This window comes from Mustela lutreola, chromosome X, assembly GCF_030435805.1.
Source record: "Mustela lutreola isolate mMusLut2 chromosome X, mMusLut2.pri, whole genome shotgun sequence".
NCBI lineage: Eukaryota > Metazoa > Chordata > Mammalia > Carnivora > Mustelidae > Mustela > Mustela lutreola.
In genome coordinates this window covers 124,643,348-124,715,436 of record NC_081308.1, presented here as the reverse complement: position 1 = coordinate 124,715,436, position 72,089 = coordinate 124,643,348, and the positions used below count along the sequence as shown (strand labels likewise).

The 72,089-nt window shown below is 39.1% G+C and overlaps 2 pseudogenes; one reads left to right on the top strand and one right to left on the bottom strand.

The window, feature by feature from the left end:
* Window positions 1-958: 958 nt before the first annotated feature.
* LOC131821090 (melanoma-associated antigen 10-like) lies at window positions 959-2,009 on the top strand (annotated as a pseudogene).
* A 32,215-nt stretch (window positions 2,010-34,224) lies between these two features.
* Window positions 34,225-65,300, bottom strand: LOC131821089 (ATP synthase F(0) complex subunit C2, mitochondrial-like; annotated as a pseudogene).
* Window positions 65,301-72,089: the final 6,789 nt, after the last annotated feature.

Sequence of the window (72,089 nt, the reverse complement as noted above, 5' to 3'; positions counted from 1 at the left end):
AGAAGAGCCCAGCCCCTGCTGTCATACCTGGAAGACTCTGATTAGAGGTGGCCAGCGGTCCTGAGCTATCCCTTTCCCCAAGGGGCTGCAGCTGGTAGTTCCTCTCAGAGAGGGAAGCCTTCAATCTGAGGGTGCAAAGTCGGGTCAGCTGAGGTAGAGGATGGAGCAGGCCCTATCGGGAGGAAATATTAATAACATAATGGGCCCTCTCACCACAGATAAAGGAGGCCCCTGCTATAAGCCCTGGGAGACCCTGGGCAATTATACCCGATGTGGTGCCCCTCACTTCTTCCTCAGGAGAAAGTCAGAGGAGTTCAGCAGAGTGGTGGGGCCCAGACCCTGGCAGAAGAAAGATTAGGACTCTGAGCACCAAGAGAACCATCTACCCCTGAACAGTGGGGAACTCAGAGTCTGGCTCCGGCCCTCCTGTCAGCTCTGGGGACCCAGGACTGAGCCTGTAGTCACACCCTGAGCTGCCCCTTCAATTCTCCTTCTAGGAGCTCTAGAAACTGGAAAGTGAAAGCCTTGGTCTGAGTCCCATGTTGTCAGGTCAGCTCATCATTGAAGGCCTACACAGTGCCAGGAGTCAAGGTGAGGGGCATGCCCTGAATGTCTACCAAGGGCCCCAGAAGATGGGACCCACAGTGCCTGACCGTCCATGGCCTACTCTCAGCCCTAGAAGCCTTAGGCTTCTAGCTTGACCTCAGGCTGTGCCAGCTGCTCCCTGAGGAGCTATCTCAATCCCTCCTTCAGTTCTTCGGAAATGAGCCAGCCAGGAGAACAGGAACCCTGTGAGGCCCATGAGCACCACTAAAAAGGAGACCTGGGAGCTGCCTTTACCTGAGTTGTCATGGATGAATTTCTCAGCTGAGGCCACTGATGCTTTCCCTCTCTCTCGCCAACGTCTGGGGATCCCCACTGCCCACCCTCCTGCAAGCTACCCCCAGTATAAGTCATCATGCCTCTGGGCCGGAAGAGGGAGGGCTGCAAACCTGAGGAGGACCTTCAGGCCCCAAGACAGCCCTGGAATCTGTGTGCAGGGTCTCATGTCTCAGGAGGTAGAAGCCACAACCTCCTCCTCTCTCTCCTTTGATCCCGGGCCCCCCAGATGTGGTGCCTGCTGCTGGAAAACCAAGTATTCCCAATGGTTCTCAGAGAGCCAGCTTCCTTCCCACTGCCATCACAGCCACTCCATTGATGGAGTGGCTCTCAATCTGATGAGAGTTCTAGAAGCCAAGAAAAGGGGCTCCACCAGCACCTAAATCTTTGCTCAGGGATGCACTTTACAAAAAGGTGGCCAAACAAGGGTGGTTCCTGAGTGTCAAGTAGATAACAAAGGAGCCTACCACAGAGGCAGAAATGCTGAAGAGTGTCACCAAAGAGCACAAGGGCCACTTCCCTGTGATCTTCAAGAAAGCCTATGAGTACACGGAGGTTGTCTTTGGCATCGAGGTGAAGGAAGTAGACCCCATGCGATGCAATGCTTAGCGGTGAGCAGGGCCCACCCAAGACCGGCCTCCTGGTGGTGCTCCTGGCGGTGATCCTCCTGGAGGGTGACCGTGCCCCCGAGGAGGTGGTGTGGGAAGCGCTGGGGGTCATGGGGGTATATGCCGGTGAGGAGCACATCATCTACGGGGAGCCCCGGGAGCTCCTGACCAACGTCTGGGTGCAGGAAGGGTACCTGGAGTACCGGCAGGTGCCCGGCAGTGACCCTGCCCGCTACGAGTTCCTGTGGGGTCCCAGGGCCCACATGGAAACCAGCAAGATGGAAGTCTGACAGTTTTCGGCCAAGGTCATTGGCACTGATCCCACTTCCTTCCCATGCTAGTATGAGGAAGTTCTGCAAGATGAGAAAGAGAACCCAGGCCAGAGTTGCTGTCACTGACGGCACTACTGCCATGGCCAGCGAAAGTTCCAGTGTTCCATCCTGCAGCTTCTCCTGCCCTAAGCGAAGTCTGGAGAAGATTCTTCTCTCTTCGTTTGAAGACAATAGCCAAATGTCCAAGTAGCATAGAGCTGGGCCCTACTGAGCAGGGAGCCCAACATGGGACTTGATCCAAGGACCCTGAGATCATGACCTGAGCTGAAGGTAGATGCTTAACCTACTGAGCCACCCAAGCACCCTCTCTTTTTTTAAAAAAATAAATTTTCATTTTTATGTAATCTCTACAACCAGTGTGGGACTTAAACTCACAGCCCTGAGATTAAGAGTCACATTTCTACTGACTAAGCAGGCCAGGTGCCCCTCATACAATCTCTTGTAATAGAAAGTTTAATTAGCTTCAGAATCTAACTGTATGAATGACAGTGGTCACACATTCATAGTTGTTCATCAGGTTTAGGAATATGTAGTTGAACGCCATGAATGAACCAGATGTTCCACAAGGATTTCTAGAAAAATAGGGTGATATTCCTTGAAGTGACGCCAAGAAGCCACTAGGAAGGCATCTTTTCCCTGGTCTGTTTTTTTTTTTTTTTTTTAAAGATTTTATTTATTTATTTGACACAGAGAGAGAAAGCAAGAGCAGGAACACAATCAGGGGAGTGGGAGAGAGAGAAGCAGGCTCCCCACTGAGCTGGGAGCCTGATGTGGGGCTCGATCCCAGGACCCTGAGATCATGACCTGTGCCAAAGGCAGACGCTTAATGACTGAGCCACCCAGGTGCCCTTTCCCTGGTCTATTCAAGCTAGACCTGCTCCATTAAAATGCCATTAGGCCCAGGTTACTGTAAGTGGATGTTAGCTCTCTCTAAGCAAGGACTGGTTTTTTGGAGGAAGGGGTGGAATGAACGGAAATAGTGTTTTGGATGGAGGAGCAGCTGGCGGGGACGGAAGGAGCTGGTCTTTGACTTGAGTGAATTCAGGGAGACTTGATAACCAACCAAATGCCCAGAGGAGAGGATGGAAGGCCGTGGGGCGAAGTCACAGTAGGAGCAACGGTCATTTTCAGGAGCTGGGGGGACCAAGAGCTAAGCTGCCAGGTGTCAGAGCTGCTGACTGAAGCCACAAGCCAGACACAGCAGAGCTAAGCCCGATCGCTTCCGGTGCTACTTTAAGCAAGAGCAAGAACAGGGGAAAGCACATTCCTTCTAGGTCGTTTTCTCCCAGTCACAGTGTCCCAGCCAAGAGTCAGGTGGGCGAGCGCGGGCATGGGGGTCACCTCACTGTCAAAAGAGCCAAAACAAATGCTCAGGGCAGTCGTATGCACCCTGAAGTCAGAGGAAGGCAAGGGGGAGTGGCTAAGGCAGGTGGGAAAAGTGTCTTCAAGGATTCCTCCACCCTCCCCCCTTACGGAGGGCTAAGTAGAGGCCCAGAAGATCTCTGCCCAAGGCCTCAGATAAAGACACTTGAGAATGAAAGCAGGGGGCCAGGAATGTACCTATGAGAAGGGCCGAGTCTGATGTGGATGTGGAGAGGGTCGCTTCTCCCCATGAGGCCTGCCAGGTTATGCCTTTGAAATGGCCTGGGTCAGGCCTGAAAAATCCTACGTTAGGGTTTCTACCCAGGAGGCAGCCTCCTCAGCATTTTATCGGGGTGTGATATATGCTTGTATGACTCACGTCACACACATTCCTGCAGTCCTACAAGAAGGGGCTCGCCCAATTTATCTCGGAGATGACGAGCCGAAGGTTCATAGCACTTGATGATTTCCCCAGGTCCATGAGACAGAGCTGGGACTAGACCCGTAGTCTGAATTCATCTGGTGGCCGTGCGGTTCCCACTCCCAGCCCGAGGCATCTTGCATCTCTTAGTTCATTCATTTCTCTTCTCAGTTCTCTAGAATGTCTCTCGGGCCAGAAAAAGAAGGTCTCTGTCCCAAGATACTGAAGGCAGACCTAAGAAGGAAGGTGACAATGCAAATCAAGCAGGACGTCAACGTAGACTCCTCTTCTCCAAATCCCAGGGTCCCCCTCGAGAGCTGACTCTATTTCTGTCTGGTTCCAGCACGTTCCCACATGGCGGTACTGTCCCTTGGTTTTCCCCACTGTGCCCTCCTGTCCAACTCTGGAACCTGATCAGGTCACTAGCTCCCTGCTAAATCATCCTCTGAAGGCTATGCTTGTCTCCCAGTGGAACAGCCTAGAATCGCCTGTTCTTCCCCTGACATAACGCATTGCTGTTCCTTGCAGAACCCCCCATGCCCCCTGTCCCTCACCCTGGCACCTCTGTGATAGCAACAGCCCCTTGGAACTAGATGTTCACTTTGGACATGGTGTTTCGATGCCTAGTCATTCCCCACTGGCCTCCTAAACACACACTCAAAGTGTTTTCCAAGTGGGCTGGTGAATAGAGTCTGACTTGACACATAACCTCCTGGTTTGGAGGCTCTAACCCTGAAATTAGAGTTTCCTTTAAAACCACTCTGATAGTTGCAGTAGAATTTTAAATGGATGTCTTTTTGAAACTGGACAGGGAACAGATACCCAGATAAGTCCGCTTACCTAGATTAAAAACATCTACTGAAGGTGAATCCCTAAAACCAGGAACCCTCCTAGAAGTAAAAATTGGTTCCCTGGTAGACATGCTAACTCTCTCAAAAGAAAAAAAAAATAATATATCCTCCTATTGCCTGTGTGTCTGTGGACCTTCCACACAGGAAAATCCTGGTTTTCAGTCTGGCTAAGGGCACCTGTGGAGAAGAGAGACTCACAAGTTAAGATTCTGACCATGCATCAAAAGGAAGGGGGAGTCACTTATGGTTTGTCTCCCTCCCAATCCCATCTTGTTGACTCTTAATCTCACAAAACAAACTGAGGGTTGCCGGGGGGAGGGGGTTGGGGAGAAGGGGGTGGGATTATGGACATTGGGGAGGGTATGTGATTTGGTGAGTGCTGTGAAGTGTGTAAACCTGGTGATTCACAGACCTGGGGATAAAAATATATGTATATAAAAAATATATGTTTATAAAAAATAAAAAATAAAAAAAAAAATAAAATAAAAATAAATAAATAAATAAATAAATAAAATGAAAAAAAAAAAAAAAAAAAAAAAAAAAAAAAAAAAAAAAAAAGGAAGGGGGAAATTCTCAGCCTACCGACATTACAGCAGGTATTGTGAAGGGCAGGGCTCAAAAGAGCTTGTGAGTGAAGAAGGATAAATGCTCCCTTCTGACCTTTACAGGAGCCTCTGGAAACCACAAGATCCTGTGTTGGAAAGGAAGCTGTTCTCACAACAAATTTTAATGGTGGGTTTTTAATGAGTACCTACCAATGTGTTGGCCTACGGGAGAGACTAAAGTGTTATCCACATCTTCTCTTTCTCTCCTTCCTGGACACAGGGTGAAACTACATCGCCAGTCCATATGTCGTTAGGCAGAAGCCAGAGGGCTCCTTCCATGCTCTCTCTCCCACTCAGCAGCAAACATGGTGACCCTGTGTTTCAGGGATGAAGCCAAAAGAGGGAAGGAGCCTGGATCCCTGCGTCACCTGAAAGCAATGGCCCCACCATCCGCCATCAGAATTTATGTGAACAAAAGAAATTTTATTACTAGCATCAGCTAGCAGTTACATTAACTAGTAACATAGAGCTAGTATTTCTGTGGTGAGGAGTATTTAAATATTTTAATTAAAAAAGTAGTAGTCTTTTGTTTCTTTTTTTTTTTTTTCAGCTTGATGGAGGCATAATTGACATGTAAAATTGTAAGATATTTCAAGTGTACATATATCATGGTGATTTGATATACCTACACCCTGTCAAAGGATTCTCTCCATCTAGTTAATTAACACGTCCATCGCCTCACATACTAATTTTGTTTTGTTCTCTTGGTGAGACCATTTAAGTGTACCGTCTCAGCAAATTTCAATTATATAATAGTGTTTCTTATCAACCACAGTCACCATGTTTTCCATTAGATCCTTAGACTTTATTCATCTCTTATCTGAAAGTTTATACCCTTTTACCTGCCTTCCCTATTTCCACCCCCAGCCCAACCACCAGCAACCACTTTTCTACTCTTGTTTCTGTCAGCTTGACTTCTTTTGGCTTTTTGTTTGTTTGTTTGTTTGTTTTATAAAGATTCCACATATGGTCTCCTGGTGGCTCAGTTGGTTAAAGCCTCTGCCTTCAGCTCAGGTCATGATCCCAGGGTCCTGGGATGGAGCTCCGCATCGGGCTCCTTATTCAGTGGAGAGCCTGCTTCTCCCTCTGCCCTGCTTGTGATATCTCTCTCTCCATCTCTCTCAGGTAAATAAATAAAATCTTTTAAAAAATAAAGATTCCACATATGAGTGATACCACACAGTATTTATCTTTCTCTGTCTGGCTTCCTTCACTCAGCCTAACACCTCCAAGGTCCATCCATGTTGTCACAAACGGCAGAATTTCATTCTGTCTCATGGCTGAGGAAAACTCCATTACACACACGTGCCACAACTTTTTATGTATTCACTCTCTGGACTATTGTGAATAATACTGCAAAGAACATGACAGTGTCGCTAGCTTTTCCAGCTGTTTTCATTCCCTTTGCATATATACCCAGAAATGGGATCGCTGGGTCCTCTGGTAGTTCTATTTTCACTCTTCGAGAAAACTCCTTAGGGAGTCCATAGTGGCTGCGCCAATTCCAGCAGTGAACTAGGATTCCTTTTCCTCCACGTCCTCATCAGGGCTTATTATCTCTTTTCTTTTTGATCAGAGCAAAACAGCAGGTGTGAGGTGATATCTCATTCTGGTTTGGATTTGCATTTCCCTGATGTCGAGCACTTTCTAATGTACCTGTTGGCTATTTGGATGTCTTCTTTGGAAAAAGTGTCTATTCAGTTCCTCTGCCCATTCTAAAATCAGATTGTGTTTTGTTAGTGAGTTGTGTAAGCTTTTCATATATTTTGGATACTAAGCCCTTATGAAATATATGATTTGAGAATATTTTTGCTCATTCTGTAAATTGTCTTCATTTTGTTGATAGTTTCCTTTGCAGTGCAGAAGCTTTCTAATGTAATGTAGTCACACTTGTTTATTTTTGTTATTGTCTTTACTTCTGGTTTTGAATAGAAAAAAAAAAATCCCAAAATCCACCCAACCACAAATGGGAAGCTCACTGTTGAGACCACAACTTTCCTATGAGCTATTAATTTATTTGCTAATGGCAGATTTAAACAGTCATAGAGCCCTATGCCTGTCATAGCTCTTGTGAAAATACATACAAAATGAAAAACTATGATTACTTACAAATGTCTACAGCACAAGATCATTACAGACCGTTAGCCCTTCTCGCTTCTGCGCATGGTGAGAGTGGAGAGAAAACAGGTTTTGGAGTCAGACACAGCTGGATTTGTAACCTGTCTTTCCAAATTACTGACCTTGGCTGGGGAAAATTATTTATACTTCCCAATGTAGCAGAGTAGACTGGTTAAGAAAAAAATTTCCAGATGTTTCTACTCAATAGCTAGATAACCCGGGGCATAGTGTACGACTCTCTGTATCTCGGATGCCTTTAAAAAAGAATGGGGATATAAATAGTGCTAATCTCCTGGGACTGCTGACAGGATTAATGCATCTATGTAAAGGTTTAGAATAATACTTCACAAATGATAAGCACCATATAAGAATTTGCTGTAATTGATGAAAAAATGTTCATCATCATTGGCCATCAGTGAAATCCAAATCAAAACCACAATGAGAGACCACCATACACCAGCTAGAATGGCCAAAATCAACAACATGGTAAACAACAAGTGTTGGAGAGGATGTGGAGAAACGGGAACCCTCTTACACTGTTGGTGGGAATGCAAGTTGGTGCAGCCACTTTGGAGAACAGTGTGAAGATTCCTTAAGAAATTAAAAATAGAGCTACCCTACGACCCAGCAATTGCACTACTGGGTATTTACACCAAGGATACAGATGTCGTGAAAAGAAGGGCCATCTGTACCCCAATGTTGATAGCAGCAATGGCCATAGTCGCCAAACTTTGGAAAAGACCAAGATACCATTGAACAGATGAATGGATAAAGAAGATAAAGTCCATATATATAATGGAATATTACGCCTCCATCAGAAAGGATGAATACCTACCATTTGCATCGGCATGGATGGGACTGGTGGGGATTCTGCTGAGTGAAGTAATTCAATCAGAGGAAGACAATGATTATATAGTTTCACTCATATGAGGAACATAAGGAATAGTGTGCAGGACCACAGGGGAAGGGAGGGAAAACTGAATGGGAAGAAATCAGAGAGCGAGACAAACCATGAGAGACTCTGGACTCTGGGAAACAAACTGAGGGTTATAGAAGGGAGGGGGTGGGAGATGGAGTAACTGGGTGATGGGCATTACGGAGGGCATGCATTGTGATGAGTACTGGGTGTCATATGCAACTAATGAATCATTGAACACTACATCAAAAACTAATGATGTATTGCATGTTGACTATTTGAACATAAAAAAGAACTTGTTATTATTATAAAATAGAGAAAATAATAATACCAATTACATCATTGGGTTATGGGAAGCCTTAAATGATATGATGTACATAAAGTATATCAAGCAATCACCGAAAACCTCATAGAATAAATATTTGGTTTTCTTCACTTTCCTGAACTTAGCCCAACACACTGTCTCACAAATACAAAAATGAGTCTATCAACACACAGTACAGATCATTCTCAATCCACAATATTTCGAAAGACATCAACCTCATTAATCAACATCTTTTCTGAGCTGGCTATTTTATTTCTTACATGTCTTCATTTGAGGCTCCTTGAAAGCAGAGCAGTCATGAGAATTACAAGTTCAATTTCTTTACTAGTTATAAGGCTATTCAGGCTATCTACTTTATATTGAATAGATTGTGGTAATTTGCATTTTTGGAGGAATTGGTTTATTTCATCTAAGTGGTGAAATTTATGTGTGTAGAATTGTTCATACTCAACAGAATATTCGTTAAAGTTAATATGAAAGAATATTTATGAGAAACACCAAGAAATTGTTTAAAAAATAATAGCAAGGGAATTAACCTTTACAGGAATTAAAATGCACCATAAAGCAATTTTAATCAAGATTGTGACATTGCAGGAATTAACAGATAACTTAGTGAAACCGAGTTGCAAGCTCAGGAGGAATTTTGAATATACATAGGAAATATATTATGAAAGTGCTTTAGTTTAAACCTCAACTCTTCTACTTCTTAAGGCTATAACCGTGAAAAAAAATGTTAAGTTTTATCCCCTTGAATCATTTGCCACATTATCACCATGTAATGCCTCTCTTTATCCGTGATGGTGTTTCTCGTCCTAATTTCTACTTTGATATCAACAGAACTACTCCAAGTTTCATTTCGTTAGTATATGCACTATATAACTTTCTTCATCTTTTTTTACTTGTAGGTAATCTACATCTTTATACATAAAGTGGGGTTCGCAAAGACAGCATCTAGTTCTATCTTACTTTTTTATTCAATTGAACAATCTCTGAATTCCTAGTGATGTGTTTAGACTACTCACATTTAAAATTGCTACCGATTTGGGTGGGTTAAAATCTGTATCTCACTGTTTTCTACTGTTTTCTCCACCTGTCTACCTTCACCTGGATTATTAGTTGAGCATTTTAATTCGATTTTACCTTTTCTATTTGCTCACCGTGTATACCTTTTAAAGAAACTTGTTCGCTGTTGCCCTAAGGTTTATAGTTATACACTTTAAAGATATAGTTATTTATTTGAGAGAGGGAGACAGAGATTGAGAGCACAAGCGGAGGGGCAGAGGGAGAGGGAGAAAGAATCTGAAGTGGATACAGAGCAGAGTGTGGAGCCTGACCTGGGGCTCAATCTCACCACCCTGAGATCAGGACCTGAACCAAAACCAAGACTCCGAGGCTCAACCGACTGAGCTGTCCAGGTGCCCCTACAGTATATGTTTTAATAAATATTGGTCTGCCTTCAAATAAAAGTGTACTACCTTCATCCCATGTTCCCTGGAAATTGAGGATTTCTGGAATGATTCTGCTTTTTCATCCTTTATTTTTCCTCCTAGAGTGAGAACATAATGCCTGGAGATAGAATGGGCATCTTATGGTCACAAGTAACAAAAGCTCTAAATGAAACTGTTATGAATGGGAAGATATCTAAGAATAATTTTTGATGACCTCTTTGAGCATTTATACCAATATTCTTTTGCCTACCCCTGTCTTTTGATTGTTTGAGTGAAAAAAAAAATCCTACTTATTAAGCAAGTATTTTTCAGGTTCTCTCTCACTTATAGCAGAATGCAAACAACTGTCATACACAGGTACTATTTTTATTACCCCTTTAAAAATGAGGAACTGATCACAAAAAGCTTGTGAAGAATTCTCAAGTGTACATAGAATGTTTACCAAATGAGACCATATTCTGAATCACAAAATAAACCTTAATGTGTTTAAAAGTAGAAAACATATGAATTATGTTCTTGGCCCACAAAGGAATTAAACTAGAAATTAGTAACAAAAACATACCTAGAAAATCTTCAAATACATTAAAATTAAATACCATACACTGAAATCTTAAAGTAAAAGAAATTATTGAAATGAATTAAAATTATAATATGAAAAATCAAAATTTATGGAATGCATCAAGCAAACTTTTTTTAAAAAAGATTTTATTTATTTATTTGACAGAGAGAGAGAGAGATCACAAATAGGCAGAGAGGCAGGCAGAGAGAGAGGGAGAATCAGGCTCCCCGCTAAGCAGAGAGCCCGATGCGGGGCTCGATCTCAGGACCCTGAGATCATGACCTGAGCCGAAGGCAGAGGCTTAACCCACTGAGCCACCCAGGCACTCCTCATCTAAGCAAAACTTATAAAGAATTTTATAATAGTAAATGTGGGGCACCAGGGTGGTTCAATTAGTTAAACATCTGCCTTTGGCTCAGTTCATGAGCCTGCTTCTCCTTATCCCTCTGCCTCTCCCTCTACTTTGTGTTCTCCCGCTCTTGCTCTCTCTTAAATAAATAAGTAAATAAGTAAATAAATAAATAAATAACATCTTTATATAATACTAAATGTTTAGGTTTAATGGCATCTATTATATTTAATTAGATATCATATTAAAAGAAGTAATTTTATTTTATTAAGATTTTTTTTTTTTTACTTATTCATCTGACAGAGAGAGAGAGAGAGAGAGACAGAGAGAGCCCAGGGAGGGGGAGAGGCAGAGGGAGAGGGAGAAGCAGACTCTCCGCTGAGCAGGGAACCCAATGCAGGGCTCGATCCCAGGACCTAGAGACCATGACCTGAGCTGAAGGCGGTTGCCCAACCATCTGAGCCATTTAGGCACCCCTAAAGGAAGAAAATTTTAAAGCCATAAACTAATTTTTAACTTTAAGAAATTATGGGGAAAGAGCAAATTAAATACAAAACAAGTGGAGGGAGGAAATAACACAGATTTGAGCAGGAAAACTAAATTGATAAAAGAAAACAATAGAGGGGCGCCTGGGTGGCTCAGTCATTAGGTATCTGCCTTTGTCTCAGGTCATGATCCCAGGGTCCTGGGACCCAGCCCTGCATGGGGCTCCCTGCTCAGCGGAGAGTCTGCTTCTCCCTCTCCCTCTGCCTCACTTCTTTTCCCTCTCTTGCTGTCTCTGTCAAATAAATAAATGAAATCTTTAAAAAAAGATAATAATAAAAAAATCAAATCAAAAGTTGGTTCTTCAAGAAGATCAACAAAACTGGTAAACTTCTAGCCATTCTGACCAAGGTGGGGAAAAAACACACACACAAATTGCCACTATCAACAATGGAAGAGAAGGTATCACTGCTGCCCAGAGAGAAATTAAATAAATAAGGGAATGTTATAAATAACTGTCTGAAAATGTGATAATTTATGTAAAATGTATGATGAATACCTTTACAGCTACTAATTACCAAAACTCACTCTAAATTAAATAGGTTAATCTAAACAATCCTACATCTTTACTAAAGAAATAGAGTTTGTAGTTGAAAAACTTGCCAAAACAGAAATTTCCAAACCTAGATGGCTTCACTGGCAAATTCCACCAAACATTTAAAGAAATACCAATTGTACGTGGCATCAACCAGAAAGTAGAAAACACCTCTTTTCCCATTATGATTCCAGCATTATCCCAACAGTAAAAACAGATAATGACATTACTGACCAATATTTGTATAGACCAATAACTCTCATGAACATACATGCAAAACCCTCAACAGAATATTCACAAGCTACTTATATAAATCCAATCTACCTATACATAATAAAGATAAAACATCAGAAACAAGTTGTGTTTCATTCCAAAAATGAAAGACTGGTTTGACATTTGAAAATCTAGCAATATATTTTAACATGGGGACAGACTCTATAGAGGTAAAAAATCATATGATCACATCAATAGGTTCAGAAAAAACATTCAACAAACTTCAAAAGCAAATTCTAATAAAATGTCTGAAGAAAAATGGAGTTGAAGAGAACGTGCACAGCCGAATAAAGGTCATATGTAAAAATCCTCCAGCTCACAACATTCTTAATGGTGAGAGTATGAATGCTCTTCCCCTAAGTTCAAGAACAAGGTAAAGATGTCTTCCCTTGAACATCAGGCTTTAAATTTTAAGCTATTTTATTTTTTTTTATTTTTTTTTAAAGATGTTTTATTTATTTGACAGAGAGAAATCACAAGTAGGCAGAGAGGCAGGCAGAGAGAGAGAGAGGAGGAAGCAGGCTCCCCGCTGAGCAGAGAGCCCGATGCGGGACTCGATCCCAGGACCCTGAGATCATGACCTGAGCCGAAGGCAGCGGCTCAACCACTGAGCCACCCAGGCGCCCTAAGCTATTTTATAAGTCAAAAAATATCTGGAGTAGAATTCAGACTCTCTTTGGGCACCTAGGTGGCTCAGTCAAACGTCTGCCTTCAGTTCAGGTAATGATCTTGGGATCCTGGAATCTAGCCCCGCATTGCATCAGGTTCCCTGATCAATGCGGAGTCTGCTTCTCCCTCTCCCTCAGCACCCCTTCCCCCAGCCTGTGCTCTCTCTCTTTCTCTCTGTCAAGTGAATAAATACAATCTTAAAAAAAAAAAGCAATTCAAACTGTTTCTATAGCAGAAAACATTATTGCCTATACAGAACACAAGGTCAAATATAAAATAAAGCATGTTCTTTTAACAGCAATGAACAACCAGAGTTTGAAACTAAAAATACAATACCACTGACACCAGCACAAAGATAAAAATCATTAGATAGGAATTTTACAAAATATGTGCCAGATCATTGTGCTGCATGCTACAAGACAGAGTGATGAAATGAAAGTAAGACTTAGGTAAGCGGGGAGATTAGAATGACGTACAAATAAAGGCACAGAAACTGGAATATCCAAGACAATTCTGAAAAAGCACAATGTTCAAATACTCCAACTATTCAATCACAAGACATTATAAAGCTACAGTGAGAACCATAGTGTTGGCCCTGGGAGCGACAGTTTTATTGCTTGTCTAATGTAACAACAGACTCAAAAAGAGAGACACACAAACACAGATCAGTGATTTTTAATAGCGGTGGAAAAGCAATTCAGATGGTGGTGGAACAATAGAGCTTTGCCAAATCCTGCACAACTTATACTAAACATAACGAAAAATTTGTGTGACAGGTGTGCCAAAGAGCTTTTAGACAAAACACAAAACAGCATAGCCCTTCAAATAATAAACTGATAAATTGGACTTAATGATAATTTAAAACTTTTGCTCTGCAAAAGACAGTGCTAATGGAATGAAAAGACAAACTGCAGACTAGGAAACATTTTTCAATTTATTTATGTGATTATATATTCTCTATACAATACAATTGAGTTAAAACTCAGTAACAACACAAATAATAAATGGGCCAGAGTTCTGAACAGACATTTCAGCAAAGAATATATAGAGATTGCAAATGAGCATTGGAAAAGCTAGTCAACATCATTATTCATTCGAGAAATGAAAGTTAAAATCACAGTAAGATATCACTACACATTTATTAAAAGACAAAACAAGGAAAAAGGTACTGGTGAGGATGTGGAGTATTTATAACTTAACACACAGTTGGAGGGAGTGCAAAATTTGGCCCTTTCTTACGAGGTGAAATTTGCCATACAACCCAGCAATCGCATTACTAGGCATTTACCCAAGTGAGTCGATAACTTAGGTTCACACAAAAACCTGTATATGAATGTTTATAGTTTTATTCTTACTCGCCAAAATCTGAAAACAAACCAGTTGTCTCTCCCTAAGTTAATATAACCCAAACTAGGGTACCTGGGTGGCTCAGTGGGCTAAGCCGCTGCCTTCAGCTCAGGTCATGATCTCGGGTCCTGAGATCGAGTCCCGCATCGGGCACTCTGCTCAGCAGGGAGCCTGCTTCCTCCTCTCTCTCTCTCTCTCTGCCTGCCTCTATGCCTGCTTGTGATCTCTCTCTCTCTGTCAAATAAATAAATAAAATCTTTAAAAATATATATATATATAACCCAAACTACAGTACATTCCCAACAAACAATACTCAGAACTCAAAGAGAAGGAGCCATTGATTAATCTATACAATAACATGGATGGTCTTCAAATGTATCTCTCTAACTGAAAGAAGCCTGCCAGAAAAGCTTCATATTGTGTTTCTCCATTTATATGACATTCTGGGAAAGGCAAATGTATGGCAACGGAGGACAGGACTGATGGCTTTCAGGCATTGGCGAAAGGAAGTAGGTCACAATGGGTCAGCGCAAGCTAACTTTCATGGTGTTGGACTCCTGTGTGGCTCTGTGGAAGTTGATACATGACTCTGCATTTGTCAAAACCCTTAGAAGTATACACTACAAAGATTTAATATTAGTAAAAAAAAATTTTAAAGATCAAACAGGATGTCACAGAAGAGATGAAATGCAGACTTGACAAATGAATCTAATGGTAAAACGTAGGTCATAAGCATACTGAAGAGGTGTGGAAGAAGGAAGCTGACGTAAGCAACTTTTGAAAATGTTGTTTTGGGTGCTGAATGGGTCAGTTGGTTAGCGTCTGCCTTTGGCTCAGGTCATGATCCCAGAGTCCTGGGACTGAGCCCCGCACTGGGCTTCCTGCTCAGAAGGAAGTCTGCTTCTCCCTCTCCCTCAGCCCCTCCTTCAGCTTGTGCTTGCACAAAATAAATAAATAAAATCTTTAAAAAAAATAAAATGATGCATTTTTTATTATGTTTAGTTAGCCAGCATATAAGTTTTTGAAAATGATGTTCTGTTTAGATATTATAAGGTTAAAGACAAGAAGACTTGTACCCCAGTCTTGCATTCTAATTGTTAAGTTTGATTTTCATAAGACTAAGGGTTAGCAATTCTGAAATCACTATACATGTATTCTAGGTTGTGAAAAATAAGTAAAATACATTGTAGTAACGAGAGCCAAGTTTTTCATTGTCAAAGAAAGAAGTTACAATTAAGCAAAAGGGAATGTTCTAATGAACCTTATGGTAGTGGATTATAGTTGGAAATATCTTAAGAACTCATGTTTATTTTAGTATGTTTATACTCATATAAGTAAACAAGTATAAAGATAATTATACTTATATAAGTATATATTCTGTATACTTAGCTCACATACATTTAATTCATAGCTCTGTCTAGAGGGCCTAGAACCAGTAACAATCCAGTAAGAGCACACACATAACTCCCGGATTTCCATCTTTAAATACTATTTGCTAATAAAAGGAGCCAGGGTGCCTTGGGTGTTGGTTATTTCTAGGCCTCAGTGGTGCACCGAGAACATCTTGTGATGCCAGAAGGCACACAAGTGCAAAAGCGCAGAGAGGAGTGGATAGAAGGAATGCCAAAAGGACATAGGCACCAACCCAAAAGAGATCCAAGTGGTCACAGATAGAGCAATATGAAAAGTAAAAGAAATAATGGTAGTTTCGGATTAAAACCCGAAGAATACAATTAATACCTGTGAGCCCAAACCAATGTAAATAAATGAAGGGAATCCTAAACGAATGGTAGTGGGAATGTGAGAAATAGATATCCGCCATTAGAACATCAGTGATGGGGCACCTGGGTGGCTCAGTTGGTTAAGCGACTGACTCTTGCTTTCGGCTCAAGTCATAATCTCAGGGTTGTGGGATCGAGCCCCACGTTGGGCTCCCTGCTCAGCACAGAGTCAGCTTGTCCCTCTCCCTCTACTCCTCCCCCTATTTGTGCTCTATCTCTCAAATAAATAAATAAATAAATAAATAAATAAAATCTTAAAAAATAAAAGAACATCAGGGATAACTGTGGCAGGCAAGAGACACTGTGAAAAGTAATAATTGTTGGCAAAATTTTAAGAGAAACAGGATACTTGCATAGACTCAAAGTCTCTCCCCCAAAGTTACTGACTTCGGTGGTTTTAACATATATTCCCCAAACTTTCATCATGCCTTGGGAAGTGTAGCTTAATTTTTCTTTTCCTTTTAAAAAAAAAAATATATATTTTATTTATTTATTTCAGAGAAAGGGGTGGGGTGGAGAGGGAGAAGCAGACTCCATGCTGAGTGTGGAGCCCAGTGTATGGCTGATCTCAGGACCCTGAGATCACAACCTGAGCTGAAATCAAGAGTCCAATGTTTAACTGACTGAGCCTCCCCGGTGCCCTGTAGCTTAATTTTTCACACACTTAAGCAGGAACTGGACTTAGTGATAAGCTTCTTAGGTGTAGTACATGGAAAGGAAAAAAAAAATAACTTTTAGAGTGCAGAAATGTTGGCAGACACCAACTTCACCTAAGCAACTGAAGTTTACATCTGCATAATGGGAGTTATTCATATCGTGAATGTCCTTCCACGCTGCAAGGTTAGGGGCCCAGAATTTATGTGGTATTCATTCCCAAGTCAAATCAAGGAGAAAATATAATAGGAAAAAACAAATCAGGGGCATTCAACAAACCCCTGACCAGAATTTCAAGGTGACAGAAAGTAAGGAAAGACTGGGGAAGTTTCCGACTGGGGACTAGATAGGAGACTGGGGTCATGGCAACTGAATGAAATGTGGGACCCTGGACTGGATTCTGAAATCAAAAATAGAGATTAGTAGAAAATCTGGTAAAATCTGAATAAAGTCAACAGTTTAGTAAATAGTATTGTATCAACATGAATTTCTTAGTTTTGATAGTTTTATAATGCTTATTATGTAAGACATTAACACCAGGGGAAGATCACTAAGTGGTATCCAGGAACTCTGCACAAAAAGCTTTGGAATTCTTTTAAGTATAAAATTGTTTGACATTGGGGTGCCTGGGTGGCTTAGTGGGTTAAAGCCTCTGCCTTTGGCTTGGGTCATGATCTTAATGCCTCTGCCTTCAGCTTGGGTCATGATCTCAGGGTCCTGGTTTCGAGCCCCACATTGGGCTCTCTGCTCAGCAGGGAGACTGCTTCCCTTCCTCTCTCTCTGCCTGCCTCTCTGCCTGCTTGTGATCTCTCTCTCTCCGTGACTCTCTTTCTCTGTGACACAGTCAACTCTGTGACTTAAGAAAATGAAATTTATGATTTGCATACATTTAATTCATAGCTCTGGTTTAAGAAAATGAAATTTATGAAGTTATAAACAAATACTTGCTCACAATGTTAATAGATACTATGAGCATGCTTTAAAACACACACACAAAGGTTTTGATTTTCTTTACAACATTCTACAGATGTAAGATTTAGACACATTTCAGTTGCTCAACCGAACTGTACTTAAGGCCATTATTTTGTTTTATTCTAAGTCTGTTTACAATATTTTAATGGTCCTTTAGCATAACTACTGATACAAGTAATCAAATGGAAATGCATAACTATAGCTTTCACTCTGTAAATATCTTAACATAGTTTGGTATATCAGATTTATCTCTTAAAATGAATCTTTATCCCTTTTGATTAAAGATATGACAAATCTCATTTATATTAAATATATGCATAAATTCAGCTATTTGGAAGGTAGTAGAAGTCACTGGGCACTGTCTTTGGAACATATATATTAAATACTCTTATAAAAGTTCTGATGATATTGAATTAAAGAAGGTGTGTCAGAACTCTGAGAGTGTCAGCCTTACAACTTGAGAGTGGTATTCCAAGGCCAAGTATATAGAATTATGTTTATTCATAATATACAATTATATAACATATAATTATATATATGCACACATAGATATAATTATATTTATGTATCTCTATATAAATTTATAATTGAAGTATAGAAATGCTAGTGTTGAGAAAACAAATTCTAAGATAATGGTTACTAGTAACAGTGAATTAATTTCAGATTTTCTCCTTAAATGGCTACTTGTGCTTTGCTTTGGTCTTTGTTAATATTTATTAATGTAAATACTTAATTTGGTTGAGTCAATGATATTTGAAGATGCAAAAATTTTATATACTATCATTTTTTGTAATGATCCTATCTGTATACATGCTTTTACTACCAAGGAAATATAGCAGGGGAAAGTGGTTTCATGATAAATGGCTTGTCTTTGGGACTAAGATATAAGTATTAATTCTAGATGCTGATGGAACATTTGACTTTAAGTGGCAGTTTGTCAAACAATGTAAGATGCATAAGTTCTAAGGCATTAGAAAAACATAAAACAAAGAATTTCATCAATTCAACAAGAGTCTGTTTTTAGGAAGCAAAAACATGAAAGCATGGAAAATTGCTTGAAATATATAAAATAAGATAGAAGAGTTAAAATAAAACATTCCAGAAATTGTAACAAATGTTAATACATTAAATTCCCCTATTAAAATTCAGAGAAATTGAAATAGAAGAAAACAAAGCAAAACATACAAAAATAACACAACCATAATCTGTTCACAAGGGTTACTCTTAAAGTGTAATGATACAAAGAACTTAATAATAGAAGATGGGAACAGATTTATTAATGAAGTGCTAAAAGAATCAAAGCAGAGGGGTTATCAGACATATCAGGCAAAATAGGATTCAAGGTTAAAAAAACACTGGAAAGGATAAGCAATGGTATCTTTTTTTTTTTTTTAAGTTATCTTTATACCCAATACGGGGTTTGAAATCATGACCCCAAGATCAAAAGTCAGATACTCTACTGACTGAGCCAGCCAGGCACCCTAGTATTGATATCTTTTTTGATAAAGAGTATATTGAGATGCAGTCATAGTCATCAACTACGTACCTCACTACACAATTTTTAAAAATTAATTTATATTTTTGTTGTGGTAAAATCCCGTAACATGTACCTTCTTAGATTTTTTTAATTTGATTTTTTTCTTATGCTAATTTTTTAAACTTTTTAATCTTTCCCTTTTACCATTTTTTTCTTATTTTTTTCCAATTTATTTATTTTCAGAAAAACAGTATTTGTTATTTTTTCACCACACCCAGTGCTCCATGCAATCCATGCCCTCTATAATACCCACCACCTGGTACCCCAACCTCCCACACCCCCGCCACTTCAAAACAGACACATAGACCAGTGGAATAGAGTAGAGAGCCCAGATATGGACCCTCAACTCTATGGTCAATTAATCTTCGACAAAACAGGAAAAAAATATACAGTGGAAAAAAGTCTCTTCAATAAATGGTGCTGGGAAAACTGGGCAGCTATATGTAGAAGAATGAAACTCGACCATTCTCTTACACCGTACACAAAGATAAACTCAAAATGGATAAAAGACCTCAACGTGAGACAGGAATCCATCAGAATCCTAGAGGAGAACATAGGCAGTAATCTCTTCGATATCAGCCACAGCAACTTCTTTAAAGATATGTCTCCAAAGACAAAGGAAACAAAAGCGAAAATAAACTTTTGGGACTTCATCAAAATCAAAAGCTTCTGCACAGCAAAGGAAACAGTCAAAAAAATAAAGAGGCAACCCACGGAATGGCAGAAGATATTTGCAAACGACAGTACAGACAAAAGGTTGATATCCAGGATCTATAATGAACTCCTCAAACTCAACACACACGAAACAGGCAAACATATCAAAAAATGGGAAGAAGATATGAACAGACACTTCTCCCATCAAGACATACAAATGGCTATCAGACACATGAAAAAAATGTTCATCATCATTAGCCCTCAGGGAGATTCAAATTAAAACCACATTGATATCACCTTACACCAGTTAGAATGGCCAAAATTAACAAAACAGGAAACAACATGTGTTGGAGATGATGTGGAGAAAGGGGAACCCTCTTACACTGTTGGTGGGAATGCAAGTTGGTGCAGCCTCTTTGGAGAACAGTGTGGAGATTCCTGAAGAAATTAAAAATAGAACAAAAAATAAAAAAATTTAAAAAAAAATAGAACTTCCCTATGACCCTACAATTGCACTCCTGGGTATTTACCCCAAAGATACAGATGTCGTGAAAAGAAGGGCCATCTGTACCCCAATATTTATAGCAGCAATGGCCACAGTTGCCAAATTATGGAAAGAACCAAGATGCCCTTCAACAGACGAATGGATAGGGAAGATGTGGTCCTTATACACTATGGAGTATTATACCTCCATCAGAAAGGACGAATACCCAACTTTTGTAGCAACGTGGACGGGACTGGAAGAGATTATGCTGAGTGAAATAAGTCAAAAAGGGAGAGTCAATTATCATATGGTTTCACTTATTTGTGGAGCATAACAAATAGCATGGAGGACAAGGGGTGTTAGAGAGGAGAAGGGAGTTGGGGGAAATTGGAAGGGGAGGTGAATCATGAGAGACTATGGACTCTGAAAAACAACCTTCTTAGATTTTTAAGTGTAAAATACAGTATTGTTATCTATAGGTACAATGTTGTACATCAGATATCTAGAACTTACTCATTTTGCATACATGAAATTGTATACATGCTGATTAGCAATTTCCCATCCCTCACCTCTCCTAGTCCCTGGCAACCAGAATTCTATTCTTCGCATCTGTGAGTTTGACTATTTTCAATATTTCATATAAGTGAACTCACGTGGAATTTGTCCTTCTGCAACTGGCTCCTTTCACTTAGCATAATGTCGTCAAGGTTCATACAGGCTATCTCATATTGGAGGGCTTCCTGCCTGTTACAAGGCTGGATAATATTCCGCTGTTTGTATATACCACATTTTCATTATCCATTCACCCCCTGATGGATGTTTAGGTTGTATCCACGTCTTGGCTATTGTGAATAGCACTGCAATGAAAATGGGAGTGCTAATACCTCTTCGAGATCCTAATTTCAATCCCTTTGGATAAGTACGGATAGTTCCGTTTTTAATTTTCTGAGGAACCTCCATATTGTGTTCCATAATTGCTGCACCACTTTACATTCCCATCAACAATGCACGAGGATTCCCCTTTCTCCACATCCTCTCCAGCACTTATCTCAAATGTTTTGGATTATAGCCATTCCAACAGACGTGAGATGATGCCTCATCGTAGTGTCACACTATTTTTTTTTTTTTAGTAGGCTGTAGGCCCTATGTGGGGCTTGAACTCAAACTCCCAGATCAAGAGTCACATGCTCCACCCACTGAGCCAACCAGGCATCCCAGTTACCACTTTGCTTTATTTGAGCCATTCCAATTGGTTTATAGTGATATTTCATTGTGCTCTTAACTTGCATTTCCCTAATGGTAAGTGATACTGATATCTTTGCAAAGGTGCTTATTTGTCATTTGTATATCTTCTTTGTTAACAGGTCTTTTCAAACCTTTTGCCCATATTTTAATTAGGTTGGTTGTTTTTCCCGCTGTAGCGCTTGTACTCAGCTTTATATATTCTGAGTACAAGTCCTTTGTCAAATATGCAATTTACAAATTTTCTCCCAGTCTCTATCTTCTCTTTTCATTCTCTTAACAGTGCCTTTCACAGAACAACTTTGTAAATGTTGATTAAGTGCGTACCTAAGTTTTCATTTTCTTTGGAGTGATTGTAAATGGCATTGTATCTTTAATTCTGGTTTCCAAATGTTCATTGCTAACATACAGAAACAATTGATTTCTGTGTGTTAGTTAGCCTTGTATACTATGACACTACTAAACATACTTATTAGTTCTAAGAGACTTGTAGATTCCTTGAGATTTTTTTTACATAAACAATTATGTCCTCTGAAAATAGAAACGATATTATTCCTTTCTTTCCAATCTGTATACTTTTTATTCTTCTTTACTTTTTCTTTTCTTTTTGCCTAGTGCACTGGCTAGAAGTTCTAGTACTATGTTGTGTATCACATTTTGAAATTCCAAGTTATATTTTATCTGTCACTTCACAGGTCAAATTTTTCAACATTATACTCTTGATATTTAGTTACTTCCTTAATCAAATAAAGTAGAATTCAGCACATAAATTTAATATAACAGAATGAGTCATATTTTTCTCATAAACAACATAATTTATATTATGTCCATCAAATAACTGTGCTTTTATTCAAATGGCAGGATTAGTAGTAATAAGGACACAAGATGGAATTACTAAAATGGAGTCTCTTATGTGATTTACATGACTAGTTTCACTTATGAGGGCAAAGGATATGTTGAAAGTCATTTTCCCATGGTTACAGATGTTTAACTTTCCATAGCAATTGTCCTTAGTGTTCTGGTATTCAGTGGTCATTTTTGTGGCAACGATTCACATCATAAAAGCTCTTTGAAATACACTGATATTATTTTTCTCTATTAAAGGTAGAGAACTTAGGCAAAGACAGAGTTGATGAATGTTTTCACAGCAGCAGTACCAGAGCAGGTGAAGAATCATGCCTTTGCTTCATGAATAGTTAAGCCAAATAACAGCCACATTTAATGAGAAAAATACCTTCTTGGGCTTCAGGAACTACCATGATCTTATGATAATTATTCCTTCTATACTCTCCCCGAAAATTTCTTGCATCACTCTTAGCATTACTTGACTCTGCTCTATGTTTTCTAGCTGTTTGTCTCATTGATTTTATTGCAAACTCAAAAAAAAAAAAGAGAGAGAGAAACTGTTTCTGATTTGTCTTTGTTGCACACCAAGAACCCTCAACTCAGTGGCTAGTATATTATACTCAGAAAAAAATGACTGAACCAATGATTTATTGTTAGTCTCAACACCAAAGAACTAGAACCGTGTTAGCTCAGTACATGCTATCACCTATCTACTGCTTCTGGTTTGTAAATAACCAACAGGTATAACTTAATTACTAAACAAACAGGTCACATTTTCTTCCCCAAGTAGATTCTGCAGTGAGAAAATTGGCTGAGTGTAAAGCTCAGAGATGGGGTGGAGTCTGGGAATCCTATCACTTATTTCAGACCTAGGATCCATTGGTACAATAAAGTCACATTTCCCCCCAAAATGGCTTAACTAAGGGTGTTTATAATGTCTGGATTTATTAGTTAATTGGAAAACCTCCTCTACGTTCTTATTTTAAGGTAGTGTTTGCATTTATCAGATTGTTCAGCTAAAAGGGAAAACGATTAATCATCAATCGTTCCTAGGGTTAAAGCAGGCAGGCCGGCAGGCCAGAAGAAGGGAAGGAGAAAGGGAAGGAAGTAAGAAAACATCAACAACAACAAAGAAACAGAGAAAATAAAACCTAATAAAAACATGCTCTCTACCATGCATTTGAAATTAGGCCACCAATTGATTGTTAGTGGGATGTATTTCGCGATGTGTTCCTATAGTTCATATGAGTTGGTTGTTTGCACCATTAATACCGTAATGGCCCGTTAGTGATGTGGTTGGGTATACACTCCTTCACAAAGAAATTGTTTAGACATTCGGGTTTAACCTGTGGCCACGAAAGATCTCCTTGCCACTTACAAAGTGGTATGAACCATGCATTTTTGGTCTCATAATGACAATATATAATACACCAAGCTAAAATACCAGCGACAGTATCCACCATGATTTCTGAATATCAGAAATTTATTACTTTATCATTCCTTTTTGTTGGTTTGTGATCTGAAAACCTGTGTCTCAATCAATTTGGAGAGGGATTATACCATATTTATTATATTTAAGAAGCTACACCAGAAAGTAAGCTTTCAAAGGAGACAAAAGAACACTGTCACTGCCTTTAAGAGTGTATACTATTGTGGTTAATGGAACTTTAGAATCAGATACTTGCCTAAATCTATTAATTATTGTCATTTTTAACACTCTGAGATACAACTGATACATAATAAAATGCACATCACTAAACCATATAATTTGGTAAGATTCAAAATATGTATACACTTATGAAACCATCACCATCATAAAGCTAATGGACATAACCATTATCCTCAAAAGTTCCCTCAAACTCTTTGTAACCCTCCTTCATGCATAACCTAGCTTAACCCCACATATCCAAACACTGAACTTCTCTATGACCCTATAGATTAATTTATGTGTCTAGAAGTTTACACTGATGGACTCACACAGTATGACTCTTCAGTATCACTTTTTTTCACTCTGTATACTTAATTTGAGATTCATTATCATTGCATGTGTCAAATGGTTCATCTTTGTGGCTGGTTATTCACATGGATAGAAATTTGGGTTGTTTTGCATTTGGGGCTGTTATAAATAAAGCTGCTATCATTATTACTAACTGTAATAAGTCAGACGGAGAAAAACACATACTATATGATTTCATTTATATGTGGAATCTAAAAAAATGCAAAATATATCAAAACAAATAAAAGGCTCACAGGTACAGAGAGGAGACTGGTGGCGGCCTGAGGTCAGGGATAAGGTATGGGTGAAATAGATCAAAATAGGTCAAAAGGTGCAAACGTCCAGTTATAAAACAAGTAAATCCTGGGGATGTCATATACGACACGGTGACTACAGTTAATGATACTGTACTGTGTATTTAAAAGTTGCTAAGAGAGTAAATCTTAAAACTTCTCATTACAAGGAAAAAACTATAACTATGTATGGTGATGAATGGTAATTAGACTTATCGCGGTGATGATTTCGGTGTATTCAAATATCCAATCATTATGTTGCACACATGAAATTAATGTGTTATATGTCAATTATACCTCAATAAAAAATGAAAACAAAGCTTGTGTGTGTGTCTGTGTGTGTGCGTGTGTGCACGCACTTTCATTTAAGTTGAGTAAAGACCTGGGAACAGAATGGCTGTGTGAAATCGTAAGTGCACGTTCAGCTTTTTAATAAACTGATAGCTTTTTTCCCCAGTGTGACTGTACCATTTTGCCTTCCTTTAGGAACGTGTAAGAGTTACTCTATATGCTACAACCAGTTGGGTACAACAATCTTCTAAATTTCTGCCATTTTAATGGGTGTGTAGCAGTACCTCAGAGTTCGATTTGCATTTCCATGATAACTAATGATATTAAACATCTTTTCCTGTGTTTGTTTTTGGAGATGCTTTGTCTGAAAATGTTTCCTTCTGTGTATGGCTTCTCATTTCCTTCTCTAGTAGTCTTTTGAAGAACAGGAATTAATTTTAATGAAGCCCAATTCATTAAATTTTTCTGTCCTGGATGTTGATTCTGGTATGCTTTTGTTTCAGAAATAATCTTTCCTTTAATTAAGGTCACACAAGCTTTCTCCTGAAAGTTTTAAAGTTTTAGATTTTACATTTACATCTGTGATGCATTTTGAGTTAATTTTTATATGGGGCTGTGGTTCACTTTTAATGCATCTGGACAGACAATTGTTATGGCACAATTTGCTGAAAGGAATAATTTTATTCATTATATTGCCTTGAAACACTTGTAGAAAATCCATTAACCATGTGCATAAGTTTTCTTCTGGGTTTTCTATTCTGTTCTACTGATCTATGTGTCTATTTTTATATAATCAATACCACAGTGTATCTTTATTTTTTTTTAAGACCTGTCTATTTATTTTGAGGGGGAGCAGAGGGAGAGAAAGAAAATCTCAAGCAGACTCCCTGCTGAGTGTGGGGCCGGATTTAGAGCTTGATCTCAAGACCCTGAGATCATGACCTGAGCCGAAACCAAGCTGGATGCTTAACTGACTGAGCCCCTCAAGCACCCCTGCCGTATTGTATCTTTACAATGAATCTTAAAACCAGGTGGAGTGAATATTCTGACTTCATTTTACTTTCACAAAGTTGTTCTGGATATTCTAGGTCCTTCAATTTCCATATGAACTTTAGAACAAGCTTGTCAATTTCTGGCCTAAAAAATACACAGCAACCCCCTTCCCCCACCCCCACCCCCACCAACAAGCCTATCTTTTTTTTTAGTTTGTTTTTTATTTATTTTCAGCATAACAGTATTCATTATTTTTGCACCACACCCAGTGCTCCATGCAGTCCGTGCCCTCTCTAATACCCACCACCTGGTACCCCAACCTCCCACCCGCCCCCCCCCCGCCACTTCAAACCCCTCAGATTGTTTTTCAGAGTCCATAGTCTGTCATGGTTCACCTCCCCTTCCAATTTCCCCCAACTCCCTTCTCCTCTCTAACTCCCCATGTCCTTTGAGTTAGCTTTATTTTTTTTCCCCCTCCGCATTTTGGGTTGTAATTTTGGACTGGATGCCAAATAATGTGGTTTTTACTGTGAAGATTACTGTACATCCATAAATTACAATTTCCTACCAGATTCCCAGATAATGTTTTTACATTAGATTCATTTTTCCAAATTGCTACTTTATAAAGAAAATTTGATACAAGCACGATGAAGCGTTCTTCAATTTTGTTTTGTTTTTCCCAAGTCATCCTTGAACAATCTGGATGTGTCCCACAAACCATCAAATGCAGTAAGTTAAGTGATTTATCTAAAGTCATACAGGTAGCAAAGGGCAGAACACAGTGTAAATCCAGTCAGTCTGACACCGGTAGCTGTGCTTGTAATATTTTTACTTTATGGTCTTTCTAGGGGAAATGGAATCAAAGCTGTGCTTTCGAAAGGACAGGATGACTTGACAGGAATCTTTGAGAAACGAGGAGTAAAGCTTGAGCAAAGTCACAGAAGCTAGAATGTTGCAATTGATTTGGGAGCAAAACCCATATACCGGGAAGGTATCACAAAAGCAGAAGCTGGGAGGGCAGGTTTGTGCAAAATTGCAAAGAACTTTGAATGCCAGGTGGGGGAGGTTTATCTTAAAGATTTCTGGGCAGTGGAATGTTATCCTCTACCTGGTTTTAAAGAATGTGTCCCTGGTGTTGTAGGAAAGACAGATGCTTGAGGAGGAAGGTGGTGACTGAAGTCAGAGGTCATTTAGGAGATTTTACGAACAGTCCCGTTGCAAGTTCCAATATTTTGAAATAGGCCAGTGAGGGGGGAAATGGAAAGGAGAAAAGAACAGGTCGGGGTATGGAGTAAGACAGAAGGACGCAGTGATGTGGGAAGAAATATAATGTAAAGTTAATTTTAGGGAAAGAAATTTGGATATTCAAATGAACACAATGCTGCTTGAGTGAAAATGGCCTTCCGTGTTTTTCTGTGAATCTACTATTTTATTGGCTCCTATAAATTTCATTCAGATTCCACTGGAGCCCACAGCCTTTCCACAGTACTGAATTAGTTTTCTAAGGGAAAATTAACACAACAATGAAAGGGTAATCATAGAGATTTTAGAGTATCATCCTCCCCAAAAGTTAGAAGTAATAAAATAATATAAACTACATACTGGAACTATAACTGTTTCTTTTTTAATGGAACAACAAAAATGCATAGAAATGAGATGATAATCAGTATAGAGAATGTGGTACTAGTGCTGGCTACTTGAATATGCTAAAAATTTGCCAGATATCTGGTTTTCATTTAAAGTCATTTAAATTGGGGCACCTGGGTGGCTCAGTGGGTTAAACGTCTGCCTTCAGTTCAGGTCATGATCTCACGGTCCTGGGATCGAGCCCTGCGTCGGGCTCTCTGCTCAATGGGGAACCTGCTTCCCCCGCCTCTCTGCCTGCCTCTCTGCCTACTTGTGATCTCTGTCTTTTAAATAAATAAATAAAATCTTTTAAAAAATGAAAAAGTCATTTAAATTGTGTGTAATAAACTTAAACCCACTTAAAAATTACGTCAATGACAAATTTTCAATTCTGTTCGGTGAAACCCATAAAAGCATAGCAAATATAATGTACTACCATAGTTCAAGGAATTTCAAAACCAAATGATAATTTTATTATAGATGCAACTAAAATAAAATACTTGGAATATGTAATTCATATCAAACCATAAAATTTAATGATTTCTAGGGATGTAGAAGTGGCCAAGGTGTCCTTCAAGCTTAAGGTGATTAAATCAATGAGAGAAAATGCTTGTTTCTTTTTTCGCTATAAAGTGTTATTGGACACAGAAAATATGAATAATTTAAATGTGACAAGTAAAATGTGAGTTTGCAGAAAGTGATGAGCACAGGTTAAGGACTATCTTGTAGTACTAATGCCTTCCAATCTGCAGAGAAATGCAAGCATATTAGACATATATTTCTTTAACTTCTTATCCAAATACCTATGAATTTCCCCAACTTCAGAGGATGAGGTTCCCATCCCCTTGTTTTGAGAAAATTCACCGATCAGTATTGTTCTGTCTCTTCCAGGAGTCTTTGTGACTTCCATCATGTATTTTCAAATTCTCCTTTCAGTTACCTTTTCCCTATAAAAGCTAAACATGCTCTAAGAACCGCCTATTGTGAAAAAACAAAACATAAAACAAGACTTGTAGGACTACATGGCCCTGGAAATTGTTGCTCTCCTCTCTTCTTTTGTTTCATAGCCAATGTCCTCAAAAGAATATATCTTTTGGGGTGCCTGGGTGGCTCAGTCAGTTAAGTGTCTGTCTTGGATTGGGGTCATGATCCTAGTGTCCTGGGATCAAGCTCTGCGATGGGCTCCCTGTACGGGAGGAACGTGCTTCTCCCTCTGCCCCTCCCTACTGCTCTCTCTCTCTCTCCCAAAAATAAATAAACAAAATCTTTTTTAAAAAGAATAGATATTTTGGAGGGAGTCTGCATGGTGCAATGAGTTAAGTGTCCGGCTCAGGTCATGATCTTAGGGTCATGAGATCGAGTCCTGCATTGGGCTCCCATGGTCAGTGTGAGTTTATCTGTCCATCTCCTCCCTCTTCCCCTGTCACGCCCCAGCTCTCTCTCTCTTTCTCTCTCTCTCTCTCAAATAGATAAATCTTTTTAAAAAAGAATATATACTTTTAAGTAAGCTCTACACCCAAGGTGGGGCCTGAACTCACAACCCTGAAACTGAGTCATGCTCTACAGACTGAGCCAAAAAAATACTTTAAAAATGATATATCAGGGGCACCTGGGTGGCTCAGTGGGTTAAGCCGCTGCCTTCGGCTCAGGTCATGATCTCAGGGTCCTGGGATCGAGTCCCGCATCGGGCTCTCTGCTCAGCAAGGAGCCTGCTTCCTTCTCTCTCTCTCTGCCTGCCTCTCAGTGTACTTGTAATTTCTCTCTGTCAAATAAATAAATAAAATCTTTAAAAAAAAAAATGATATATCAACTTCCTCAGCACAATTTGGTTTTAAAACATTATTATGAAATATTTTATTTGCAAAAAAAGGAATATTTTATTTTCAAAAAAGCCTACGAAAATAATAAAATATACACTACAAAAAAATAATAAAATACACATGCCTATACCCATCAACGAGACTAAGAAATAAACTCTCAGCCAGTTGAAGTGTGCTATGGGTAGCAGCCTAATCACATGGCTTCCCCCCCACCCCCCGCAGGGCCAACCTCTATGCTAATTAAGGTGTTGATGATTGCCAAAAACAAAGTCTTCACCTTGTACAAAAGAAGTAAAATACATAGTACAAAGTCTGGAAAGGTAGTAGGAGACAGACATTACCTGTTTCTTTCAGAAAGAAAATACTCTTTTTGAATATTTTATTGCAATTGCCAGTGAGGCCACCAAAGTCTATTTGTGGGTTCTCGTGTGGTAGTTAAGAATAGATTTTAACTAAGGAGTCAGTTTCTTTAATGGTTTCTTTGTTCAGGGCTTCTGACACTTCACTTTCTCACTTTACGAAATCTTGGATCTCTCCCTTGGACAACACTTAACTCATACATGTTTTTCCCATAGCCCTACTATTAGGCCTAAAGATGTTTCTAGATTATTCTTCCACCCACTTCCCTAAAACACCCAATTTTGAATCAGATATTTTTAGGATATGCCACCCACTCTTCCTTCCCATGGCAATAATCTACATCTCCCTGGGCAGCCACTCACTGACATGCACTCTAACACTATCCTTGTCATGAATAGCGATTATTTCATCAACATCATCTTATCCCACTCCTTCAAGAGTCATTCTCATCTTAATTAATGACAAATCTATACATATAGTGCTCAAGTACAAACATTTTGGTATCATCCTTTGTTCCTTTTTCCTTCTCGTTCTCTACGTCCCTCATGTCCAAACACCTTGTTGGCTTTATCTTGTATTTATATCCCATCATTTCTAACTTCCACAATGCTCTCACCCAGGTCCAATACACCACCACCTCTTGCCTGGATTTCTTCTGTAGCCTGTATTTCTATAATAACCTCTTTTTAAAATTCTCCCTGCTTTTTTCCTTGCCAAACAATGGTATAGGCCCAAGCAGCTTGAAAGAGAACAGAGAAAAAGAAAGCTAAATTATGAATGGCAGAACCAGGAAACCCCTCAAGTAGAATATGACATCTCAGCTCCATATCTCAGCTACTCAGTCTCCTTATTGTGACTTTGTGCAAGTTACTTAATCACTCAATGCTTGCCTCCTCATCTATAAAATATGGATAATAGTAAGATCTACTTTGCAAGGTGAACCATGAGAGACTATGGACTCTGAAAAACAATCTGAGGGTTTTGAAGGGGCGGGGGGTGGGAGGTTGGGGTACCAGGTGGTGGGTATTATGGACGGCACGGATTGCATGGAGCACTGGGTGCGGTGCAAAAATAATGAATACTGTTATGCTGAAAAAAAAATCTACTTTGCAGGGTCATTCTGAGTATTGCATAAATTAATGTATGTAAAGTGAGTAGAAGAGTTACTGACACATAGCAATTATCATGTACTTGTTAGTATTATGGGATGAGCAATGAAATACCAGTAGATTATATATAGGTTTTATATATTTATATATATATATATAATCTGTTTATAGATAATATATAATATAGATTATAAATAGATAGATAATATATAGATTATATATAATCTATAAACAGATTATATATAGGGATGGTTTTCTTTATGTAATAAGGATCTTTTGAAAAATTTAAATGATTATACAACAAACCTTGCTATATTTCATCTCTATGTTTTACAATCAGTGAGAATTTTGATTGAAGCTGTATTTACATTTATCTTTTGTGATAAATGAAAAGTGTTTCTTACAATATAAATTACGTACTCTACAGTTTGTATAGAAGTTATTCTGTTCAATTCATTCAGTATACTGAATAGTTAATTATATTTCTGTTACCCTAATGATAATTACATACTCTAAGTATTAATGCATAAGCATTATAGAAAGAAGACAGACTTTCTTGACTGTTAATTTTATTAAAGTTTGGGAATAGCATAAAACTGTTTAAATAGAAAACAGCTGCTATGGCATTTTACTATGTATGTTAAGAACAGCTTGAGTAGAAGTAGGTTTGTGACATCTTGTTTCTTCCTTTCTTATTATATTCATTACCATCTAAAGCAATTTTCAATACATTAATTTACTGAATAACCTATTTTCAGGTCCCCTCTCCCAAGAGAATGTAATGTCCCTCAACTCTCTTGTTCTCCAATTTATGCTCAGCACCTACAACAGCACCTGGAATTTATAGGAACTCAATAAATACCTATTGGAAGACACTTTGAATGGATGCATAGGTACATGCAGGAACTAATAATCCTGAAATTCAGGTGAATCAGGAGGAAGACTGAGGGCCTTGGTAACAATGAACTTAATGCAACTCATTGAAAGCAATGGGTCCAATGATTCTAAGTCCAATATTAATATAAAGTCAGGACTGTTTTTATCTTAGGATGTGGGACTCATCCAGACTCCTGTCTCACCTGAAACATGTCATCATGGATCAAGGAAGTACTTTTCAACATTACACCTATCCTTTCCAAAAGACCTTACATCTCAAAAACACCTTTTAAAAATATTTTATTTATTTATTTGAGAGAGCAAGAGCGAGAGAGAGAGAGAGAGCACAAACAGGGTGAGGGTCAGAGGGAGACTCCCCCTGAGGAATCTCCCAGCTGAGCAGGGAGCATGATGTGGTACTTGATCCCAAGACTCTGGGATCACAACCTGAGCTGAAGGCAGATGCTTAATGACTGAGCCACCCAGACACCCTCTAAAACTTTTTTAAAAATTTATGCCTCGGGCAGGATTATTTCCACAAAACAGCAAACCACTGAACCATTTCCATGCTTAAAAGTAACATTTCAGGGGCACCTGGGTGGCTCAGTGGGTTAAAGCCTCTGCCTTTGGTCAGGTCATGGTACTGGGGTCCTGGGTCCTGGGATCGAGCCCCACATCGGGCTCTCTGTGCAGCAGGGAGCCTGCTTCCCCCTCTCTCTCTGCCTGCCTTTATGCCTACTTGTGATCTCTGTCTGTCAAATAAATAAATAAAATCTTTTTAAAAAAGTAACATTTCAGAAGAATAGTGCCTATTGATTGTTAGAAAATTTGGTATGTTGGGACACCTGGGTGGCTCATTCTGTTAAGTGACCAACTGTTGGTTTCAGCTCAAGTTGTGGGGTCAAATTCTGCATCAGGCTCCCTACTTGGCCGGGAGTCTGCTTGAGATTTTCTCTCTTCCTCTGCCCTTCCTCCTCCACAGTGGCACTTGCTCTCTCTCTCTAAAAATAAATAAATAAATCTTTAAATAAAGAAAATTTGATTTAAGAAATGCTAAAACATTTCTTAGCATAGATGGATGGCTTCTGAAGTAATATTTTTGAAATGCCCGTTTTTTCTTTTTTAGAAACAAGTCTTTTTTCTTAAAGATTTATTTACTTGCTTTAGAAAGGGGGGGGCACCTGGGTGGCTCAGTGGGTTAAGCCGCTGCCTTCGGCTCAGGTCATGATCTCAGAGTCCTGGAATCGAGTCCTGCATCGGGCTCTCTGCTCAGCAGAGAGCCTGCTTCCCTCTCTCTCTCTCTGCCTGCCTCTCTGTCTACTTGTGATCCCTGTCTGTCAAATGGATGAATAAAATCTTTAAAAAAAAAAAAGAAAAGAAAGAGGGGGGGAGGGTACATGAATATGGGGAGTGGCAGTCTTTAAGCAGACTCCCTGCTGAACATGGCGGGGGGGGGGGGGGCGGGGGGAGGCTCATGGGGGCCTTGATCTTACAACCCACGAAATCATGAGCTGAGCCAAAACCAAGAATCAGTCACTCAAATGACTGAGCCACCCAGGCGCAATATAAAGTCACCCCAAAACAAATCTTGATATTAAGCAATTTTACTCAGTGATGCCTTATATATACAAATACACATATACGATCCCAGAAAATGGTAATAAAAAAGGATTTATTTGTAGATGAGCTTATACATCAAGATATACTGAGCTATTATCCAGTTATTTAAGATTGATTAGGTATTAGAAAAACACAATGAAAAATGGTGAGGAAGTAAATAAGAAAAGAAAAAATGAAAGATACAACGCTTCATTCAATTTCAGAATACATTAACGATGTTATTTAAAAGAAGAAGAATAAGAAAGAAGTGATATTATTTAGAGGGGGATTTTTGAAAGAGATATTTAGCTCCATGTAGGAGTATGTCCTATAGTATACATCAGAAGAATTCTGTTTAATGCCATTACCATTTTCTCAAATATTGACCCACTTATCACTGCCACAAATTTATTTCTGCTTTTACCATTGGTGAAAAGTTTGAATAAGAGGAAACTGCAGTATAAATCGGTTTTTAGTGAAGGGGGTCAGACAAATAGGAAACATAGTGTGAAACAATAAACATTAATTGACAAAGGCCTTTAATTGACTGAATTCATCAAGAGATAACAAGAAGACATTTTTTCCTTTTTCAAATTAATGAGTATATTCTATTCTTATTTGTTATTATATATAAATAATGAATGTTTCTAGCAAAAATTATCAAAGTGCTATATTTAAATGCCTAGCATCTTTATGAATATTGAATATCTTATTATATATCATTGTTATTCATTGTTGATCAAAGTGCCATAAATTTACATACATCATGTTCTCAACTTTACAAAATTAAATACAGAACAAGAAAAATTCATTCTCTAAAATCTACTCCAGAATAAACTAACTCTATTTTCTGTTAATACATTTAAAAATATCAGCATAGGAGGCTAAAAAGAAGTATGTGGTCAAATCATTTTTGTTTAATGTGTAAATAAGAAAAAGAAAACTTACTTTTTATTCTTCCAGTAAATTAAAAGGACTTTGATTGAATCCATTGGCAATGGTGCCATATAGAGAAGGATCAACCTAAAATTAAGAGAATAAGAAAAAATTCAAAGCACTGTAGATTAAAATAAAATTTGCTTTGACAGGGCATATAAAGTAATCAAAAGCATGAGCATTGTACTAATGAAAACTCATCAGGATTATACACTTTGATCTTCTACCACGCTAACAAGATGGAGCCAAAAAGGGAGCACACTGATACATATGGAAAAAGTAGATATAAATGACCAAAACATGTACTTTAAAGCATTTAGCAAATGCAAACCCTGTGAAATTATCTGCCAGATTCTGTATCAAATTTACAAGTCAATATTAATTTAATTTATAGTTAAAGATAAGTGACTTTGTCTTAAAAATATTTAATCTCCAGGGGCACCTGGCTGGCTGAGTCAGTCAAGTATGTGACTCTTGACCTTGGGGTCATAAGCTAGAGCCCCACATTGGGCATAGAGTTTACTTTAAAAAGTGTTTTTAAAAATCTAATCTTTAACGTGTATGGGTCCAAAAAACTTTGGCCATTTCCTTGAAATAGTAAACATACACCTACTATAGGTTTCAGCAATTTCACTTCTGACTGTATGCCTAAGAGAACTGCAACATATATTCACACAGAAACTCACACATGAATGTTCACAGCAGCATAATTTAACATGACTCCAGAGTGGAAACAACTCAAATGCCCATCAAAAGATAAGTGGATACAATAGCCAAACTATGGAAAGAACCTAGATGTCCATCAACAAATGAATGGATAAAGAAGATGTGGTATAGGGGTGCCTGGGTGGCTCAGTGGGTTAAAGCTTCTGCCTTTGGCTCAGGTCATGATCCCAGGGTCCTGAGATCGAGCTGCACATCCCGCTCTCTGCTCGGCAGGGGGCTTGCTTCCCCCTCTCTCTCTGCCTGTCTCTCTGCCTACTTGTGATCTCTGTCAAATGAATAAATAAAATCTTAAAAAAAAAAAAAAGAAAATGTGGTATACACACACACACACACACACACAGGAATACTATGCAGCCATCAAAAGAAATGAAATCTTGCCATTTGCGATGATGTGGATGGAACTAGAAGGTATCATGCTTAGCAAAATAAGTCAAAGAAAGACAACCATCATATGATCTCCCTGATATGAGAAAGTGGAGATGCAACGTGAGGGGTTTGGGGGGTAGGAAAAGAATAAATGAAACAAGATGGGATCGGGAGGGAGACAAACCATAAGAGACTCTTAGTCTCACAAAACAAACTGAGGGTTGCTGGGGGGAGGGGTGCAGGGAGAGGGTGGTTGGGTTATTGACATTGGGGAGAGTACGTGCTATGGTGACTATTATGGATTGTGTAAGATTGATGAATCACAGACCTGTACCCCTGAGCTAAATAATACATTATATGTTAATAAAAAATTTAAAAAATTTTTAAAAATGATAAGTGGATAGATAAAATGTGGTATATCCATACAGCAGAGCAGTACTCTGCAGTAAGAATGGAATTACATACTGATGCACGCTACAATATGGATCAATCTTGAAAATACTTATTAGTGAAATAAGTGAGTCCAAAAGACCCACATCCTAAAACAAAACAAAACAAAACAAAACAAAGCAAAAAAACCCACATTTTCTGTGATTCCATTAACACAGTAGCAGTTAGTCTACAGCTGGATGAATGGCGAGATGGGATAATTGCTAAGAGGTATGGGCTTTCTTTTGGTGATGATGAAAATATTCTGGAATTAAATTTGGTAATGGTTGCACAACTCTGTAAAATACATTAAAAACCTCTGAGTTATATACTTTAAAATGGTGAGTTTATCCTCAGTAACAATAATTTAGCAGCCATTCATTGACAAAAGTGCCTTTATGGGAACCTGGGGATCCGTAGGAAGTTGTGAATCCCTGTTGAAGTTCAAGACCAAGGAAAGCCATTTGAGAAGGCAGGCCCACCCCCAGGTGGCTGATGTGCTGATGTGGTCCTGGCTACAGATCCAGAACCAGCTCTATACCTGTTGTGGGTTCAGCCCCATTTGTCCTTGGTTCTGCCAACAGCACCATACACCAAGGAACCTATGAGGAGTCACATCCATTGGTTTCTCAGGTGAAAGGCCCACAGACCTGGTCCTGGCCGTGGACATTTAAGTGGTCTATGACTGAACTCCAGCCTGGGAGCCCTTGGAGGCAAGCCAGCCAAACCTGGTCTAACTGTAGGTGATGAAACAGCTCCGTAACTAGGCTCTGGCTCATCCCGGCAGCAGGCCATAAGGTGACCCAGGGTCCTGCAGGAGACAATCCTATCTGTGCCACCGGAGATCCTAACAGTGCCGTATACCCACCTTCAGCTCCTTCTAGAAGCAGTCTACAGACATCCAGTGGTAGTGTCCCTGCAGATCCTATTTTTAATGGCCCTATAACTAGGCCACGGCCTTTCCAGCCATAGTCTGCAAAAAAATACTCCCTGCCCAGGAACTCACCCAGCGACCCAGGAAAAGCACACCCAGGGACCTTGCAGGAGCCTCTCCCATCTATACAACTGGTAACGGGCTCACTGTCTGAGGACCCAACTGTGAACACTGAAGCTGACCATTGTCCTAGTACCACCCTACTGAACAAGATCCTATCCGCCATTCCATCTACCCAAAGAACAGATGGGTCTTTGCCTGCCAGAACCACTAACAATAAGCCAACCACGGAGTCCACTGTGGGCCCAACAACAGCCTTATGATCTGGCTCCAGCCCAGGAAAACTGTGATTCCAGAGGTAATACCATCTACTTGGGGGTGCAAGAGTAGAAGGCATATACCTGCTATATACCTATACTATATATAGAGTAATCAAGATAATGTGGCATTGGGGTGCGTGGCTGTCTCAGACAGCTCAGTGTCTGCCTTTGGTTCAGGTCATGATCTCAGGGTCCTAGGATCAAGCCCCATGTTGGGCTCCTTGCTCAGTGGGGAGCCTCCTTGCTCCTCTGCCCCTCACCTGCTTAAGCTTTCACTCTCTCTCAAATAAATAAATTTTTTGAATCTTTTAAAAAAAGACAATGTGGCACTGGCAAAAGAATAGACAAATAGATCAATGGAATCAAATAGAGTCCAGAAATAGGCCCATATCAGTATAGTCTACTAACCCTTGACAAAGGAGAAAAAGCAACACAATGGAGCAAATATAGTCTTTTCAACAAATAGTGCAGAAATAACTGGACTTCCATGTGCAAAACATGAATCTAGACATAGAACTTATTCCCTTCATAAAACTTAACTCAGAATCGGTCACAGACTTAAATGTAGAACACAAAATTATAAAACTTCTACAGGATAACATAGAAGAAAACCTAAATGACTTTGGGCATGACAATGATTTTCAGATACAACATCAAAGGCACAATCCATGAAATAAGGAATTGATAAGCTAGACCTCACTAAAATTATAATTTTCTGCTGAGAAGAGGACACTGTCAACAAAAAATGAGAAGCTGGGGCACCTGGGTAGCTCAGTGGGTTAAGCCTCTGCCTTTGGCTCAGGTCATGATCTCAGGGTCCTGGGATGGAGCCCCGCATCGGGCTCTCTGCTCAGTAGGGAGCTTGCTTCCCCCTCTCTCTCTGCCTGCCTCTCTGCCTACTTGTGATCTCTCTGTCAAATAAATAAATAAAAATCTTTTAAAAAAGAAGATGACAAGCTAGAGACTGAGGAGAAAATATTTTCATAAGACATATCTGATAAAGAATATTATCTAAAATATACCAAGAACTCTTAAAACTCAATAAGAAAGCACACAACCCAACTTAAAAAGGGACCAATGCCCGTAACAGGTGCCTCACTGAAAAAGATACACAAATGGCAAATAAGTACATGAAAACCTGTATCACATCATATATCATCATATGTCACCAGGGAAATGCAAATTTAAACCATGAGATACCACCATCTATATCCTTATTAAATGACTAAAACCTGGGACACTGACTACAGCAAATACTGACAAGGATGTGGAACCACAAGAATTCTCTTTCATTGTTGGTGGGAATGCAAAATGGCCCAGCCACTTTGGAAGACAGTTTGGCAGTTTCTTACAAAACTAGACATACATTTACCATTTGATCCAGCAATTCTGCTCCTTGGTGTTTACCCAAAGGAGCTGAAAATTTATGTCTGAATAAAAACCTACACACAGATATTTAAGTAGCTTTATTCATAACTGCCAAAACTTGGAAGCAACCAAGATGTCCTTCAGTAGGTGAATGGATAAACAATCTGTGGTCCATCCAGACAATGCATTATTATTAAGCAGTAAAAAGAAATAAGCTTATCAAGCCATGAAAAGGCAAGGTATCTTAAGTGCATATTACTATGTGAAAAAGCTACACACTGTGGGATTCCAAATATATGACATTCTGGAAAAGGTAAAACCGAGACCATAAAAAGATTAGAAGTTGCAATAGGTTGCAACCTTCAGTCTTTGAAGATTGTCAGGGTAGGATAGTCAATCTACTCTGAGTGATATTCTAATGGTAGATGTCATGTCATTATCAATCTGTCCTAACCCACAGAATGTGCAATGCCACAAGCGAAATCTAATGTCAGTTTCTTCTATGTTATCCTGACATAAAACTCTGGGGGATAACGATATGCCATTGTAGACCATTCAATTGTAATAAACGTACCACTCCAGTGAGGATGTTGATAATGGGAGAGGCAATGCATGTGTGGGGACAGAGGGTATATAGGAAATGTCCATACCTTCTGCTTCACTTTGTGGTGAACCTAAAACTCTTCTAAAAAATAAAATCTCAGCAGTGTCTGGGTGGCTCAGTGGGTTAAGCATCTGCCTTTGGCTCAGATCATGATCTCAGGGTCCTGGAATCGAGCCCTGTGTTGGGCTCCCTGCTCAGTGGGGCTCTGCTTCACCGCCTCCCTCTGTGTGTGCTCTCTGTCACTATCTTTGTCTCTCTCTTTCAAATAAATAACATCTTTAAGAAAGATAAAAAGTAAAGTCCCTTATCAAAACTAAGGGAAAACATAGCCATGGCAAATGGTATACATCCTGACCATTCAAAATGTAACTGGGTGAGTACCAACACAACTGTTACTATATCCTTAAGGGTGCTGTGTTCTTGGCCTCATGAGAAAAAGACTCAAAAACAAGAATAAGAGGGAATTTCCTCATCATCAGCCTTAGTTTGCTAAGGCTGCCTTAACAAAATACTGTAAACTGAGTAGCTTAAACCACAGAAACTTGGTGTCTCCAGTTCTGGAGGCCAGAAGTCCAAGATCAAGGTGTTACAGAATTGGTTTTCTCTCTCTCTCTCTCTCATTTTTGTTGTTTAGAAACCTTTTTATCATTAGAGCATTATACCTTTTTCAGAACAAGTATAATTTATAGAAATCGCACAAGGCAACTTTTTGTCACATATCAATAATTTGCAATGTTTTGTTCAATTGAAATGTTATTTCATTTGTATAAACCACCTCTGATTACAAAAAAGAATCAAAAACCTACACATACAATATATTAGTACATTTAAATAAGTGATGTGTAAGTAATTCAAAAATAAACGAATGCAAACTATAAGAAGTCAGAGTGATAAGTGCTCTGAAGAAAACCAAAGCAGAATAATGAGGATAGGAGCATCTATAGGGACCACTATTTTTCATGAGGTGGATAAAGACTCTCTGGTAAGATAATATTTGATAAGAGACCTCAATACACTGATAGTTTAATCTTTGCAAATATTCCGAGGAAAAGCATTCCGGATAAAAATAAATGTAATGCAAAATCTTTGGGAAAGGAAATCGGTAGGCAAGTTTGAGGAATAGGAAGGAAGCCACAGCAGCGGGAGTGAAATGAACAAGAGGGACAGTGGTAAGAGACCAGGTCAGAGAGGTCATCGGGGACCAGATACCATGACACCAGGAGAATGTACCATGAGATACTCTGAGAACACGGTCAGAACATCAGGGTTTGTTCTGAATGAGACAGGAAGCTGTTGGAGAATTGAAAGTAAAGATGTGGCGTGAGCTGTTTTATATTTTAAAAGGATTACTTTCTCTGTTCTGTGGGATGAGAATAGGAGAAAATGCTATTAGGTAGTTACCACATATCATACAGATAAGTGGTTATCTAAACAAGGATGTCACTGGTGTAGTTGGTGAGAAGTGGTCAGAATCCAGATTTATTCTGAATGTATAGGTGGTAAATACGTCTGATTTATTATGAGGTGTGAGAGAATGAGAGAAACCAAGAATGACACCAATATTTTTCTGCCTAAGCACCTGAAAACATGGAGTTGGTATTTAATGAGTTAGAGAGGGCTGACAGAAGCAATTGGAAGCTTAGTTTTGGATACATGTTTGAGATCCCAATTAGACATCTATGTTGAGATGTGGACTAGACCTTGGTACATAAACATCTGGATTCGGGAGAGAACTCAGGTGACGGATGCACACATTGTGGAGACCTAAGTTTATAGATATAATTTCAAACATGGGAGTAAAACAACTTCAAGAAGGTGGGAAAAAGCAAATTGCATAAAACAGACCTAGCAAACCAGGTCTAGAGGTTATTTCTCCCAGTATACACAACTACCCTATGGCGAAAAACAAATGCATTCTTTCATTGATAACTCCAAAGCTATCATGTAGTAAATTCCAGTAGGTGCATTATGCCTACTGTCATGATTCTGACCAAACAGAAACGGTACGAAAAATGGGATCAACCTGTTTCATTTGGAATCATCTTTTATAGGTTCCCTTTCCGTAGGGCTGACCTGTAGGCTTCATGGTGAACTATCAACCAGAGGAGCAAACTGTCACCAGTCAGCCAATAGACCTTTGCTTTGCTAGATGACCTGGTTATAATAATATTTAGATAGGACTTACTATCTTTCACACACTATTTTAATCACTTCATGCCAAGTAACTCAATCCCTCTATAGCCTAACTTTAGAATAGGTGCTACTTGGCTCAAATATATGAAGTTGCTAAACATAATATTTTAGAGATTTAAGAAGACCTAAACACGGAAAGGCTAAGTTAAATACCTAGTACACACAAAACAGCCGTTATACCAACACCTAGCTCCAGAGTTCATACACTTTTCCATTGTTCTTTTCATTGTTTGAACCTTGAAGTTCACTGTCCTGTGACCATCCTAACCTCCACATTCATTACAAACCTTTTCTCCTACCTTCAAGTTTCCTGAATAGACGTAAATGTCACATTTTCAGGTCATGTTACTCAAGGGGAGCAAAATTTGGCACTACAGGGGACACCTGGGTGGCTCACTGGGTTAAGCTTCTGCTTTCGGCTCAGGTCATGATCTCAGGGTCCTGGGATCAAGCCCCGCTTTGGGCTCTCTGCTCAGTGGGAAGCTTGTTTTCCCCTCTCTGTCTGCCTGTCTCTCTGCCGACTTGTGATCTCTCTCTGTCAAATAAATAGATAAAATCTTTAAAAAATTTACCACTACAAAACATTCCTCTTTGGCATAAAGATTATTTTAGGCTGGCTAATATTTTTTTTTTTTGAAGTAGGCTCCACTCCCAGTATAGAGTCCAACATGAGATCAAGACCTGAGCTGAGAACAAGAGTTGGATGCTCAACTGACTGAGCCACTCAGGTGCCCAAGAGTGTTTTTTTTTTTTTTTTAAGATTTATTTATTTACTTGACAGAGAGAAAGAGAGGGAAAGAGAGAAAGAACAGGGGGAGGAGTAGAGGGTGGAGACAAGCAGATGCCCTGCTGAGAACAGAGCCTGATGTAGGGCGCATTCCCAGGACCCTGAGATCATGACCTGAGCCAAAATCAAGAGTCAGACACTTAATCAACTGAGCCACTCAGGTACTCCCAGGCTGGTTATTTTTAAAAAGCAGACACAGGGGACACTCAGAAAACCAAGTAGAAATTAACCTTTTGTAGAAGACGCGTGCATGTATAAGGGAAATCTCCATTTGCAAGGCTGTCTCCCTCTCTGCACTAGGAGGAAGAGGTTGACTGTAAATCTCTGGAAACTGTCATCAATGGAGAAGACAACAACTTAAATCTATTTGACAACTGTACCCTTGTTTATTGGGCTTTTTCTGATATCTTCTCATAACTGCTCCCTTTCATTTGTCTTTGGTTGGAGATGGTATTTAAGTGATGGCTTGAGCAAATTCAAGGATTTAGTCAGTTTTCCTGGGTCTCTCCCATGTATACAGGATATACACATGTTATTAAACTTTACTTTGTTTTTCCTGCATTAATCTGCCTTTTATTATCATGGGGGAGGGGTTCATTCAAGAACCTAGAAGGGTAGAAGGAAAATTATTTTTCTGCCTACACTACCAAGACAAATGCCAAGTATTTAGAAACACCTAAAATTTTGGAAAACTTCAGAGAAAAATCCTACATCTAAATCACTGCGAGAATTCTCCAGGGAAAATCTGGTTCCCTAAATTATGTGTCTCCTTGGTCATGGATGCATTATTACTGTTTACTATATCAATTTTCAGACTGGAAATGTTTCTATTGGATTCATTTTCTACTCATAATTATGTTTGACTATTTTGTTTCTTGTAACATTTCAATTTCTTTTTTCTGTTGGCATTGAGCGAGATAACTCCAGCATTTAGAACAAAAACTATGTGTTCATTTTATTTTCCTAGATTGATTCGGCAAATGTCTATTTATAGCTAGGTCATGTTTCAATCGCTTTAAAGCCATGCTTGTGTTTCAGGCTGTCTATCTCATCGAATCTTTTTTTAAAAGGCTTTCTATTTATTGCTCCTTTTGCCATTATTCCATAGAAAACAATGAACTTAAGGGAGCTGGCTGACAAGTCTAATCCACTCATTAAGTTCCATTACCTAGACAGACAGTGTAACTGATTATGGGAGATAACAATTTTAATGCTTCTTAACAACCTGGCAGCTTTCAAATACAGAAGCCAAGGGAGAAAGTTAACTGAAAAGTTAACTATATGTCAGAGGGAAAATAAAGAAAACAATAACTCACATTAATTCACTTTAGGAAACACTTGAGCTCATATGACTATTACTGAAAGTGTCTCATTTTTAATAAAGCTACCATTTATTAATCATTTATTGGGTGACAGGTACTTTATTAATGTCTTCTCATTTAATCTTAAAAATAACTCTGCTAGGTAGCTATTATCCTCCAGTTACAATGAAAATGAAAACAGTAATTTGAAAGGATATATACACCCCTACGTTTATTGCAACATTATTTACAATAGCTAAGATACGGAAGCAACTTCAGAGTCCATCAATAGAGGAATGGGTAAAGACGATGTGGTACACTTATACAATGGAATAGTATACAACCATAAAAAGTATGAGATCATGCCATTTTTGACAACGTGGTAGACCTCGAAGATACTAAGCTAAGTGAAATAAGTCAGACTAAGAATGTCAAATACCACAGGATTTCACTCACATATGAATCTTTTAAAAAATGAATAAACAAACAAAAGCAGAATCAGACTTGTAAACACAGAGAACAAACTAATGGTTGCCAGAGGGGAGGTAGGTAGGAGATGGGCAAAATGGGTGAAAGACAGTGGGAGATAAAGGCTTCCTGTTATGGAATGAATAAGTCATGGGAATGAAAGGCACAGCATAAGGAGTATCATCAATGGTATTGTCATAGAGACATACAGAGACAGATGGAAGCTACGCTTGTGGTGAAATAGTATAATGTTTAAACTTGTGGAATCACTATGCTGTACGCCTGAAACTAATGTAACACTGTGTGTCAACTACACTTAAGTAAAAAATTAATTTAAAAAATGAGAAAAGTGAGGCTCAGAGAAGTTAACACTCTCAAGAGTACACAGCTAGGGGCACCTGGCTGGCCCAGTCGGTTATCTGACTCTTGATTTCAGCTCAGGTCATGATCTCAAGGCCAGGGGATCAAGCCCTATAACTGTATCTGCTCAACCATCTCCCTCTGCTCCTCTCCTGGCTCTCTCTCTCTCTCTTGCTCTCTATCTCTCAGATAAATAAATAAATCTGAAAAAAAGAAAACCCAGCAAGAATACATAGCTAATTTTGGCTATTTTAACTGGTGTAAGGTGATATCTCAATGTGGTTTTAATTTGAATCTCCCTGATGGCTAGTGATGATGAACATTTTTTCATGTGTCTGATAGCCATTTGTATGTCTTCATTGGAGAAGTGTCTGTTCATATCTTCTTCCCATTTTTTGATATGATTGTCTGTTTTGTGTATGTTGAATTTGAGGAGTTCTTTATAGATCCTGGATATCAAACTATTGTCTGTACTGTCATTTGCAAATATCTTCTCCCATTCTGTGGGTTGCCTCTTTGTTTTCTTGACTGTTTCCTTTGCTGTGCAGAAGCTTTTGATTTTGATGAAGTCCCAAAAGTTCATCTTCGCTTTGGTTTCCTTTGCCTTTGGAGACATATCTTTAAAGAAGTTGCTGTGGCTGATATCGAAGAGGTTACTGCCTATGTTCTCCTCTAGGATTCTGATGGATTCCTGTCTCAAATTGAGGTCTTTTATCCATTTTGAATTTATCTTTGTGTACAGTGTAAGAGAATGGTCAAGTTTCATTCTTCTACATATAGCTGCCCAGTTTTCCCAGCACCATTTATTGAAGAGACTTTTTTCCACTGTATATTTTTTCCTGTTTTGTTGAAGATTATTTGCCCATTGAGTTGAAGGTCCATATCTGGGCTCTCCACTGGTCTATGTGTCTGTTTTTATGCCAGTACCATGCTGTCTTGGTGATCACAGCTTTGTAGTAAAGCTTGAAATCAGGTAGCATGATGCCCTCAGTTTTATTTTTGTTTTTCAACATTTCCTTACCGATTCGGGGTCTCTTCTGATTCCATACAAATTTTTGGATTAACAACATGTGTTGGAGGGGATGTGGAGAAAGGGGAACCCTCTTACATTGTTGGTGGAAATGTAAGTTGGTGCAGCCTCTTTGGAGAACAGTGTGGAGACTCCTCAAGAAATTAAAAATAGAACTTCCCTATGACCCTGCAATTGCACTCCTGGGTATTTACCCCAAAGATACAAATGTAGTGAAAAGAAGGGCCATCTGTACCCCAATGTTTATAGCAGCAATGGCCATGGTCACCAAACTGTGGAAAGAACCAAGATGCCCTTCAATGGATGAATGGATAAGGAAAATGTGGTCCATATACACTATGGAGTATTATGCCTCCATCAGAAAGGATGAATACCCAACTTTTGTAGCAACATGAACAGGACTGGAAGAGATTATGCTGAGTGAAATAAGTCAAGCAGAGAGAGTCAATTATCATACGGTTTCACTTATTTGTGGAGTATAACAAATAGCATGGAGGACATGGGGAGTTAGAGAGGAGAAGGGAGTTGGGGGAAAATGGAAGGGGAGGTGAACCATGAGAGACTATGGACTCTGAAAAACAATCTGAGAGGTTTGAAGTGGAAGGGGGGTGGGAGGTTGCGATACCAGGTGGTGGGTATTATAGAGGGCATGGATTGCATGGAGCACTGGGTGTGGTGCAAAAATAATGAATATTGTTATGCTGCAAATAAGTAAAAAATAAATTTATAAATACATAAATAATCTCTTAGAAAATAAAAGAATACACAGCTAAAAAAGAGGTGACAAGTTATCCTCACCTTTTTATGACTAATCAGATAATACCTCCTCGGTGAGGCCTTCACTACCACTCTATTTAAATTTGTGACCACTACCCCTCAGCACACCTTTTCCCTTCCACTGATTTATTTTTATCCATAGAACTTATTAGCATCAAAATTGCTATAATTTATTCATTTATTCCATTTGTTATCTGTCTCCCTTCTCTATAAGGTCAGGTCCAGAAGGTCAGAGATTTCTGTCAATTTTGTGAACTATCTAGCCCCAGCGTCAAGTACAGCACCTGACTCACAGAAGGCTCTAAAATATTCATGAACCAGGAAGGAAATGAGGGGCAGTAAAAGTCAGTCTGTATATTTAATGACCATCTTCTTAGGCATATTGGATTTTAAACGTGGGGGGTGTGGTAGTTATTGCCCCGCACATTAGTATCTAAACATAAGGAATTATTTTCATTTTTCCATCCTCTGGACACTTCCTTTGCCTATTGAATCAGCTACCCTAACATGGTAAAAACAGTACTACTTCGTAACCCTGGAGCAGAGAGCCTTCTTTCACAAACATGTTTTAGAGAATAAAGAGGGAAGAAAAATAGTGTCTGTTCCTTGACAATTACCAAAAAGTCTGAGAGAATGGGGACGCTCTGTCTTTCCTGGGATACATTTACAGGAATTATTTGATTTTGAGGCAAACGTAATCGAGGATCCCAGACAGAAACGTCCTACACATTGGTCTAACTGCAAGGTCGAAGTACACGCTTCCACAAAGCATAGGCTATTGGGTTAACATATTAGGAAAGACAAATAACATTTTCTCAATGACACACTTTTTATAAAGAGAATGAAATCCAGCAACTGAAATCAGGAGCCAAGCGAAGACGGAGTTCCTTTCTTGACCACCATGCTGCCCTCCTGCCATTACAAGGCTTTGCCCAAAGAACACTAAATGTTTGCATTGCACGTGGATCCAGGAGTGTGATACCGTGAACCAGACTTGGCTAACTTTCCTGACCGATAGCGGCCCATGAAAGAGCCTTCACCAATAAGTTCGCCAGAAATACATTTTGTCAGAAATAAATCAAAAGGGCAAAATACAATAATAAAAGGTCATAGTTAACACAACAGAAGATTTAGACTCAGAAGTCTTCCCTCTAAGGTGAGATAGTCAGGAAAAGACAAATCAAATACAAGCATGGGGTCATCCTTAGAACAGAAAATGAACTCATTTTTCTGACGTAGAACGGAGAGGGTTAGGGGGCATTTCGGGGTGGGAAATAAGGAATCTGACAGTCCACATCCCTATGATTCAATCCCCTTTGGAAGTGGCTGAGGACATCATTTGGTGAAAAGCTAAGGAAGAACAGGTTTCTGGCTATTCCCTTCGCCTCTTTCCTCATGTGTAATAAGCAGTTGATGACTTTGCCACGCCTCAGTCCCAGGCTTTTTATGAGGCTCGAAGACCGCACTGCCTAAAGAATTTTGTTAACAGGTTAATTTGTATTTCACATGAAGGTAATGGATAGTCTATTCTCCAGGAGCAGCAGAGGAAATATTGAATGTCTCAAAAGAGTAATTCCTCATTCAACGACTGTAGACTCCAAATGCGGAGGCAGGCAGGTCCCAGGACCCTGCGTGACAGACACGCATGTCCAAGACAGGATCTGAGCCCTGCCCAGGCACCTTCATCACCCCATCTCTAGAAATTTGGGGGAGGATGAATACCCAATGAAGGGCTGGTGGCCACCACCTGCAGAGCAACTGTCCTGTCCCTGTGGGGACGGTTGGTTGTGCTACAGATGGGGGAGGGTATGCCTCAGCAGGCATGGCTAAGAGGCATGGAGTCCTTGCCCGCCACTCACCCAGAACTCGTCTCTCGGGTGTCATGAAAGCCGAATGGGGCTTAACAAACACGAAGAAGGTCTGGTAGGTGTGAAGTGCAAATAAAATAGCCACTAGCTATTTTTAGACTGAAGTTATATTTGAGAAAACACCAATCCCTCTTTTGTTTTTGCAAACAACCTGCTTCATCCGGCCAAGGTTGAAACCTGTGCTTAAGTCACGTAAGAACAACTAAAAAGGAAAGAGATGCTTTTGTGCACCATTTCGAGTTCCTGAGGAAGGAAGGTGCAGTGTAGTGAGAAACTATTTTAGAGAAAGCAATCATAGGTTAAAATAGGTTCCCAAGTCTACTTTTTACTTTCTTTCTCCCGATGTTTTTAGAGAAGACTATTGAGGGCATCTGGAAGATTCACTACACACTTTGCAGCACAGTTGTTGGGGTCTAATGTGTTAGTCCATTTCATAAATTCTCCAGACTCTGCTCTAAGATGCATCTCAGCATTATTCTCAGGACTTTTTACTTGTGTTTTCCTTTGGACTTATAGTTTCTTGAGGTCAAGGCTCATATAGACTAAGTGCTTGATGAATCAAATAAAACTGAGAGACAAGCCATTAGATTAACCAGAAGTAAAGGAAAACCAGAAAGTAGTGTCAAGCCTGGATCAGTTCATGACCAAGGGAAGGAGTGAAATGGATTCATATAAAGGGATCCTACATGGAAACAAACAAACAAACAAATAAACAAAAAAAAGAGAAGTCATTGTTTAGCGGTACTTAGTACAAAAGCAGGCACAATTCCTCCTCTTATTGGGTAACCAGTACAGAGTATAAGACAGGCATTTACACGGCCCCTTAAAATAATGATTCTTCTATTAAAGACTAAGAAGAAATTTGTGGGGCTGTATGAATTTTAAGAAGAAGGACTTGGCCCAGTCACAAGAATGAGGGATGTCTTCGCAGAGAAATTTTTTTCAGCAGAAAATTGGCAGAGTTGAGTTGTAGCCGACCAGTTGATGAGACCCATAAGACAGGGGATGAGGAACCAAGGAACGTTTCCCCAAAACTTAAAATCATGGTGTGGGAAAGCACGAGAGGGCTGCAAACAAAACTCTGAAGATACCCCTGAGAAGCAGACTGATCGACAAGGAAGTCATGGTGCGAGCTTGAAGGGCACACAGTCCCTGGCAAGCTGTTCCCCTGCTCTTATCGGCACAACGAAGGGGCAGCCTGTTGGCCCAGCGTGTGGATTCCAGACTCACCATGAGCCGTGAGACCTTGCAGAAGTCACTTAACCCTTCCTCCTCCGTTGCTGTGCACATGACATACGTTACTACCTCACGAGCACGTAGAACAGTGCCTGGAACATTCTAAATGCTGAGGAAAGGTTAGCTGTTGCTATTTTTGCTACCATTGTTATCTTCTATGTTAAAAGCCAAAGTTTACATTAGGATTAAGTTAGTGATAGCGTTAAAAAGCACTTACAAATTTGTCCACAGCAAACTGTCTGGCGTGTTGCTTGTATGTACGAGGAGGGAGCTTCAGTGTGCAGAGATCCTAGTGCCATGAGATGCAAAAGAAAACTCCCTGGTAGAGACAGAGAGCTGAGTGGTGATTTCCAGGGACTTGGGGACAGGGAAATGTCCGAAGTGCCAAGTACTACGGTAAGAAGTACTTCCCTAGCAACAGATAAAGTGAGAGCAAATGGGGTCGCCTGGGGGCTCAGTGGGTTAAGCCGCTGCCTTCGGCTCAGGTCGTGATCCCAGGGTCCTGGGATGGAGCCCCACATTGGGCTCTCTGCTCAACAGGGAGCCTGCTTCCTCCTCTCTCTCTGCCTGCCTCTCTGCCTACCTGTGATCAGTCTGTCAAATAAATAAATAAAATCTTAAAAAAAAAAGTGAGAGCAAATGAAAGAAAACATAGGCTGAGTAGCTTGGGGGTTCTCTGGAGATGTGGGAAAATGTTTGAGAGGGGGGTATGCGTGGTTCAGTCATTAAGCGTCTGCCTTTGGCTCAGGTCATGATCCCAGGGTCCTGGAATTGAGCCCCGCATCGAGCTCCCTGCTTGGCGGAAAGCCTGCTTCTCCCTCTCCCACACCCCTGCTTGTGTCCCTTTTCCTGCTGTGTCTCTCTGTCAAATCAATAAAAAAATCTTAAAAAAAAAAAAGAAAGAAAGAAAGGCGTTTGAGAATCTATGTGCATCTTTGGAAGTAGGATGAAAGGACAGATCTCCCGAGAAGGGAGTCAATGACATCCTAGAGTCAAGTTTCAGGAGACCTGACAGTGCTCACCCTTCTTCTCCAACCAAGAAATCCACATGTCCCTAGCAGGTTGCAGGACACAATCAACCAGTTTTTCGCACTTTTAAAGAAAACTGAATGTACGAGACATGGGAGGTTAGTTGATTTAAAGGCCCAGTGAAGGACTGAGTCACTGAACCTGGTGACCCAAACCCCACATCCTGTCCAGGCAGAGGGCGTTGGAATGTTTTGGGATGTGCTTTACCTATAAGAAAGATCCAGAAAAGGGAAGTTGAAGATAACACACATTGCCCAAGGTGCTAGGAGTGAAATAACGGAGCAGATGCTTTACCTTGTCAAGTGGACCACACGAATAAGAAGCCTCATGGAGGGTGTTCTTCCGAGTTTCCCTGAAGCACCCATAAGGCAAAGTTTTAAATTAATGCCGGACACAGAAAGCACATGTAGCTGATCACCAGGACAATGGCAAATAAGAATTTTCCTCCTTCCTTTATTTCTTCTTGCTTCTTGTACTCCAGCCACAGAAAAGTCAGAAATATGGTTGGCAAGACGGAAGAAAAAGAATAGAAGCTGGAGATGGAAAAAGCCCCCAAAAAGCTACCGCTCCTGCTTGCCCCAACTTCAGGCTTCCTTTTGCGGCATGGCAGAATTTGGGGGAGGGTAAAAGTCTGACTGAAAAGATAACTCAAGGGGTGCCTGGGTGGCTCAGTGGGTTAAGCCTCTGCCTTCGGCTCAGGTCATGATCCCAGGGTCCTGGGATCGAGCCCCACATCGGGCTCTCTGCTCAGCAGGGAGCCTGCTTCCCTTCCTCTCTCTCTGTCTGCCTCTCTGCCTACTTGTGATCTCTGTCTGTCAAATAAATAAATAAATAATCTTTAAAATAAATAAATAAATAAAAATAAAAGATGATTCAAGAAATAGCAATTATATCTGGCAGGCCATTGTCATTTATTTATTTTAGAGAGAGGGAGAGAGTGTGCAAGCGAGCATAAGCGGGAAGGGGAGAGAGAATCTCAAGCAGACTCCAGGCTGAGCGTGGAGCCCAAACTGGGGCTCGACCTCATGACCCTGAGATCATAACCTGAGCTGAAACCAAGAGTCAGATGCTACCCAGGTGCCGCAGGGCAGGACATTGTAATTCTTAAACTGAGAGTGGTTCTGCTCATTTGGTTTGGTTTTAGTTGAAGTGATCAAGGGACTGTATTATGTAGGAATGACCAGAAAAAGTCTGCCTGAATTGTAATCCGTGGCAAGGGAAGCACCAAGACCAGATAAAAAACTTAGAAGAACAGTGGGAAGAACAAAATAGTTCCTTTCTAAGCACGTCCTATGAGTTTTGTTTTCTTATTATAATAGCTACACATACATTCTATATACTAGTTTGGGGAGGATGGTTACTAAAATATTAAGAAATACAGGTAATCATAAAAGCTAACCAGATGGTCTACTGGCAGAAAATTCAACCTAATTTTTAGAAATGAGTACAAATATGTGAAGGTCTGGTAATGAAAACATTTTTAAACAACATTGAAGTTGCCCTCACTGCAATGAACAACTTAGGGGAGACATTTCTATGAAGTGACTATGTCAAGGTATTCCAGAATTATCTGAATATTTTCCTTATATTCTTTAACCTGTTTTTCATAATGTACATTTTCTCCGAAGACTCATTATCCCAAACCTCAATTCTGTAACCAGCTGAGGAAAGAGAAAATGAGAGTAGCAAAATTATACTCCTCTGTGTACAACCAAACACCAGCTTCCTTGAACAGAGCTAAATGTTCGAGCACTTGTAGACTCAGCATTCTTTTTTTTTTTTTTTTAATCATTTCAGGTACTTTATTTTTTATTTTTTTAATTAAATTGATTTATTTATTTTTAGAAAAGCAGTATTCATTATTTTTTCACCACACCCAGTGCTCCATGCAATCCGTGCCCTCTATAATACCCACCACCTGGTTCCCCCAACCTCCCACCCCCCCACCACTTAAAACCCCTCAGATTGTTTTTCAGAGTCCATAGTCTCTCATGGTTCACCTCCCCTTCCAATTTCCCCCAAACTCCCTTCTCTTCTCTAACTCCCCATGTCCTCCATGCTATTTGTTATGCTCCGCATTCTTAACTCCTTTTGGAAAACTGGAATTTGGTGCAAACAAATGCAAAGTTTATAATGGGGCAAAAGCAACATAGTTTAGGGGAAGCTCCCTGTGAACAGGAAACGTTGGAATGAGTCCTGCTTTTGGGATATAGAGAAGAAATTAGGCCTAGATCAAAGCATTGAAAGAGGATATACACGGAAGTCTTCCAAAGTTTTTAATACAGCAGTTAAACTATCATTTATAATATAAGGGGCATTACCTAAAGCCCCTTAGACAAAGATTCCTGTGACAAATTTCTCTCAGAAATGAAAACTAAAAGTAAGCCCATTCAGGAAAAAAAAAAAGAAAATTAACATTATTTCTCCTAGTAACAATTACAGAGTTCTGGAACCTATTTTATTTCCAAATTGGCCCTGGTCTCTAAAAAGCATGATTTCCTCATTCAGGGCCTTGTTTTTATCCTCTCCTCTCACTACTTTTTGGTTTCTGTCTCTCTCCTTGTATTGTGTATTTCTGATTGTACTCTGTATTATCATGCTATCTGATATCATCTATCATCTGAAGTCCCAATTTGGAAATAGGCAAGACATGCATACATCAACCAACAAAGGAGGAAATAGTCACTTTAGGTGTGATCTGGGGAACACAGAATAATCGATTTAGTGTGTAAAAATATATTACGAAGACTTCCGTAGAATTCTCACTGGCTCCGAACATCTCATTGGCCTGCTGTCATCCATTTTCTAATTCCTCTTTAAAGAACTATTCCTTTGGAATATCAGATTAGCCAACAGTGCTCTGTTGTTCATTTACAAAGCATTACTTTTGTTAAACATATATAAAAACCGAGGCCTCAAAAGATGAGGAATGTGTCTGGCGACCATAGCATCAGCCCACAGGAGCCTCCCGCACCCAGCCCAGCACTGCATCCCAGCCAAAGCAACACTGGATATTCACATACAGAAGAATGAAAAGTGGACCCTGGCTTGCATCACTCACAAAAATTCATAGTAAATTAGTACATATACTAAAGACTGAAATGTGACCTGAAAGTATAAAACTAGAAGAAAAGAACAGAAAAGCTCTTTGACATTGGTCTTGGCAAAGATTTTTTGGACACACCAAAACAATCAACAAAATGAAAATCTACAGAATAGGATAAAATATTTTCAACTCATGTATCTGATAATGGGTTAATATCAAGATTTACATGGAATTCATATTGCTCAATACTAAAAGACAAGTAATCTGATTTAAAACTAGGCAGAGGAACTGAATAGACATTTTTCCAAACAAGGCATACAAACGGCTAATAAAAACATGAAAAGGTGCTCAACATCATTAATCATCAGGGAAACATAAATCCAAAACACAGTGAGAGATGACCTCAACTTGTTAAAAGGGCTATCATCAAAAAACAAAAGATAACCAGTGTTGGCCAAGATGTACAGAAAAGAAACCCCTGTGCAGTTGGTGGGAATGCAGATTGATAAAGCCACAGTGGAAATGAATATGAGGATTCCTAAAAAAATAAAAATAGAACCATCATATCATCCATTAATCTCCCTTTTGAGTATATATACATAGGAAATGAAATAAGTATCTCTACACTTATTTTTTTTTCTTATGAATATAGTATTTGTCTTCCCTCTGTCAAACCCCAAGCCAGCCACTTTCCCTAGGCTGCCTGAGGAGGTATAGGAAAAGGAACATACAGGGCACAAGAAACACAGGAGAAAGATGTATGGGAGGTGGAGACGGCTCCCTCCCATGGCAAAGAGGATGTACAAGGCCACCAGTAGCCATAAGAGCCCCATGGCCTCGGAGGAGGCAAAGCCCAGAATGGCATAGAAGAAGAGCTGTTGCTTCAGAGAGGAGTTCCTGGTATAATCAAAAATGAGGCTCCCAAACACGGTCCCAATTCCAGCCTCAGAGCCAGCCACCCGTGATTGAGCCTCAGCCTCAAGGAACATGGCTGCTACTTCAATGGCCCATGAAACGGCGCTGATCAGAACCTGTGGTAGGAATAAGTGACGTCAGGGGATGTGGGGCTGCCAAACTGTTGAGGCTCACACCTGTCAGTGTCTTGAGTGGTTTTAGCAGACTGCAGTGATTGGCTTAACAGCTGACAGGTGCTCCTAGCCAAAAAGGGGGTGGAGACAAATGTTGCACAGGTGTACAGTTTCAGGGGACGAGGGGCTGTGGAGACCTGCCCCCAGGACAAAGAGACAGAGAGTGAGATATCTGCACTTCCATGTTCATCGCAGCATTGTTCACAATAGCCAAGACTGGAAAACAACCTAAGTGTCTGTTGACAGATGAATGGATAAAGGTGCAATATATAGAGGAGGGAAATCCCACCATTTGCAACACCATTTGAGTGCCCTATGCTGAGTGAAGTAAGTCTGGCAGAGAAAGACAAACACTGTATGATCTCACTCATATGTGGAATCCTAAAAAGTTGAACTCAGAGTAAATTGGTGGTTGCTAGGAATTGGTGGGTGAGGGAAATGGGGAAATGTTAATGAACGTCTGGGTGGCTCAGTTGGTTAAGCGCCCGTCTCTTGATTTCAGCTCAAGGATCTCCGGGTCTTGAGATCGAGCCCCACATCAGGCTCCACATTCAGCTCAGAGGCTGCTTGAGGTTCTCTCTCTCCCTCTACTCCTCCCCCAATTTGTGCTAAATAAATAATTAAATAAAATCTTTCTTTTTAGATGGGGAAATGTTGATTCAAAGTATACAAACATTCAGTTGTAAGATAAATAAGTTCTAAAAATCTAATGTACAGCATGGTGACTATAGTTAATGATACTATATTGTACACTTGAAATTTGCTAAGAGAACAGATCTTAAATATTCTCAACACAAAAATAAAATGGTAACTACATGAGGTGATGGATGTGTTAAACAACCTTGTAGTAATTTCACAATATATATATACACACAGGCACAAACACATATATACACACACATATGTCAAATCATCCCACTGCACACCTTAAGATTCCACAATGTTATTTGTAAAATATATATCAATAAAGTTGGAAATCCAAAGTTTATGTCTTGGTGCAAGAAGAAAAAAAACCATTTAGATTCATAAATTTTAAATATAAAAGATAAAGTCTTTTACATTTCCAACTAAAATGAAAAATAAAAAATAAAACTGAGGAATAGACTTCATGGCAAAATAATGTCTTATTCAAACTGGCAGCCAATCAAGCTATTTGCCAAGGATGAGTACCATATTTCATTTATTTTGTGTATGTACATACATGCTTATGAATAGAGGCATTATTAAAATCTAACAAAACCCACTATTCTGTAATTATTGAAAAATTTTGGTTGTTTTGGACAACAATGTAGCCTTTCAGCTAACCAAGCTGTAATCTGTTAATTCGGTGGTATTCCAATTGTTGGAATGTAATCAACAATCCTAGCCACAGTATTAAAGACAAAGCTTTAAAGATTTTTTTTTTATTATTTATTTGTCAGAGAGAGAGAGAGAGAGAGAGCATGTGCACAAAGGCAGGGGAAGCAGCAGGTAGAGCAGGTAGAGAGAGAAGCAGACTCCCCACTGAGCAAGGAGCTCAATGCAGGACTCTATCCTAAGACTCTGGGACCATGACCTGAGCCAAAGGCAGATACTTAACAACTGAGCCACCCAGGTGTCCCAAAGGCAAAGCTTTAAACGCAATGAATAACCTAAATGTGAATGTTAAAAATCAGAGTAAGTTAAAGATATTCATCAAGTCTATGAGAATTTTTTCTGTGGTTCCCTTAATTCCACTATGCAACTGGTTGGGCCGGATTGTTAACAAACATGACTATTACCAATGACCACATACTTAACATTTATACTACATACCTTTTCAATGTGTTACTTGTGGGAAATGGAAATACCAAAGTTCAAGTTTTGAAACTGCTTTTGAATTTGTCTGGAAATTGAGCCAAAGCAGGAGGACTACTTAGTACCTAAGGATTCATTATTCCTTTCCCTTTATAATAGCCACCGAGCAAAGAAGATTCTTCTTTGAGTACTTTTTAAAAATATTTATTTATTTTATTTATTTTAGAGAGGGGTTGAAGGAGAGGGAGAGAAAGTCTCAAGCAGAATCCCCATTGAGTGTGGAGCCCGACTCAGGGTTCAATTACCACCCTGAGATCACGACCCAAGCTCAAACCAAAGTTAGAAACTTGACCACGGGTGCCAGCCAGGCACCCCTCTTCTTTGAGTACTTCTATCAGAATGTAAATAACTGCCTCAACACCAAAGGCCATTTAGCTTCTCAACTTACTTTCACTAAAGTTTCATTGTTCTTTCTCTTCCATGGAGAAGAACATGCTCAGAAACTAAAAGCTTTAAAAAAAGAAAAGAAAAGAAGTGGTGGCTGTATGGCTCAGTCAGCTGAGTGTCCAACTCTTGATTTCCGCTCAGGTCATGATCTTGGGGTTTTAAGATCAAGCCCCATGCTGGGCTCCACACTCAGCCCTAAGTCAGCATGTCCCTCTCACTCCCCTTGGCTTGTTCTCTCTCTCTTTCTCTCCAAGTAAAAAAAATATATATATAGTCTTAAAAAAAAAGAAAAGAAGAGCTTTAGTTTATCATTATGGTGTGGACATAGAGTAAAAAGATGTAACATTAACAAAATTTTGATTAGTCATGTGTGTCCAAAAAGTAACGCAGTCTGCAAGTTGTACATTATAAATTTCTCACTTTCCATCTTTCTTGTAAAGGAATTCTTTGAGCAGCTGAATTTATACAGTAAATGTCATGTCTCATCAATACAGCTAAAAATTGCTGTGGTCTTCAAGATTATTTTGGACCATTGTATTGACACCAAATGAATATTGGAACTTATACTGAAAACATTTATTTATTTTGCTGTCTACATTGAGATATTTTGGTTATTTCCTCTACATGAAGTGACAGTGACCTTTGTACACATAAGCTACACTTTCACCATTTGAAGTGATCCAAGACCACATTAGCATGTCATGAATTCATTGGTTTAGAACTGTCATGGGAATGGCACCATTCTTCTAGTACTGATGAGATCATGGGTGCTCAGTTTCAACTGCCAACCCAGCCAGAGAACATTAAAAAATCCAATCATCTGTACTTCTAGTCAATGAAAATGTAAACTTTAGAAGGCGCTCCAGAGTACTCACGCACTGCCATACAACGAGCAAGTACAGAAAGATATTATGAATAAAATACTGGGTTTCATCCAAATGTCCATTGATAGACAATTGAGTCAGTCAATTATCCAGTCTTTGAAATGATGAAGAAGATGATGATGAAGATGTGGGGAAATATCCATTTGCAACAACATGGATGGAACCAGAGTGTATTACACTAGGTGAAATAAGTCAGTCAGAGAAAGACAAATACCATATGATTTCACTCATACGTGGAATTTAAGAAACAAAACAAATGAACATAGGGGAGGGGAAGGAAAAACAAAATAAGATACAAACAGAGAGAGGCAAACCACGAGAGACTCTTAACTATAAGGAACAAACTGAGGATTCCTGGAGGGGAGGTGGGTTGGGGGGGAAGGGGTCATTAATTGGATGAAGCGCATTAAGGAGGGTGCGCATGTAATGAATATTTGGTGTTATATGCAAATGGTGAGTCACTAAATTCTACCATGAAACTAATAATAAAATAAAATAAAGTAAAATAAAATGAAATATAAAATAAAATGTTAACCGTAGGAGAAAAAAGGAAAAAAAGATGAAGAAAGTCTTTATGTGGTAATGTGGAAAAATATCCATGAAATATTATTTTTAAACACACTCTGTAGAAGAATATGCCTAATGTGACCCTATGTATATTTTTAAATGAAAAATACTTAAATGCTTATAAATACATTGACATTTCTGGAATGATACACACACTACAGTAGGACTGGAGAGTGGAAAAATGACTTTTCTATGTATACCCTATTCTACAGTTTGAATTTGTACTATGAGAATATATTTTATAACTTTTTAGTAAAAACAATTTTTTTAAAACTCACATTTCTAAACTCATTTAGATAATAAATGGCAGAGTCGGTAAATGAGTCTGTGCCTTCAGATCCACATACACTGATCTTTCCACTGTTACATGGTAAGTAAACGAAACACTATCAGGGAGTAGAATGACCTTGCCAGTTGACTTCCACTCTGGGAGTGTTGTAATGCTCAATTTCAGTTTTCAAAAGAATGGGAACTAAATTTTCAAATTCTCCAGGCAAGGCTTAATTCCTTATATGTCAAGGTCCATGTTTTTAAAGCTTAGAAATGTTTACAAAGTGAAGTTATTTTTCTATTATTTATACGTTTTCAGCATCAATTCCAAGGACTCTTGATTTTCTTCACCAGTACTTTACCCGAACGTTGGTGTGCCTATGAAACCCCCTTTGCTTCCATCCATTCAGCTTTATTTCTAATTGAGAGGATTCAAAAAGCTGTAAAAATATGATCCTTGGCAGGATTCTGCTCCAACAAGAAATCCTCTGAGTACTTTTCTCAACGAAACAATACTCACCCACTGGAGCAGGAAGACTATTCAGTAAGATGGCTGGGGAGAGGCCATTCAGCATTTAATTCCTAGCATGAAAGAATGATGAATGTGCGTGGCCATGCTGTGTTTGCGATCATCTCCACAACTCGCTGCCCCTGCCTGTGAAATAAAAAGAAGTTTGGCTCAAACCAGTGGATGTTACCAAGTTTCCCTTTCCACACCTTATCATCTTAAACAGCAGTTGACTCTTTGATGTTTGTAAGAGAAGAGAAGAACAAAGCATAGGAAACTGTTGAAATTACTTTCAGGCTGTGTTTTGTTTTTTCCTTTATTTGCTTTCTGTCCCTCTTCCAAGGATGGTGTTGCTTCCTAATGTGAAATCTAGAGAGATCATCACACCTAAACAGTAACTGTCAGCCAGTAGCATTCAAAAGAGTGGGCTCATTTCATATCTGTGGAGTGTATCTTTAACTCTGAGTAGGAATGAGTAAATTATAGGATTTTTTTCTCCATTTTTGCAGGGAGAGGGAATAATTAGTTTGCTTTTATGAAATAAATTGCTTGTGTTTATAAAATAAAAACTTCAATACATAATAGTGAAATGCTATAAAATTAGCTCCATTTCTATGCATTCTGAATGTTTTCATTTTCAATGGATCTCATTTTTTCCTATTAAGAAATATTGTTGTACATGGGGATTTATTACATAATTATGATTTTCTGAGAAAATGTTGCTGCAATGAGATCATTCCAACCTTTGTTTCTCCTTCAGCTGTAAGATTTTGTCTTATTGTCCTCTTGATTAAGAAATCAGCAGGTTACCCCAATCAAACATTTATTATAGTCTATTCAAATCCATTCATACATATCACAATTTTCTCCACTAATATCTCAGTTAAGGAAATATATAGAAAACAACTGTTGCCTTAAGATGCTATCATCCACCACGTTGCTGGAAACATCCAAATATGCTCCATTAGACAGGGTTCCTTTAATCATGATGGATCCCGTGGCACCCACTTACCATGTTCTTAAACCATTCCTTCTTTCATTCCCAAAATCCAAAGGTCTCTAAACGTTTAGCATTTCTCAGAAACACGGTGTACTCGTGAGATTATTTCTGTCTCTATGTCCTCTCCACACAGTACTAACAAAGTAGAAATACAATATGCCTAAACATTCAGGCATGATAGCAAGAATATTCTTGGAGCCATAGTCAGTAAATTTAACTAATTCCATTCCCGTTATTTCTTTTTTAAAAAGATTTGTTTACTTATCTTATAGAGCAAGTGAGCGAGGGGGTGAGGGGTAGAAGGAGAGAGAGAATCCTGAAGTAGACTTCTCACTGAGCATGGAGCCAAGGCAGGGCTCGATCCCAAGACCCTGAGATCATGACCTGAGCCGAAATCAAGAGTCAGCTGCTTAACAGACTAAGCCACCCAGTTGCCCTACCATTCCCATTATTTCAATGACGTCTCCCTGCAAAATGCTGAAGGCCTGAATAGAAACCCCCAACATTAGACATGAAAATACATCTTTAAAGAATACTCAAGTCAAAACTGAGGACACTTTACTTCAGTTCCGGCTCCAACTTTTGCATCATTTACCCTTCCTCTTCTTTTATCATTCTTTTTTTTTCATTTATTTATTTTCAGCATAACAGTATCATTATTTTTGCACCACACCCAGTGCTCCATGCAATCCGTGCCCTCTCCAATACCCACCACCTGCTACCCCGACCTCCCCCCCCCCCCCGCTGCCACTTCTTTTATCGTTCTCGATGCCTCATCATTAATGCAAGCTGGTAGAATCAACTTAAGTGGCACGCTCTGCAGCTCTGCCCTCCTTCCCCTTTCTATTACTACCCCTATCACACTCCTATTAATATCCTCTCTGCAGAAAGATGGCAATTTTTAAAACTCAGTTTCCCAATCTTGCTTCTCTGGAACACTGGGTTCCATGGAGTAAATGACATTCAAAAGGAGTTCCCCTTGAGAAACATGAGCCTAAATATTGGTGGGTTTTTTACTGCAGTATTTCTCAGAACCTTTAAATTGCTAATTTTATTGACTGGGTAATCTATGTTTCAGGCTTTCTGCTAGATCTTCTTATATTATTCCTCCTGACAATGTTGTTGTTATTATCTGTTTTATAGATCACACAGCTCCTAAGCACTCAAGCCAGTCTTTCTCACTCCCAAATCCCTTTCTCATTCCAAGGAGTCTTTCTCATTCCAAAATCCCTGCTCTTGGGACATCTGGATGGCTCAGTCACTTAAGCATCTGCCTTAAGCTCAGGTCATGATCCCAGGGTCCTGGGATTGAGCCCCGTATAGGGCTCCCTGTTCAGTGGAGACCCTGCTTCTCCCTCTCTCTCTGCCTGCCACTCCCCTTGCTTGTGTGCTCACTCACACACTCTCTTTCTCTGTCCAATAAGTAAAAAAAATCTTTAAACAAACCACCAAAATCCCTGTTCTTTTCACATTTCCCTCTTCATACTGAAACATCATACCATTTCCTTAAAGGTCACCATATACTCATCGGCTACATGTTTCTTTCTCTTAATAAAAAAAAAAAATCTTGATACTTTTAATAGAAAATTAATTTTGCTTTGTGATGGAGTTAATACTGTAGAGGTTAATGGCATACATCTTTGTGTCAGACAATATTATGCAAGTTTTGGTTCTGCAAATCACTAGCTATGTAACAAAGGATAAGTCCTTTAATCACTTAAAACCTATTTCTTCATCTGTACTATGGGAAAATATTTATTTCAGGAAGATATTTGTGAGGCTTGAATGTGATTATGCAAATAAAACACTTGAAGCAATCGGACACACAGTAAGTACTGGATTATAATATTACCATCAATAAATAATGATAACATCATGATGTCCCTAGACTCACTTGCCTGAGTTTCTTAATCAAAACTGGATTGCCTATTCTAATTCAGTTAGATTTTATTTGAAAATTTTATAATAAATTGATAAATGATTTATAATGCTATCGAAACAGAACAATTTAAATTAATAATACACTAAGTGATAAATTTCCCATACTCAACTTTGATCCTAAATCTAGCATTGGAATTTGTGCAGACTGTGCTTCAGGTGTCTGAACTGAAGGCTATTTTAGTTTTGCAACTGGGTAGCCCCTAAACAGTAAGATTCAATTTCTTTTTTTTTTTTTTTTAAGTAAGATTCAATTTCAATCTGGATCTTACTAATTGAGACGATCTAGCACAGCCCACCAGCTTGCCCTTACCAAATTAAGACATTCAGGATGTTGACTTTCCTTTCTGTAAACATTTTTATAAGAAAACTGCAAAACGATCTTATTTTCTGTACTTTGTTATCAATCTTCAAAGAGATTTTGAAAAAATACAATTTTTGAAAATCAAAATTTAGAAAATTCTTAAATATATTGATTGAAAGAAGAAAAGGCGCCACACTTTTTGAGAACAATTTAATAACCAATTTTAACAAAACCCCATCAAATTGAGCTTTACTTATTTGGAATTTATAATTCTCTGAGACAAAGACCAGCATAAAACTTTAAAATAACCTCATGAGGGGTGCCTGGTTGGGTCAGTCAGTGAAGCAGGTGACTCCTGATCTTGGGTTTTTAAGTCTGAGCCCTACGTTGGACATAGAGATTATTTAAAAATAAAATCTTTAAAAAAAACACAAGAACCAAAAAAACCTCATAAGGATTCACTGTTATTTGGTGTATGATTTTCAGGGTAGTAATTATCATAATAGCAGGGATTAGGGTACGATATAAACCACGAATGCTCTGTTATACATATGTTAACTAATTGAATCTTCAAAAACATCTTACAAAGTGGATGCTAGTGTTACCTCACTTTACATATGAACCAACTGAAGGAAAGAAAGACTGTTACTTATCCAACACCCTACAACTTTTAACAGCAGAACTGGGGTCTTTTATTTTATTTTTTATTTAGATAAACTATTGGCCACACTAATCCAAAAGAAAAGACAGAAAGCCCAAATTAATAAAGTTATGAATGAAAAGGGAGAGATCACAACTAACACCAACGAAGTAGAAACAATCATCAGAAGTTATTATCAACAGTTATAAAGAATTTTTTAAATTTATTTGTTGGAGAGAGAGAAAGTGAGCACAAGCAGGGGGAGGGGTCAAGGCAGAGGGAGAAGCAGGCCTCCCGCTGAGCAAGGAGTACTCGATCCCAGGACTCGGGGATCATGACCTGAACCAGGTGCCCCAAAACTGGGGTCTTTTAATCCAGAGAAGCTAGCTCCAGTATTTGCACCTTTATCCACTGCACATTGATTGCCTTTATTCTCATAGTTTTACAGACATTAAACCTACTTAAAATGTTTAAACCTTGATATTGGTCAAATTCAGAATACCACCTTCATTAGTCCCAATATTTTACTACTCAATGTTCATTAGTTATATTTTAAGAACACAATTCTTTCATCTACATTCTGGAAAACCTCATCAGAAATACTGCTGACATTTCTATGGACACAAATCTCAATAGTCAGCTCATCTCAATTCCGATTTTTATCAAGAACCTTCTGGAGACAAGCATAAAACAGCATGTGTCCAATGCCAATACATGTTTTAAGATTGAAGCAATCTGTTTTCTCTAAAATACACCTGGAAAGATAGGTACTGTCTCTTATCATGAGAAAAGTAGCTTATCGTTTGTTCGCCAGAACTCCAAGTAATAGTAAGTCAAGAAGCTGAGAGTTGAAATAAACAAGGCAAAATATTGGCAAGGAAGAATTTGTATCTGGGAGTCTGGGCTGAACATTTTACTTGCATGTATATTTCAGACCCAATGTCGGTATATGTGAGTCAATATCACTACTTTCTCAAAAACAGTCACACCCCACTTCCCAAAAAGCAACCATAATTTATTCTCTTTCTCCTTGGAATCAAAATTCTTGATCTTGCTTTCACTAGATCCTAAGGAAGCATTTATTAAAGTGTATTCTATGGAATATTGATAAGTTTTAAGGGCAGAAACGTGTTCTGTAGTCAAGTAAGATTGGGAGAAACTAGTTTAAATGAAGTTAACCAGGCTTGTGTACTGTGGGATTTGCAGAGCCTTTAGATGCTAATACCTAACAATCTCCAGGAGCAGAATAAAATATGAGGAAACCTTCAAAATTTCTGGCCACACACTTGTTTGGGAGCATGCCAATGTGGGAAAATTACTGCACAAACATGTTTTGGAAATCAATGATGTGATGCCATAAGTCATTAAAATTGGCAGAGGGTTAAGAAAAACCTCAAATGCTGGTTTATAGACTTGCTGTGTTAGGAAGTCATTTTGGGGAGGAGATGTAGGAAGATTTCTCGGGAATACATTTTCCAAGGTTCTACACCTACAAATCTAGGATAGGGTCCAGGATCATATATTTGGTATGAGAGAGGGGTCTTTCTTACTGTTTGTGCGGCAGAGCTAGGCTTTAGAACCATTGTATAATGGAAATACCATTGCTTCATAGCCTAAAGCATATTTATATCACCTCCCCCCAATTTTATATATACTATGATAAACACAACAATGCCCCCCTCCAAGACGACTATGTCTTAATCCCTCACACCTTTGAATATGTTAACTTACATATCAAAAAAAACAAAAAAAAAGACTTTTCAGATACGATAAAGTTAAAGATCTTGAGATAAGATTATCCTGGGTTATCAGGTTGGGCCTAACGGAATCACAAGGTCTTCTTAAGTAGAAACTGGAGAGTCATAGCCAGAGAGAGAGAGATTTAAAGATGCCACACCTGTGACTTCGGTGATGCAAGAAGGAGCCATGAACCAAGGACTGCATGGAGCCTCTTAGAACCTGGAAAAGGCCAAGGAATGGATCTCCTCCTAGAGCCTCCAGAAGAAACACATCATGTTGACTCCTTTATTTTAGCCCAGCAAGAAACAGTTTGGACTTCTGATCCCCCAGAATTACAGGATAATAAGTGCTTATTGTCCTAAGCCACTACGTTTGTGGTAATGTTAACAGCAGCCACAGAAGATAATGTGTATACTCATATAATTGAATGCAACACCTTTTAGCCATAGGAAGCCAAACTATTGTTTTGCTATAACATAAATTTTGCCAATTTACAATCTAGCCACCCTTAATAGTAAGAACAGAGGGGAGAGACTAGCTAACCATGTTATGACACAGAAGCTGAATATTTAAGTTACTTGACGAGGTTCCCAAGGCTAGTAAGCGGCAGAATGTGGTTTGAAATGCCGGTCTGGTGGACTCCAAAATTCAGGCTCTTTTATCCACATCAATGAACCTCTCTGAGCATCCTGCATTAACTATCACCATGCCTAGTTTCCTGTCTTATAATAATTACAATATAGGGGTGAAAGTGAAAATGCAGAAATGGTTCAGCCTGAAAGGTATTATCATCGACAAGAATAATACAGTATAGTACTAGAACTTGAGGGAAATGATAAGAATGCTATTTCTAGAAGAAGGACATGAATGACTATTAGAACCAGCATTACATCTGGTGGTGAGGCAGAAACACGTGTAAAGGTCCCACATATGAAATCACCTTACATAGTGCCCGAGATCAAGGCTTACTCAGAACTTCAAAATAGACCTCCTTTACCCCACCCCAAAGCTAAGAAGCAATAAGTAAAAACAACACTGAAACACAGCTGATAGAACTATGGGAACTGCATACTCTCTGGGGAGCCATGGCAGAAAGAGAAGATTCAAACCCAAGCAGCAAGCGAACATCAACCAACCCAGTCTTTTCTTCGAGTGGATTCACGCAAGACTCTACACTAAAGGCATAACACAGGAAAGGCATGCTCACATCCAAATATAAGTGGGAAACAATTTACCCTAGTATATATTGTCCTATACAAAATATCAAGAGTTCAACAACAACAACAAAAAATTACAGGGCGCATCAAAAAAACAGGGAAAAAACACAGTCTGAATGGAAACTTGATCATCAAAATAAAACTCAAATATGACACAGATATTGGCATTATCAGTGAATTTTACATAATCATGATTAATATATTAAAAGAGACAATGGAAGTGAGAAAATAAGTAATTTCAGCAAAGAGATGGAAACCATAATAAAATGAAAGTGCTAAAAATGAAAAACTCAGTAACACAGATGAAGAATTTCTTGGAGGGACTTATCAGTAAAGACAACTAAAGAAATACTCAGTGAGCTTGAAGGTAGGTAATAGAAATTATCAAAAAATGGGGGAAAAAGAAGAGCATCTATAAGTTGTTGGGCAATATCAAATGGTCTAATAAATGAATAATGAGAATTTCAGTAGAAGAAAGAAAGAACAAGGCAGAAGAAATATTTGAAGAAATAAAAGTGGAGAATTTTCCAAAATTATTAATAGATAACAAAATTAAAGACCCAAGAAATATGGAAAATTGTGAGCAGGATAAATATAAAAATATTCATGTATATAATATTCAAACTTCTGAATACTAAAGAAAAAGGTAGAATTGGAGGCAGCCAGAGAAGAGTACTGAGAAACAGAGATCGTAATTATAGCAAACATTGAATCAGAAAACATACTACAAAGAAATCAATAAAGTAACTCCTTTGAAATGCTTAAACACAGATGGGGGGCACCTGGCTAGCTCAGTTCGTAGAGCATATGACTCTTGATCTCAAGGTTCTGAGTTTGAGCCACATGTTGGGTGTAGAGATTACTTTAAAATAAAATTGTTAAAAATAAATAGGAGCATCTGGGTGGCTCAGTTGGTTAAGTGTCTGACTCCTGATTTCAGCGCAAGTCATGATCTCAATGTTGTGAGATCGAGCCCCGTGTGGGGCTCTGCACTGAGCTTGGAGCTGCTTGTCCCTCTCCCTCTGCTCCTCCCCACCCCCCAGTCTCTCGTTCTCTCTCTCTCAAGTAAATAAATAAATAAAATCTTTTTTAAAATATTATAAAAAATAAAAATAAAACGCTTAAACAAAAAAACCCATATTCTCAACAGTCTGAGAACACTAATCAGAATACCAAAAGAAAAAAAAAATTTGTCAGACATATGCATGATTTGCAAATTTTTTTCCTCTAGCTTGTCTTTTTATTCTCTCAGTTTGTCTCATTATTAGTTATTTTTTTAAAGCAAGCTCTACACTCAGTGTGGGGCTTGAACTCATGATCCCGAGATCAAAGTCACATGCTCTACTTAGTGAGCCAGCCAACTGCCTCCAAAATTTTTAGTTTTGATGAAGTCCAGTTTATTAGTATGGCCTTTGTCTTTGACTTGTTTCACTTAACATAATATCCTCTAGTTCTATGTTGTCACAAATGGCATGGCAAGATGTTCTTTTTCATTGCCAAGTAGTTTTCCACTGTGTGTGTATATGTGTGTGTGTGTGTGTGTGTGTGTGTGTGTCCGCGCACGCACGCGCGCGCGTGCATACCACATCTTTATCCATTCATCCACTGATGGACACTTAGGTTGTTTCCGTATCTTGGTTATTGTAAATAATTCTGCAATGAGGGGCGCCTGAGTGTCTCAGTGGATTAAGCATCTTCCTTTGGCTCAGGTCATGACCCCGGGGTCCTGGGATCGAGTTCTGCATCAGGCTCCCGGCTCAGGGGGGAGGCCTGCTTCTCCCACTCCCTCTCTCCCTCTGTCTCATATAAATAAATACGGTCTTTAAAAAAATAAACAACACTGCAATGAACATGTCTTTTTAAATCAGTGTTTGTTTTCATCTTTTTTGGATAAATACCCAGAAGCAGAATTGCTGGATCATAGGATAGGTCTATTTTTAATTTTTTAAAAAGATTTTATTTATTTATTTGACACAGAGAGAGAGGGAACACAAGCAGGGAGAGAAAACAACACAGTCTACGGTAATATTGGCAGAATGCTCAGCTATTTTGCATGAGCCAAGGATTATGGGGATTGCCTATAAAAAGACACAGTGGACTATTTGGGGATTGCTGTAAATATTGTGTATTTTTCTTATGATGGTAGTTACTGACCAAGATTCTCTTTGACCAGACTCTAATCAGGCTCTGCTATGAAGTTTTCCATGTAGGCTTCTACTTTTGAACTTCTGTGTTCGTCTCTGCATGGTGCTATCTTAGCAAGAGTCCTAAGCCAGTTTAGCCAGAATCCCTCATTCTTCCTATCTAATCACCCTTGAAATCTGATCAAGCTCCTTACCTCCTACTATGACCCCATGGGAATGACCTGTCTTCAGCAAGACTCCTGTTAGGTTGGTTTAGCCAGAATCCACCCCCCCTTCCTAATGTTTTTGCTTAGTAGTTTTCCATCCATGGAACCCTACCCTACTCCTTGACTATAAATTCGCACTTTTCCTTGTATTCAGAGTTGAACCCAATCTCTCTCCCCCACAGCAAGACCCCATTGCAGTGGTCCCTGCACCCATCGTGACAGTCCTGAATAAAGACTGCCTTACTGGGGATGCCCGGGTGGCTCAGTCAGTTAAGCGCCTGCCTTCAGCTTGGGTCGTGATCCCAGGGTCCTGGCATCCAGCACCACATCAGGCTCCTTGCTCAGCAGGGAGCCGACTTCTCCCTCTGCCTGCCATTCTGCCCACTTGTTCTCTCTCTCACACTGACAAATAAATAAAATCTTTGAAAAAAGACTGCCTTACTGTTCTTTTGTAAGTGTTAGGAATAATTTTTCCTATAATACTTGTTATATAAATTTATCATAATTCATCACAATGTACACTTAAAATGGATGCATTTTAAGTTAATTAGTCTTCAAATAGTTTTTTTTAAATGAGAGAGAAAAAAAAATCCAGAATGAGAAAAAAGATTTTGAAGGACAAAAGAAGATTAACTCTAATTTTTCCCTAAGGCCCTAGGCCCCAAACACTTACAGGAACCTCTTTTGATTCTAAGTACAAAAAACTAGGCATTATTGGGCATTCTCTAGAATGGTAAAAACTAAGTATATTGTAGATGGAAAGAGTCTTATTCAGCAAATATGGATACAGTTGGACAACAACCAAATATAAACTTAGCTATAGATGAAGCCATTTTTCTTGCAAAATAAACTTAGTAATCTCAAAATGATTCTGTATGTTTGTGTATCCACAAAATGAAAAATGAATGGACTATTATAATGTAATTAATCATGTACTTTAGTATTGCATTTTCAATGATAAATTCAAATCTATTGAAGGAAATTATATAAAATATATTACTGAATTATATATATGTAAACTCTATAATAGAAATGCAGCATTTTTATTAATATTTATATTTTTTAAACAGAATCTTGTTTAACTTAGTTGCTTATTATTATACTTGATTTATACAGAAACTAGAAGTTCTTGTTTTGACCACTAGATAGAGCTTTGATATTAATGTTGTAAGTAAGACCCACTAAATCTTCTGAAAACGTTAAAGTTGTTTTATATACATGCACTGCTTTGCCTCTAAACATTTTGCTTCCAGATCTATTTAAGAACATTCTTGGGGCGTCTGGGGGGCTCAGTGGGTAAAGCCTCTGCCTTCATCTTGAGTTATGGTCCTGGGGTCCTGGGATTGAGCCCCGCATCCGGCTCTCTGCTCAGCAGGGATCCTGCTTCCCCCCCCCCTCTCTCTGCCTGCCTCTCTGCCTACTTGCGATCTCTCTCTCTGTGTCAAATAAATAAATAAATTTTTTTAAATTTATTTTTTATTTTCAGCATAACAGTATTCATTAATTTTGCACCACACCCAGTGCTCCATGCAATCCGTGCCCTCTATAATACCCACCACCTGGTACCCCGACCTCCCACCCCCCATATTTTTAAAAAGGATGTTCTTAAAAGACATTTTTCTCCACTGTCAGCCATAGCAGGAGTTAGAAATTTCCTTACAAGGCATACTACTTAGTGTTTAGTCCAGAACTTACTGAGGGAATGAAATGAGATTCGATTTGTTGTCCTCTAAGAAGCTCTTACATCAAAGAAGTAACGTTGGACCAATTTAAAGAATAATTAATAATTCCTAATTGTGTCATGGCCACATTTATTAGACTAATTGAGATGAAACTGATTCCATAGAATTATAATCTGAGACAATTCAATTGGAACCTTACTAGTGTTGACTTTAAGCATCTTATGCTTCTGGGGTATTAGTACACAGTCTTTGCCGAGGGTATCAATTCCATCATGAATGTGCAGGAACTAGGGGGAAAGGCCCAAATATGTCATCTCATAGAAGAATTGACAAGTTCTCTTGGCTAAGAACCTGTATGTCTGAAATGACTCCAGCACTGGGGCTGAAGAATCAAATAAACTCTCATATCTGGCCTAATCATTCTCTCTGACTGGGGGGAATTTCCAGTTTCTACTACTCAAAATATAAAAACCCCAAAATACAGAAAAATTATTTCCTACTTTTGCAAAAATAAGACAAAGTGCACATGTATAGCTTTCCCTCCGAAATTATATTCTGAAATTGGCAAAAGGTATGAGTCAATAATCGCAGTACCTAGAAATAATGGCAAGACACCAAATGTTATATAACATCAATCACAAACACATTTCAACGTAAAGACATGATTATATAATATTAATTGGGTTGTCTTTGGGTGTTTGGGACTATGGGTGTGTTTATTTTTCACTTACTATTTGCTGTCTTTTAAAATATGAGTTTATAATTTTAAATTGGAAGAAATATACTTTAATACAGGAAAACGGGATAAGGGAAAATTTATATATTTTTATATGCAATATAAATTATATAGTTATATATACAAAATTAATTTATATATAAATTTATATTTATATATAAATTTATGTATGCAAAAATTAGCTACATTATTATTAGGTCACTTTCTTCCTTATATTGAAGACAAATAGTATTGTTAAACATTCAAAAGCAAAAATAAGAGACATCTTTGTCCTTGGAATTACTATAATGTTTAAAATAGACAGAGACTGTTTGCTGCTGGACCCCCTCACTGGTTTTCATCTGGAGACCAAAGGAATACATTCTTGTCCACTCTTTTAGTACTTAGGTAGTTGGACATAGACTGAACACTGGTATGGGCTTGGAAAGAAAACATTCATCTAATCCTATGGACATATCCATGCATGCACACAACACACACACACACACACGCTAAATGGCAAGCTTATTCAAATTACTAAAGCTGGCATTAATCCTGAGCTAAGATAGCAGTAGGAGCATAAGCATAATCACACAATTCCCACATAATCACACAATTCCCTACTCCTAAATTATCATTGATCAGCTAAAGAAATATATAAATAGGAAAAACAACTTTCATCAGCAATGAAAACAGACTAGGTAGTTCATACCACAAAATTCCAAGAGCCTCAGGGTATACTGAAGGAACCCAGAGAAGAAACTCATTTTGACAGACTGTGATCTTTCTAGGAAGCTGTAGGAGACTTGTTTAGAACTGACACTGATATTTTGTAACTTGGACTTATGGCTGACTTTATATGTAACTGACTATAATAAAGACAGAATGGGAGCTGTTAAAGATACAGCTAGGTTTCTTCTCACTTCTGGCAATGGGTATCTTTGAGCTTCTGTCCTGATGCAAGGCTGCACTGAGATGTTCTACAAAATCAAAGTAACAGGCGAAATGGAAAACAAGACTTACTTGGGGAGGAATTAGGGAGACTCTGGCCCTACAGAGCAGAAGCTTTTAGATGACCGTGTTTCTTTTTTTAATTTTAATTTTTACTTATTTCTTTTATTTATTTGTCAGAAAGGAAGAGAGAGAGAGAGAGAGAGAGAGAGAGAGCTCAAGCAGAGGGTGTGGCAGACAGAGGGAGAAGCAGGCTCCCCGCTGAGCAAGGACCCTGATGCGGGACTTGATCCCAGGACCCTGGGATCATGACCTGAGCCGAGGGCAGACGGTTCACTGACTGAGCCACCCAGGCATCCCTTGATAGCTGTATCCCTTGTTGCTGATACAAGGTTTTGTATCAGCATCAACTGACTTTGTTCCTTTTTCTTTCATGACGTCATAGGTGTGGGCTAGCAGAGAGAGGGCAGTATACTCAGTAGGTACCAGGGACAGTTGGTTCATTTCTTTATGTAACTTCCTTGTGCCTTCCCAGCCCGCTCAGGCACAATCATGGAGATTCCACTCCACTGAATGATGGAGCGCTGCTGGGTTTGCTCCATGTTATAGCCTGGCAGTTCAGCAAACCTGCAGCTCGTGATGTGAGGTCAGACAGCAGCATAAATTGGTGTCCCATGGTCAAGGGTTCAGTCTCTACATAGGCCTAGTAGATGACCAAAAGCTAGTTCTTAAAGGAGAGTAGGTACCCGAGAATGATGATCGGGCCTTGCTCCCAAATCCTAAAGGCCTGCGCTGTGACTCACCTACAGCGGCTCTAACCACACTGACGCTTCAAGTGCCATCGGATCCGACCGATCATGTGGTCCACATGACAGAGCAGCTTTCACAGCAACCTGGATGCCTTGCAGAGCCTTCTCTTGTTCTGGGCCCCATTCGAAATGAGCAGCTCTTCTGGTCACTC